Genomic DNA, 72089 nt, shown 5'->3' with positions numbered 1-72089 from the left:
ATTAGAAGTCAATATGTTTAGAACTCATAGTAATATCTCTTTCTCTCTCTCTCTCTCTCTCTCTCTCTCTCTCTCTCTCTCTCTCTCTCTCTCTTTCTCTCCCTCTCTCTCCCTTACCCTCTCTTTTTCTCTCTTTTTGTCACACACACACACACAAACACACACACACACACTAACTTTTACAATATGTAAGGCCAAAACTGTACATTTCCCCTAAACTGCAAGGTCCTAAAATTTTTCTAGAAATGACCTGGATGAACATTAGTAAACAGAATTTGAAATAATAATTATTAACTTTATCAAAAGATTAAAGTTTTTACATAAAACATGAACAATTAGCTTGTGAGCTTAATGTAAATAGCAATAAATACCCGAGTGATGTCAAAAAATAAAACCAAAAATATATGGCTGAGTAAAATAAAAAAAGAGAACATGGGTTTTAAAAATTGTTGTAATATAGAGATGGACCTATTGAAGGAAAATGAAGGGAAAATAGGATTCAAAACTTATTAGCCCAACTGGAAACCTCAGAAAAGACTTGGGCATATACTCTTGCCACTATCTATAAAGTTATTACCAATTAATAGCTGTTGAGAGAAAATGAAGCTTTTTTGGTTTTTGTTGTTGTTGTTATTGTTGTTTTCTAACAGTATAGCCACTTTAGATTGACCATACTTCCAGAGAAGGCCACACATCAAAGACCATTTAGTGATTATAAATTAGATCTTAATCAGAGAAAACTAATGTGTGTAAAATTAGATGGGTATAAATGGAGGGAATGTTAACTGAAAAGGGATGAATATTGGCAAACATTGTATGAAACATTCAAGAAACTAATACAACTTGTAAAAATGAATCTATAACTCTGGTATCTGTTGATCTGTTTATCTACCTAGTCATGGTTTGCTATAAAAGTAGCTGTTTTGTGACTGAGATGTAAAAACATTTCTAGTCAACATAGAGAGCATGCAAATGTCATACAGATTAGACAATTTCATGCAAGTCTATATTGCTGAAACAATGAGTTTAGTCATGGTTATATCTTATAGGAGTAGGGGTAAGAAGATACCTGCAGAAAAATGATTGTATCTAAGAGAGATGCATTGTTAGAAAGTCCAACCATAATGGATGACAATTCAGGGAAAATATGAATTGCTATAATCTAATAAGCAACTTTCAGAAAGTGTGGTTTGAGAATCTCCTCTCTCTAGCATTAGTGCACTGTTATGTTTCTATGAGCTAACCTTTGTGACTCTTACAAATTTCAGAATTCAGGAACCTACTAAGTTTCATTGGTATCCTGAATCTCAATTTTTGTGATACATCTGAGCATTGTAATTTTATTTATTTCTTGAGTCTTATAATTTCCCTAATCTCTCAAGCAGACAATGTCTCAATTCAGAGGAAATAATTACAAAACAGCAATTAACAGACGAAGTGTGGTACAATGTTGAGTATTCTAGTATCTAGGATTACAATCTAGATTTTTAAATTAAAGCATCTAATTTCTGTGATAACATATCCAAAATTAGTTGTGTATTGTCAGAATCCAAAAGGAATGAACAGAAATTACATATAGAATATACTCTGAACTACAAGTTACTTTACAGTTAATTGACTAATCCCAGGGAAGATAATGCTTTTCCAGTAACTTTCTTGAATGCATTCTTGACTTCTTTATTTCTCAGGCTATATACAAGAGGGTTCAGCATGGGTATGACCATGGTGTAGAACACAGATGCCATTTTGTCAGTGTCCATTGAGTGACTGGAGCTGGGCTGTAAGTACATGAAAATAATTGTTCCATAGAAGATGGAAACAGTGGTAAGATGGGATGCACATGTAGAAATAGCCTTCTTTCGGCTCTCGGCAGAGCGCATTCTCAGAATTGTAACAAAAATGAGTAAGTAAGAGGTCAAGATAACCAATAGGGTAAAAGCAACATTGAATGCTGCCAACATAAAGAGTACAATTTCATTTGTGTAAATACTAGAGCAAGAAAGAGCTAATAGTGGGGGAATATCACAGAAAAAGTGATTTATCATGTTGGAATTACAGAAGGAGAGATGGAACATGAAGGCAACATGGATGGAAGATTGTAAGAGTCCACTGACATAAGACCCAGCAAGAAGCAGGGCACATATCATAGTTGTCATGGTGGTGGAATAATGCAAGGGTTTGCACACTGCTGCATGACGGTCATAGGCCATTGAGGCTAGGATAAAACTCTCAATAGTAGCAAAGGCTGCAAAGAAGAACATCTGGGCAGCACATGCATTGTAGGATATGATAGTATCTTCTGTGAGAAACCCTTCTATTACTTTGGGAGTGACAGCTGAGGAGTAAACACAGTCCACCAGTGAGAGATTACTGAGAAAAAAGTACATGGGAGTGTGGAGCCGAGTGTCCAGGAGAATCAACAAAATCATCCCAAGATTCCCAACCAATGTGGTCAAATAAATGAGAGTGAAGATGATAAATAAAGGAACTTGCAGAAATGGGTCATCTGTTAACCCAACAAGAATAAATTCAGTCAGTTCTGAAGTGTTCTGCATCAGTTTTATCTAGGAATTATGACAGGCTTCTAGGATGAAATAAAAAATATTATATTTGGACATCACCAAGAGATTTTAAGTATGTTCACATTTTCGTATTCATATGTCTGCATCCTGTCCAGTGTGAAATAGGTAGGAGTGACCTAAATGGAGTTACTTACCTGGTAGTGGGTCAAATGGAAACTGTCACTTCACTGCTGCCAATAGGGGTCCCTATTATAAATCTAGGTCTTATTTCAGTTTTCTCATAAATGAAAATTAATTTTCATTAACACCCAAAGGACTGATTTGTTTTTTGAAAAATCTTACAAGCATATTTTCTGAGTTGTGCATCAGAATCTTACTTTGAAAGAAGAACAATACAGGAACATGCAAATATTTTTTTGTTAGTAACAAAACTTATCTGTTACATTTTCCATCTCAAATACTTTCATCAAGTTTAACACACTAGCTGTGGCTTTGCAGTAATTTTAGGTGCTGTTTTAGGAGTACTCAGCTTTATATCTAGTTGTTAAGGTCTTTCATTAAATTATTTCCTCTTAACATTGGACTAGACAATAACTTCCTGATGTATGAAACATGTTCATTGTGAAGTTTAGATATATCACAGTACTCATTTGTTTGACAATCTAACATCATAGTTTTGCAAAAAGGAGAATTATTTTTAAATGATTTCATTACATCTGATTGGCTTTATTTTATTGTACATATTCTGCTATTTTTATTAACACCATACAAGAGTGTTATATTTGTGTTTGAGGAAGAATAGTGTAAAATCTAATGTATAGCTATCTTTGATCTCTCTACATAATGTGTAACCTCAAATATAGTATATTACAAGGTGTATCTTGTACCATTACCGTGGTGGATCATGTGATACCTGAAAATGCAACTATGATTTCATAATGAGCCTCCTTAACTTGAGAGAAACTTCCAACTTGAAAATCTTAGGCATACTTATTTCTCTTCATCAATAACCTCTTATATTCAAGACATCAAATAATATAATCTTATTTGTTTAAATGACCAGTATGCAAATCATCCTTTCTCTTCATGGGATATACCTGTACTTACATTAAAAGAAATGTGTAATTTTTGTGAGTATAAAAGATACTAACTATTGTTAATCATGTAAGTCATAGCCATTACTTTTCCAACATTTGTTTATCATTTTCTGGTGTCTTCTGAGTGGCAGCTCATAATATTTGTGTCTAAAGTTGATACTCTCAGGAAAGGAACCTAGTAACTGATATATTTAAATGGATGTTGAAAGTTCTACTACCTTCTGAAATTAGAAGTGAGCTGTGGTTGTCTGATCCCGTAAAATATTTTGAATATTAGAAAATTAGAAGATGATTTTGCTCTGGAGTAAAACTGTCATTCCAGGATCTAAAAGTCCTTAGAGTAGAATTCTGGCTTTTGTAGTGGAACATGGTTTTAAGAAGACCATTTTTATAACCTTCTCACTCTTGTCAATGGGACAAGAGTGAGAAGGTTATAAATAATCATGGCTTTCTGGACCACTACTTCACCTTTTTAGGTGTTAACTTCATCTTTGTGTTTGCACCTATGAATCAAAACAAAAATAACTTGGTATTCTATATCCATGTACAGTTCTGCCTACCTATAGTTACATAGTTTTAATACTTACTGTTGTGCTAGGAATAGAAAAATGGGAGTAAAAAGAAAGTCTGTGCAATATTTCATATCCAGAGCATTGACCTAACATACATAACTAGGAAGGAATCTTGTTCTCCTTCTCCACAGGTAGAGCTCGGCTGTGAAATGAAATCTTATAATATTGGCAATATAATAACTTAGCCAGAAGCCATACATGTATCTCAGGGGGAGCAGTACATGTGAGTAGGTATCTCTAGAGACTAATAAACTCACATTGGTTTTTAACCTGACAATTGATGGAGATTGCAGAAGATAGTGTTTTCATTTTGTCTAACAGTATTTATAAAGACACTGGGGAATACACACTCAGATGAAAAAGCCTCTAGTTATCAAACACAGGCATCCACAATCAGGTTGAACAGAGAAACAGCAAACAAACAAACAAACAAACAAAAAAACAAATTAAAAGTCCATTAATTTTTTAAGGCAGCTTTAACAACTTATACAAGCATTGTGATATCAGATCTCCTCAAAAGTTGAGAGTTAAGACTTTTATTCTTTCATTTTAGCATTATAAAGAAGATACTCATGTTATTCTTGTCACATAGAACATTATTTGAGTATATGTGTTTTTTACTTTAATTTAAGTTTCTTTAATTATTCAGTTTATATATAGCTCACTGATCCACTGTTGGTCACTCCATCCCACAATCCTTCCCCCATTCCTTCTCCCCTTCTCTTTTGAGCAGACTGGGACCCCTGGGTATCTCCCCACCATGGCATTTCAAGTCTCTCCAAGGCTAGAGACTTCCTTTTCCACAGAGGCAAGACAATGAAGCCCAGCTAGAAGAACATATCCTATGTACAGGCAACAAATATTGAGAAAGCTCCTGTTCCAGATGTTCAAGACCCACATGAAGTCCAAGCTCAGGGAGGCCTAGATACAGCACTGTATGTTCTTTAGTTATTAGTTCAGATGCTGGGAGCCCCAAGGGTTAGGTTAATTGATTCTGTTAATCTTCCTGTGAATGAAATTCCTATCCTCTTATGGGTGCAAGCGTTCCTCCTATTCTTCCATAAGTGTCCTCAAGCACCTTGCAACTACCTCCATTCAACTTCAGGGCTAGCCAGGTGACTTTCCCTAACATACCTGTTCACATAGTCTCCAGAAATATCTAGACTTAGCTTGAGTCCCACCCACATAGTATCCTAGACTAATGTGGCTATCCATCAAACCAAAGGATTCTCCTACAACATATCCAAATTCCCCCAAGCCATATAAAGCTCCATATTCTGGAAGTGGACAAGAAAGGAAATTATGAACATCATCTCAATCCCTTCTATATATATGGCTTTATTTTACCCAATCCATTTCCAATATATAGGCTCAAGCTGTTAATTTCTTTGCCATTTCCTTCACTATATTCCCTGAAGCTCGGAGAGAGTATATGAGAGTAATATATAGGATGCATGCTTCTGAAGTCCTTACTCTTGTGCTTGAAGGTGACATAGTAGAGGAAAGGCTCCAAACCTTTGGTATGGACCTGTAAAACTTTCACATCAATAGTGCCTACATACAGGGAAACATTTTCTTATGGAGTGAATCTTCTTTCACATATGTGGAACTTTGCTATGGTACAGAATCTGTGATTTACATTCCGAATTTAGAGATGACAAAATTTGCAAATATCTCATTGTGAGCAATGACATAAAAGTTGTTATTTCTAGAGTCTCATGATCCTACACCATCCATCCAGACTAACACTTCAGAAACCTGTTAACATTTTGTCTACAAGAGTTTATGAGTATGTTGGGGAAGAGAATTTCAGGGAATACAGCCTGAAATTATCAAATCACCTCAGCTACAGACAGGTTAGGTAGAAAAATAACATCAAACTTCATGAAATCTCTTAACATATGATAGCATCCTTTTTGTAATTTTTATTATTATTATTATATGTTTGTTGTTTAAAGTTTTGAAATCTAAATATATTTAATAATATTCTTCCCCTCTGTCAATATATAGCTGACACAATAGAGCCTTTCTATGACCTTAGCATAAATTTTCTTTCATCTTTTTTTTGTTTAAAAAATTTCCACTTTTGTTTTTACCACCACAAACATAGTCTGCTTCAATATTTTTCTTATTAATTTTAATGTTTAAAATATCAAAATTTTATGGATAGAGGTACAGTGTAAAATTTAATGATATAATGTAGATACCAACAATGAAATGATCGTTTTAAGGTATAATTTGCATATTTATTACCTTATATATCTATCATTTTGGCTTTGAGAAAATTAAAAATATAACTTTCCATTTTTAAATAATATAATAATATATTATGTAGTTAAACTACATGGATCAGTTATTTCTTTGAAAAATTAAGAGAACTGATTGTTTACCTGATCTCAAGTTCCACAGAGAAACTTTCAGTAGCCTTAGAGACAAAGCTCCTTAACACACAGGAATCTACCTGGGAAGTTTATTTTCAGAGATTTGTACCTAAGCAAAACTTGTATTTGTAATTTTAATGGGAAAATTAATTTCAAGAAGAGAAAATGATGAAAAGTAGATTTCTTAAAGAAAGAAAGGAAAGTGCTCTAAGAACCCAGAGTTAAGAAGCCTGGTACAAGAAGCTTCTCAAAGAAGAGTTATAATAAAGTGTGTGTGTGTGTGTGTGTGTGTGTGTGTGTGTGTGTCTGTTTTCTTCCAAGGTCTCTCTCTCTCTCTCTCTCTCTCTCTCTCTCTCTCTCTCTCTCTCTCTCTCTCTCTCTCTCTATCTACTCTCTCTCTTTCAATGCTACCCTAAAATATGTCCTATTGCAAGGGCAAAAGTTAAAGAATTTTGTTTCAGTAAACACAGTTGCAAGGTGAATTTGAGGGGAATATTATTCAGAAGAGTAGGGTATGAAGAACATTAGGTTACATATGTATAGTTACTGTCTTTGACAGTCTTGTTTGAAGTGTCTCTGAGAATGTATCTTTTCTATATAAGTAAGTACAACTTAGTTACTGTCTTTGACAAGACCCTTGAAAAACACATTCTGTATCTGAGAGTCATTGGTCCTTATCGGTGGTATTTGAAGTTTCCTGCCTTTTCCCCACAGCAACAGCAAATTAGATCATGGGAGCAGAGCTCATTCAAGCCTATTCCCCTGCTCTCATAAGTCCTTATCTTTCTTTTACTAAATGAATGGTATTAGTCACTTTTCTGTTGCTTTGATAAAACATCATGACTAAAACAACTTATAGAGAAAAGAGTTTGTTTAAGTTTATAATTCCAAGGACTCCCTGGAGTATGTGCAGCTGTTTGACTTGATGATGTTAGTGATGTTAGGAGGATGTTAGTGTTCAATCCTGCTGAGCACATCACACTGGCAGAAGCTTTGCTGCACTCTTTTTTTTGCTGACCTATAACCCCAGCAGATGACAGGTGCAGTCCAGCAAGTGAAGAGTTGGAGAGCTGGACTGGGCTATTGGCCCCTTTTCTCCAGCCTCTACCACTGGTCTCAGAACCAGAGCCACAGATGAACAGTGCAATGTGAAGGAAGGCAGGAGCCTGCAAGGAATAGGAGGATGTGATATCCAGCTGCCAGAAAGCACAGACTTGACACAAACTGTTTATATGTTGTAAAGTTATAATAAAGTGTTTCTTACTGTTTGTAAAAAAAGTTACTTATACCCAAAAAAGGAGTTGTAGATATCATTCATAAAGGAGTAAAAACAATACAGAAAATAATTTAGGAAAAGATATTATGAGAGATCAAATATTTAATAGAAGTTTCTATTGTTTATAAATAATTTGTAATTAATTGACTTAGCTAAATTTAGACTTTGAGTTTCCCACAGCTTTATTGAATGCGTTCTTGATATCTTGTTCCTCAGGCTGTAGACAAGAGAATTCAGGATGACCATGGTATAGTTTTGTCTATGTCCACGGAATGACTTGAGTTGGGCTTTAAGTGCATAAAGGTGAATGTTCCACAAAAGATAGACACAATGGTAAGGCAGGATGCATAAGGGAAGTAAGCCTTCTTCTGTCCCCCAGCTGAGTGCATCCTCAGGATAGTTATGAACATAAGATATAGTTCAATGTAATGAACATACTGAAAACAACATCCAATAAAGTAAACATAAAAACTATAATCTTAATTATGTGGATATTAGAACAAAAAAATCAGAAGACATTTCACAGAAAAAGTGATTAATCACATTAGAATGACAGAAGGATAGGCAAAAAGTAAAGGCAACATGAACGAAGGATTGCAGCAGTCCACACATGTAGGAGATGGTTACCACTAGAACACACTCATATTTGTCATGTAGGTGAATAATGCAAGGGTTTGCACACTGTTACATCACAGTCAAAGGCAATTGAGTCCAGGAGAAAACTTTCAATAGTAGCAAAGGATACAAACAACCGCCAGGAAATACATACTTTGTAGAATATAATGTCATTTCTTGTTAGAAACCTGTCCATTTTCTTGGAAGTGACTACTGAAGTGTAAACACAGTCCATCAGAGTGAAGTTATTCAGTAAAAAAATATATGGGAGTGTGGAGTTGGGAGTCTAGTAGAACTGCCACAATAATTCCAAGGTTCTCTATCAGTATGATTACATAAATTATATTATAATGATAAAGAAAGGAACCTGAAGCTCGGGAGCATCTGTCAACCCCACAAGATTTAATCCAGTTGCCTCAGGAAAGTGTTTTATCAAAGTCATTTCCAAATTGCTATGAGATGTACCTTCAACAAGACAAATAAAAAATATACCTGTTAAACCTTACCATGTGATTTGAAGGATGAGGCATATCTGGTAGACAGGTTTCATCTTTCTGTCTAATATAGAGTTGTAGGCAGAAAGACATACTAGGTGCTGCATAGGGACAGACAGTCTGTTTATATTGAATGCTGAAAATAGAATTGGAGGTTTTTATTTTAAATCACAGTAGCTGTTACAAGTGGTTCATAGTTTTTGTGTAAAGTTGAGTTCCATTTTCTGGCATGTGATATTTTATATATTTCTAAGTCATAATGTTCATTATTATTACAATATTAATTACATTATTAATATTACAATAGTTAGAAACTCTATAGTTTCTTGAAATTGTCTATACATTTATAAAGTGGCACTTTTTCCCATAGGCTACAAAATATTAGGGAATTAGGTATAAGGAAGTTTTCATTTCCATAGCATTGGCTGAAACTATTTTCATTTTTACCTGTAGAGATTCTCCACCTGGATTTGTAGAGCTTTACTGTGAAACAACTGTGTTTATACTTTTACCAATTTTAAGGCAGTGGTAAAAACTTTGCACACATCTTAAGAAAGGCAGTGCATGTGAGTAAATATATCTGGAGTCCTCTGATTTCATATTGGCCTTTCAACCTAAAATTTATGGAGGACAAAGAAGGGTACTGTATCTGAATTTAAATTGAAAGAGCTCATGGAGGCAGAGGTGGCTAGAACTCAGAAAAATGAGACCCCATCATTTGACTGCCAACCAAATTAGGCAACAGAAATTAATTTTTCACTAAAATCTCAGGATACACAACTTAGATTTCTCCCATTGAGATTTTTGTATAAATGCTCTTATATGGTCAAGGACACAGTGTACATGTGAAAACATACTAAGGAATGAGCCTGAGATGTGGTTCAAAGAAAAGAATTTACCTAGCATTTGTCAAGCCCTGAAATCTGTTTTAGTGCACTCACATTATGACAATTAAGTGTTTTCTTTGTCATTAAAAATAAATTTTTTCTCTTCAAACTTATTTTAAAGACAGCATAGATATTTAAGAAAAACCTATATTGGGAGGGGCATAAATGTTGATGAAGGAGAGAAGAGGGTAAAACAACAGTAAGGGTACCCAAGAGTGTCATAATCAATCTCACTATTAACTGTGTAATAAAGATACCTTTCATAACATGTAAGTTAAGTGTACAAACATACACATATAGTTTAAATACTTTGTTTTTCAACCCGGATCAAGAATGTTCCCACCACATTCATTTTATTTTACAAAACCTCAGCAAAGGCAGGAGAGGCCCTCTTTTGAGGGTTTTTTTTTTTATTGGTTATCTTATTTATTTACACTTCAAATATTTTTTCCTTTCCATGTTTCTCTTCCACAAACCCTCTAACCTCTCACCTTTTTCCTGTCTCTATGAGGGTGCTCTCCAATCTGCCCTTTGATCAGGGTTGTCCAAGAGACTCCTAAGAATATATATGCACTGCTAATGTACTTGGTTTCCACTCCAGATGTGAAAGATTAACACTATTACTGACTGTATCATGTACTTTAGAAACAATGCTCAAAGTCCCCTAAACTGGATCTGGCCTGAAAACCACTTTTATGAGGACTATCATAGTTTCAGTTCATAGGTTTTTGCATCCAAAGAAGGCAATCATAGTAATGCCTATGAAACACAACAATGACCACCATGATACTATAACCTCAGGGTGCATTACTGACATGTATCCTTTGTCAATAACCAACAGCTTTCTAATTGGAATTAAGACCCTTCTCAAAAAGTGGGAAGAGATTTTTGGTACTGGAAACATGGCTACATTTTGAAGAATGTCTTTCATCTATATGGCAATTCCCAGGCTCACATAATTAACTATGATGTTCTTCAGCCTTTTGATCATTTTAACAAAATCATAGTTTAGTTCTGGAAGTAAAATAAAATGAACGATGTTTAAAATATGAATTTTATTTGTGATTAACTGGGCAGAGAAGTATGACAAATTATTTTTCTATAAAATGGGCACTCAGATGATTTTCTCAAAAATGTTGATGAGGACCTGTTCCATTACAAGTAAGGATCTTATACAATTAAATAAGAATGAAACTCAGGGATTTGTTAGTTTGGAAAATATTCTATAAATTTTACAAGCTCATTTAAGACTTTGAGGGATAATTAAACATTCTGATTTCCTAGGTACATTGCTGAAATTATTGAGGTTGAAGAATTTTTCTGTTTTAATATGGTGATAGTAAATAAATATTCATTTGTAATATTTTGAATTTTTAAAAAATATATCATGCCATTATTTAAAAGTTGTTATCAAATTTAATATTTAACTTTAATATATATAATTTTATAGTAAAATTTTAAAATTTATATATTGTCTAATTTTCTCTTTACATGGTGCATTTATTTTCTCTTAGTGGAATTTATGGTGTTTATTGCATTTCTTCATTATTTTTTCATAGAAAAGATTTTATTCTCTTTTATTTTAGTAGGGTTAATCATAAGTTGATGAATACTGAAAAGGGAGACATAACAACAGAAACAGAGGAAATTAAAAAAATCATCAGATCCTACTACAAAGGCCTATACTCAACAAATTGGAAAATCTGGATGAAATGGACAATTTTCTAGACAGATACCAGGTACCAAAGTTAAACAAGGAGCAGATAAACAATCTAAACAGTCGCATAACTCGTAAAGAAATAGAAACAGTCATTAAAAATCTTCCCACCAAAAAATGTCGGGGGCCAGATAGTTTTGGTGCAGAATTCTTTCAGACCTTCAAGGAAGACCTAATACCAATCCTCTTCAAGCTATTCCATCGAATAGAAACAGAAGGAACACTACCCAATTCGTTCTATGAAGCTACCATTACACTCATACCTAAACGACAGAAAGACCCAACAAAGAAAGAGAACTACAGACCAATCTCTCTTATGAATATTGATGCAAGAATACTCAATAAAATTCTCGGAAACCGAATCCAACAGCACATCAAAACTATTATCCATCAAGATCAAGTAGGCTTTATCCCAGGAATGCAGGGATGGTTCAATATTCAGAAATCCATCAATGTAATCCACTACATAAATAAACTCAAAGAAAAAAACCACATGTTCATCTCACTAGAGGCCGAGAAAGCATTTGACAAAATTCAATATCCTTCATGGTAAAAGTCTTGGAAAGATCAGGAATTCAAGGCCCATACCTAAACATAGTAAAAGCAATATACAGCAAGCCAGTAGCCAACATCAAACTAAATGGAGAGAAACTTGAAGCAATCCCACTAATATCAGGGACTAGGCAAGTCTGCCCACTCTCACCTTATCTATTCAATATAGTCCTGGAAGTCCTAGCCAGAGCAATTAGACAACAAAAGGAAGTCAAAGAGATACAGATAGGAAAGGAAGAAGTCAAAATTTCACTATTTGCAGATGATATGATAATATGCTTAAGTGAGCCTAAAACTTCCACCAGAGAAATCCTAAACCTGATAAACAACTTTAGCAACATGGCTGGATATAAAATCAACTCAAACAAATAAGTAGCCTTCCTCTATTCAAAGGATAAACAGGCTGAGAAAGAAATTAGGGAAATGACACCCTTCACAATAGCCACAAATAAAATAAAAGATCTTGGAGTGAATCTAACCAAGCAAGTGAAAGATCTGTATGACAAGAACTTCAAGTCTCTGAAGAAAGAAATTGAAGAAGATCTCAGAAGATAGAAAGATCTCCCATGCTCCTGGATTGGCAGGATTAACTTAGTAAAAATGGCTATCCTGCCAAAAGCAATCTACAGATTCAATGCAATACCCATCAAAATTCCAAATCAATTTTTCATAGAGATAGAAAGAGCAATTTACAAATTCATTAGGAATAACAAAAAACCTAGGATAGAGAGAACTATTCTCAACAATAAAAGAACTTCTGGGGGAATCACCATCCCTGACCTCAAACTGTACTACAGAGCAGTACTGATAAAAACTGCATGGTATTGGTACAGAAACAGACAGGAAGATCAATGGAATAGAATTGAAGACCCAGAAATGAACCCGCACACCTACAGCCACTTGATCTTTGACAAGGGAGCTAAAACCATCCAGTGGAAAAAGGACAGCATTTTCAACAAGTGGTGCTGGCTCAACTGGAGGTCAACATGTAGAAGAATGAAAATTAATCCATTCTTATCCCCTTGTACAAAGCTCAAATCCAAGTGTATAAAGGACCTTCACATAAAGCCAGATACACTGAAACTAATAGAAGAGAAGTTAGGGAAGACCCTCAAATACCTAGGCACATGGCAAAAGTTCCTGAACAGAACACCAATGGCTTATGCTCTAAGATCAAGAATCGACAAATGGGACCTCATCAAATTGCAAAGCTTCTGTAAAGCAAAGAACAATGTCATCAAGACACAACAGCAACCAACAGATTGGGAATAGATCATTACCAATCCTATATCCGATAGAGGGCTAATATCGAATATATACAAAGAACTCAAGAAATTAGACACCAAACAACAAAATAACCCCATTAAAAATGGGGTACTGTGCTAAACAAAGAATTCTCAACTGAGGAAACACGAATGGCCGAGAAGCACCTTAAGAAATGCTCAACATCCTTAGCCATCAGGGAAATGCAAATCAAAACAACACTTAGATACGACCTGACACCAGTCAGAATGGCTAAGATCAAAAATTCAGGTGATAGAAGATGCTGGCGAGGATGTGAAAAAAGAGGAACACTCCTTCATTATTGGTGGGTTTGCAAGCTGGTACAACCACTCTGGAAGTCAGTTGGCAGTTCCTCAGAAAATTGGACATAGCACTTCCTGAGGACCCAGCTATACCACTCCTGAGCATATACCAAGAAAATGCGGCAACATATAACAAAGACATAGTGAATGCTCCACTATGCTCATAGCAGCCTTATTTATAATAGCCAGAAGCTGGAAAGAACCCAGATGCCCTTCAACAGAGGAATGGATACAAAAAATGTGGTACATTTACACAATGGAATATTACTCAGCTATTAAAAATAATGAATTTGAGAAATTCTTAGGTAAATGGATGGAACTAGAAAATATCATCCTGAGTGAGGTAACCCAATCACAAAAGAACATACACAGTATTTACTCACTGATAAGGGGAGATTAGCCCAAAAGTTTGAAACAACAAAGATTCAACTATCAGAGGACATGAAGCTCATGAAGAAGGAAGAACAAGTGAGGATGCCTAGGTCTTTCTTAGAAGGAGTAACTAAATACCCAAGGGAGCAAATATGGAGACAAAGTGTGGGACAGAATCTAAAGGAGAGGTTGTATGGAGACCATTCCACCTGGGTATTCATTCCATGTGCAGTCACCAAAAATAGATCTAATATGGATGTCAGGATGGGAAAGCTGACAACAGCCTTATAAGGCTCTCTCCTTAGAGGTCCCCCAGAGTCTGACATACCCAGAGGCAGATACTCACAGCTAACCATTAATCTGATCAAAGGTTCCCATTGGAAATGTTAGAGAGTAAACTGAAGGAGCCTAAAGGGTTGGTGGCCTCATGAGGAGAGGAACAATAACAACCAGCCAGAGCTCCCCAGACACTAAAACAACCTGCCTAGGAGCACATATGGAGAGAGACACATGACTCCAGCTGTATATGTAGGGGAGCTGTATATGCTCGGCATAGGTGGGAGACGAGGTCAATGGTACCTTCAAGGCTGAACACTGAGTGAGGGGAGAAATCTGAGGGTGGGGACGGGTGTTGGGTGGTAGGTGGGTAAACACCCTCATAGAAGCAGAAGGAGGGGGGATGGGATAAGGGGTTCCTGAGAGGTGGGGGGAATGCGATAAGGGGATAGAATTTGAAATGTAAATATTTTATCCAATAAAAAATGGGAAAAAAAGAAAAGCTGTTAGAACCAACATCCTTAATAAAATGTCAGCCTTCTTAAAAAAACTATCTTGATACTAAAATTTGTTTTGAGAATTGTATATTGCAGAAGGATCAGCCTTGGTGTATCTACTCAACAAGCAAGCTGGGCAGACCTGCTCAAACCTCTGAGGTCCAGGAATTCCATCTGGAGGCAGTGAAGACACAGCATCAGACACAACTCTTCCCCCCACTCCTCTTCTAATATCTCAACACCCATAATTAGCTTGAAGAAGCTAATGAAGAGTCAGCGCCCCTATTCCCTGGGCTTGGGGACTAAGGTTGTAAATGCTGGGCTGTCTTTCTAGGGAAAAGTAGTGGTTTTGTGGGAATAGAGAGGATTATCTAAGGTTTACTGCATAGCCATAACCTATTAGTAGAAATCTGTATAATTAGTATCAAGATGAAGATATAAATTCTTAAATGGCACCAATTAAATTTGATTACAAATTTTATGGTTTTCATTGGTACAAGTTTCTTATTGACATAAGAGTGAGATGAATATTTTTACTCTCATAGGCATTGTACCAGTATAACACATTTAGGAATACAAGGCTTAGACCCAGTCCTTCTTTAACTTTTTTAACTGATTTGAGAAGGTCAGCCTGTGAGTTAAGGGACTATAGCAAATTCATGGCTTGGAGTTTATTGTTAGGGTGTTTTCTATGTTTTATTTAGAAATAGCTGAGTGGAGTTAACAGGCAACAGTCCAGATTACCTTACATGGATAGTTGGTTTTCAAAACATCAGAAATCCACAGAATTGACATGACAAACATTTCTGTATTAATGTTCATTTTGATTAGAGACCTGTCTGCTCCTGACAGCTTCCTATATTGAATTCTAAGAAGAAATTGAGCATCTTTGGAGTTACTTCAGTTGTGGTGAGACAGCCACTAGACAAGAATTTCCTCTTTCCCTCTACAGACAAATTACTATCCAGAAAAGGACACACTTGTAGAATAGTCGACTGATTATATCTGCCTAGACAGAGTAATCAGCCCTTAATAATTCTGCAGCACTAAGGTCTGTCAGATGATCCTGGGCCAGAAGGTGGAAGAACAGATGTTCCAACGTTTTGTAGTATAGGGAATATCCAGGTGTTCAGAGGTCTCTATAAATTGGCTAAGTTTTAGAAGCTATGCTTTGTGCTTCCCACAATTATAATTAACTCAGTCATTCTGGATTTCTGAAGGGGTTGAAAACTTAGAGCCTCATAGCCAATCCTGGCTATTTACCTTGAGAGAAAAGATTTGAGTGGATGGTCTTCAGCTGACATTCATCCTAAAGCTAGGTTCAGAACTAAATGTTTTAGTTAGTATAGATTACAGAGGTTCTGGTTAGTCAACAAAATGATGGACTGGGTATTAGAACTATCTTGTACCTCACGGGTACAAATTGGCATAATTATGCTCTAATTGTATTTTGAGAGAAAAGTTTCATTTTAACAGGAAGGGTGATATGTAGGAGGAGCTAATGTGGGAAGAGTACTGAGAGGATGAGAAGAAGTAAGAAGAGGAGAAGAAGAAGGAGAGGAGAAGCTAGGTGATGAAAGATAGAAAGAGGGGGAGACAGGGAGGCAGATGTTCATGTATCTCCACCAGTCAAAGACAGTATAAATATCTAGGTTGGGTAGTGGGTTACACCTCAGATTGAGTAATACCAAACTTATAATGCCTATGATTAACATTTTTAAAAAAATGTATAAATGCAAAAAGGAAAAGGGGGCATGGGAAAGGGGTTTTCTAAGGGGGGGATGGGGAAAGGGAATGGCATCTAAAGTGTAAATAAAATATCTAATAAAAATGGGAAAAAAGAAATAAAAAACTACTTGGTCTTTGGAATTCTCCACAAGAAAAAAATAAGTTGATGAATAGTGTTTAATACTTTTTATGTAAACCATCTATCTAATACCTAATTTGTGGTTTCAAAGAATAAAACTCCATATTCTAACAAATACTATATTGGATAGATAAAATTTTTTTCTAGAGCTGTTTTTGTCCTGCTCTATTGCCTAGTGAATGACTCAGTTTCTTTCTGTTACTACAGGACCACAGTCAAGTTATGAAGACATGCACTCAGATATTTCATATAGCCTTTATTTGTGGCCTGGAAAAAAGTCAATACTTGCTCTTCCTGAACATTCCTTTCCCTTGTTTCCATGAATATCAGGGCTCAACTTTTTTTCTACTTAAAAAATTAGTGCAAAATGGTATCAGCTTTCATGATTGTAAATTTTTGGACTCTCTGCACCACAGATAAACGTGAATTTATTTTTGCTAAAATATTGGGGCTTCAAAAAATACATGGCATAGATGTGTTCATGCTTAGCCCAGAGGAATAAGACTTTCCAGAACATTTTGTGTTTGTATTTAGTACTTCTCATGAGAAAAAATTTCAAGTTTTCAACTTTGCACATCTTGAATATTCCAAGTAGATAGAAGGGAGAGGATTCTATATATGAAGCCTTGGTGTCAAACAAACATTAAGTGATTTGTTTAACAAAGTTAGACAAAGAAAACTCCTTGGCCCACAAGAAGGTATCTTGATCAGGCATAGACCTATCTGTAAATTCTTCTGAAAAGCTGACCAACATGAAGATACATACAAAGCACTTTGGTAGACTTGCAGTTAACAAGTATGGACTAAATCTGTTTTATTTTTATTAGAGGCAAAACAAATTTTAAATATTATTTTCACAGAGGAGTACAAATATTCTGCTGAAGGCTTCACATAAACTTTCTTATTAAATATAAGCCCAATTTCACAATATAAATATTTCTATTGCTCCCTTCTTTTATTTATAAGAGGTTGTTGGTTTTAGGTAGTGTATTAATGTAGTTGGAAAAGATTTAATAGTGAAGAGTTAATAAAACAATAGTCTTATTACTGTGAGGCAGCAATTGATGTTTTTTTTTTTTAACATATTTGCCTTTCTAGTGTGACTTCCTCAAAAAAGCATTTGTTCTAATAATCTGGTTTTTCCAAAAGTGATAACCTCATATGTGAGGTGTTTTTAAAAAGCAAAAATTCTTTTTGTCAGTATATAGCACCATACCTGTATCCCTTAGATAGATGCCATTCCACATTACCTCTAATTACATTCTGGCCACCAGACAGTGGAAGTTGAAGAATAGGTTGTATTCTTCTCCTATGTTTTCACCAGTAGAGATTTTCACATTAACAGCAAGCATATTAAAATTTAGTACTGTTGGTTTGACTCAAACTCACAAATTTTCATTAGTTTTCTTCAGCTGTAAACAGTTTCAGCATTCAAGGTATAGAATTTACTGAATGATAAGTTCTATTTTATACAATAAAAGTATGTCCCTTATAGTTAAGTGCTGTACAGTAAGAAGAGATATTGTTCAGTAATCTTAGCCCCTTCTTTTAGCACATAGAATAACCAGCCCCGGAGGCCTATGATCACTCAGCAGGAACCCAAACAGATGTTTACACATTTATCCAGTCTTTATTGTGATTCTTCTCACTCATCCACTCATTTTCCCTTTTATAACCACATACAATTAAATAATCAATGTTTTACTTTTGTTGAACAAGCATTTTGGATAACAATAATACTTACCCCATTTCTCGCCCCCCAGGAATCCGCTACCCCATCTCCCCTCATCTTGTTTCTATGAGGATGTACTCGCACTTACCCCCCAACTCCCACTTCCCACCCTCAAATTCCCCCATACTCGGTGTCCAGCCTTCATGAGACCAAGGATCTCCTCTTCCACCTATGCCCAACAAGCCCATCCTCCCCTACATATACAGCTGGAGTCACGGGTCCCTCTCTATGTGCTCCCAGGCTGGTGGTTTAGACTCTGGGAGCTCTGGTTGGTTGGTATTGTTGCTCTCCTCATGGGGACACAAATCCTTTCAGCTCCTTCAGTCTTCTCTCTAACTCCTCCATTGGGAACCCCTTGATCAGTTCAATGGTTTGCTATGAGCATCCACCTCTGAATATGTCAGACTCTTGCAGAACTCTAAGGAGACAGATATATCAGACCACTGTCAACATGCACTTCCTGACATCCACATCAGTGTCTATCTTTGGTGACTGCACATGGGATGGATACCCAAGTGGAATGGTCTCCAGATGGCCCCTCCTTTAGTTTCTGTCCCAAACTTTGTCTCCATATTTGCTCCCTTGAGTATTTTGTTATGCCTTCTAAGAAGAACTGAAGCACCCACACTTGGTCTTCCTTCTTCATGAGCTTCATGTGGTCTGTGAGTTGCATCTTGGGTATTTCAAGCTTCTGGGCTAATATCCAATTATCAGTCTCAATATTCACAATTAATGAAGTTCCACATTAACTCTGATTTTGGTTGCCCATATCAGACATTCCCTCTGTATCCTGCAAAAAAGAACTTTCCATTGCTATTGTTCTTAAATTTGATAGCTGCATTTAACTCAACACATGCTTTAGTAATGAAGAAAATTCTTTGTCCTTCTGATTGTACCCATTACCATACATAATACTGTTATAAACATACCATTGTTGAAATTCAGTAATTTATTTACAAGAAACAACAGAAACAAAGTGATAGAAAATATTACTGTGCAAAGTAGGCATTAGATCTTGTTTAAAAAACTATCTAAAATATGAGAAAGGAATAGATGTTTTAAAATTAAATGTTACTTGTTCACTTAATAAGTTTATCAGAATTTTAAAAACATTTTTTTAAAAAATACTACTTAAATGATCAGAGAATGCTCATCTTGTTACTTAACATTGTAGAATTTATGAAGTAGACTACTTATATAGATTAATTTTTGTTGGCTGCAATTCTGTATTCATCTCTGGAATTCATTATTAGTTAGAGTTAGAAAATATGCTTCCACTCATTATGAAAACACCACCACTAAAATTTTGACCTCACGTTTCAAGACTTCTTTATCACCCAAACCATATGAAGTAATGTTATTTGCCTTAGATGTTGGAATTCTGTATAACAAAATCTCAACATAATTTTTTAATTATTAATATTTGAAAACAGTTGATTCATATCAGATACATTAAAACTTTAATATTTAATGAAAATGGCCTCATTGACTTACTTGACTTACAAAGCTGAATTCACAAAAATATTATTAAGCAATTTTGCATGTAAATTCAATAATGTTATAATCTTGATTTAAATATTAAATTGATATATTTCTAGCAAAATATAATAAAAATTCACACTAAATTTATTATATTCTCAATGCATGAGGACACAGTTCTTCATAGACAAGAAATATTTACAAATAAATTATTCATCAAAACTAGTGGTTCAGTGTTTCATATGCTGAAAAAATAATTTAGAATTAATTGACTAACTCAAGTGAAGACAATAATTTTCCAACAACTTTCTTAAATGCATTTTTTACTTCCTTGTTCTTTAAGCTGTATACTACAGGGTTCAGCATAGGAATGACCATGATGTAAAATACAGATGCAATTTTGTCTGTGTTCATGGAATGATTGGAACTGGGCTGTAAATACATGAACATGGTTGACCCAAAGAAGATGGATACAGTGATGAGATGAGATGCACAGGTAGAAAAGGCCTTCCTCTGTGCTTCAGCTGAACGCATCCTCAGGATAGCAATGAAAATAAGCAGGTAAGTGTTTAAGATAACCAAGAGAGTAAAAATACCATCTAAAGAACCAAAGATAAGGATTGTGATCTCATTTGTTTGGGTGTCAGAACAAGAAATAGTCAGCAGTGGGAGAATGTCACAGAAAAAGTGATTAATCACGTTGGAATGACAGAAGGAGAGACAGAATGCAAGAGCAACATGAATAGAGGATTGCAAGATCCCACACATGTAGCAGCAGGTGACAATTAGAATACAGGTGGTACTTGTCATAATGGTAGTGTAGTGCAGGGGTTTGCACACTGCTGCATGATGGTCATAGGCCATTGAGGCAAGGATCAAAGTTTCGATAGCAATAAAGGCTAAAAAGAAGAACATTTGGGCAGCACACCCATTGTAGGATATGATCTTATTTCCTGTGAGAAACCCTTCCATCACCTTGGGGGTGATTGCTGAGGCATAAACACAGTACACCAGGGAGAGGTTACAGAGGAAAAAGTACATGGGAGTGTGGAGTTGTGAGTCCAGCAGAATCAGCATGATCATCCCAAGATTCCCAAACAGTGTGATCAAATAAATGAGAGTGAAGATAATAAACAAGGGGATCTGAAGTTCTGGGACATCTGTTAACCCCACAAGAATAAATTCAGTAACTTCTGAAATATTCTCCATCAATGTTATTTGGGAATGATCATGACAAGTTCCTAGAACAAATAGAAAAATATGCAATTTGAATATCAATAGAATTCTAAACTTTAACCATGAACTTTTATCCAATTTATTTTTTTCTAGTGAAGGACACTGTACATAAGATGATGAAATGCATGCATGGGACCTGAAGGCAGTTTTTTCTCATATGGAAGTGATACAGATGAACACAGAAATTATTTGATAAGACAAGTATTAATATAATTATGAGGCATAATTCAATTACTATTAAATAAGCTCTTGTGTACTGCACTAAATTATATAATATTCATTTTTATTATTTTTAATAATTACATATTTTGTATAGAATACACATATTGTTTACAGTCTATTGGAACTTTAATAAGGAGCAAACATTGAGAAAATATGTGAATTTTGTTTATCGGGATAAGATTTCAAAAATGAAATTCACATGTGATATATTCCCTACCTTCTTAAATATATGGAATGACCTGGGAATCTGATCTATCCACATCATCTAGGTTATTACTCAAGTTCAATAGATTTCTTAATTGTCTCTTCCCTTTTAAATATTTGCACTTAGAAGAACATACATGATATATTCATTTTTTCAAGAATAACGAAATGTAAGGAAACAATTTTCAAAATTGATGAGCAAAACTGTACCTGCTTAATATTCATGTCACAATCATTTTCACATAGCCTAATGTTGACCCTTACACACCAACAACCATATATTCTTGATATGTGTTTTAGAAAAATAGAGCAGACACAGGAAAATATTTCTCATTCTTTCATAAAGACTTAGTGATTTTTAACAAGCAATATTAGATAGCATATTTGCTTTACTCACATCCACAGTGGTTCATATATCAGATAACTGCCACTGCTTGTAGAATGAAAGTCAATATACCCAAGAACATATTTGATTCTGGAATGCTGAGCCGTATTAATCTCCAGCAGTAAGCATAATTTTTATTCAAGTTAGAAGAAGAAGAACAAGGATAGCCAAGCTGATTTTTTCCCCATAAGATAGAGGTAACTCCTGTGGATTTGAGTACAATTGTCATTTTACCAGCTTTTAAAGGGAATCTCCTGATATTAAACATCAAAATATGAATGATATAAAACAGTGAAGTGTGGTGGAAAGAGGAATGGAAAAGATAGCTCAGTGTTTTGTAGTAGACACCATAGTAGACAGTGTGTAAATGTTGTAGACAACATTTATTGTTACTATTTTCTATTTTTTTTCACAAGGAAAAAAAGTGGCTTGATTTTGTTCTTACAACTCTAACTTTCTATTACTATATATTTTAGTACTTACCATTGTTCTAGAAACAGAAAAGTGTACAAAAGCTTTGGGGTGACACAAACTTCATTCCCTGAGTATTGGTCTGCCATCCACACCTAGGAAAGCATTGTGCAGAATATTCTCCTTCCCCTCTTTCACAAACTGTGGTGTACAGCAGAACCTTGGCCTGTGAGTGCTTTGTTAGTATCAAGGCAGATGATGCAAGTTCCTCAAATGTCTTAGGGGAATCAGAGTAAGATACAATAGATATCTCTGGAGACTTCTGATCCCATGTTGGCCATTCACTCTCACCTTAATGGAATCATCAAGAATTTTAGAATTTTGATGAAGAGTCCTTGTGAGGACATGAAGGAACAAATTTTTAGAGGAAAGTTGGTGTAATCATCATGACATCTGGCTCATATTAAACTTAACAAGAAAAATAAATGTCTTCTATAATCTCATGGTCAGGCACATGCCCTGAGCATCTGATATTTAGCTTTGTCACATGGTTCTAGGGCATTATTTTCCTTTATTTCTAGTTGGTTTTAAGTAAAACATCAAATAACAACTATCTTAGCACCATGTATGTCCTCTAAGATTTTATTTTGTCATTCTTTTTTATAAATATATATATCCACTATATCCACCAACCTATAAGGAAAACTGTGACATATCATCTCACTACATAGTATGTAGTAATTTTTGGTAAATGAAGGACATTAGCATTTTCCATATGTTTAATATTTACCAATTCTGAAAAATTCCAAAGTTCTTTTTTGTAGTTATTAAAAATATACACTAAGTTTCTCTCAGCTAAAATGACCTTCTCTTGTAGGATGAATATAGATAATTAATAGGAGTAAGGACTTTCTTGTCTTTACATTCAGGAGCTACACCTATAAAGTCTCACCATGAGTGCCTAAATATTATCTGAACAAAGACAAAACTAATAGACATACCAAAGTGAATAAGGCAAATATCATGAGGCCTCAATGTCACAGAAACTGCAGGTAACTAATGAATGCTGAGCATATGAAAAATAGTCCTGAACAGAAAAAGTCAAACCAATTAGTAATCCAATAACCATTCAGCAACCCTGAAAACAAATATAAAAGTAAAATTAAATAGACCAGACTCTATCTATTTATCTATCTATCTATCATCTATCTATCTATCATCTATTGATCTATCATCTATCTATCATCTATCTTTCATCTATCTATCATCTAGCTACCTATCATCTATCTATCTATCTATCTATCTATCTATCTATAACCATAAGTTTGGAAGAAAGCAAGTAAAAATATATAGGAGGGTTTAAAGGATGCTTCATTTGTGTTTGGAAGTAAAAAGATAATTAATCCTATCAACCTCAAAAACCCCATTTGCTTCCTTTGAGAAAATGTCTTCTATTGACCAGGAAGACTCCTTCTTCCCATGGTAAATTTAATAAAACAGGAAGCATACCTGACTATTAAAAAGACTAAGATTTTATCATATGAATTAAGTAATATCTATAGATGATAACTACAAGCCAGTGATTTGAGTTCATATTCCTATTTTGAAGTTGGTAACAGAACTAAAAAAGGAGTGAGAAAGGAATTGAGGAAAAAGAAGAGTGGAAATTCAGGCTATCACCAAGGAGTGGATTGTTTATTAGAACACCTAGGGCTTAGGAATCCCATAGCTAGTAGAAGAACATAAAAGATATGACTCTGGCATGAACTAATTGTGACTAATGTGATGTTTGTTCTGATTAATCTTTTTCTTGTGCTGTATTTGAAAAACAGAGCAAATAAATTGTGATTATTCATTATCCAAAATCATCAGGAGCTCATATTTAGTTCTTGGAATTCAAAAATTGAAATGGATAAAAGATATTTAAAAAGTAAGATAGAAAAACTTACATCTGAGAAACTTTCTTTTTCAATGGACAAGTGCATTCAATACAGATTTGCATGGTTGGTCCAATTAGTTAATATAACAGACCAATTGTTTATGCCAAAATGAAACATCTATATTAAGGTACTACCACTACCTAGACTCAGGGAATGTTGCTGAAAAGAAGATGTAAAAATATAGGAGCCAGAAGATGGGAAGCTGTGAAATGATAGTTCCTAATTATGACATGAATAATATAATTATTAATGAAGCAGCTATAGCTGTCTGCATAAAATCTATACATGAACAAGTGAGAAAAGTATCCCACAAAAGATTGTTACATGATTCCATATCTAACTTCTTAGTATTTTTTGGAAATGGGTATTTGCTGAAGAAGAGACAAACATTATTTTTTTTGATGATGTGACAGTTATATATTTCCCATTTCCAGTGCATAGCTACATGTTTGTGATGGTCTGAGGCCACTGGGACATATATAACTAAGGACTGCCTGGTCTGGTGTTAGTGTAAGAAAACACAATTAATCCTCCAGAGGCCCCAGGAACAGGAAGGACTAGCCAAGGTGGAAATGCAAGGGAGAGGAAAAATGAAATGAGTAACTGTGGGGAGAGGACTAAAGCGGGGCAACAATTGGAATATAAGTAAATAAAATAATTAAAAACGAATTTTATTCTCCTACATTTTTGGTTGTAAGCCTAGCCTTTAATGGCTGAGCCATCTCACCAAACCATCCAGTGGAAAAAGACAGCATCATTGGATATTTTCTTTATTTGCATTTCAAATGTTATCCCCTTTCCCAGTTTTCCCCTTAAACCCCCTATTCCATCTCCCTTTCCCTTGCTTCTATGAGGGTGTTGCCCACCTACCAACCCACATCCACCTCCCTCCTTTCTCATTCCCCTGCACTGGGGCATCAAACATTCACAGGACTGAAGGTGTCTCCTCCCATTGATGCCCAACAAGGACATCCTATGCTACATATGGGGATGGAGCCATAGGTCAATCCATATGTACTATTTGGTTGGTGGTTTAGTCCCTAGGAACTCTGGGGAGTCTGGTTGGTTAATATTGTTGTTCTTCCTATGGGGTTGCTGACCCCTTTAGCTCCTTCAGCATTTTCAACTAATGGTTCTGGTTCAGCATGTAAAAGAATGTAAATTGCTTCTCCACTTGCCCCTCTTCCGTTCTGAGGCCTGGGCTGGACCTCTGCCCGGCCAGCCTGTGAGTGCACCCCGGATACCGCCAGACACATTCTGGGGGACCCACAGATCCCACAACCAGATTTAGGTAGGAAAACCCACATACTACCCTGAGCTCATAGCTGGGTGCCCTGAGGGCTCAGAATCCAGCAGATACCCCTGCCGGCTAACACCCCCCTTCTGCCCATCTCCCGGTTCGGAGGCCTGGACCAGACCTCTGCCAGGTCTGCAGTTGTGTGGACCCCGGATTCCGCCTGAGACATACTGGAAGGTCCACTCACCCCAGAGCCACAGAGGAACAACTGAACTCAGAGTGTCAGACAACATATCCTGAGAGATCCAAGAGGAGACACTGCACCCAAAACAGCAGACAACTAGCTGGACTGCTACCTTGGAGGCACCATATCCTGAGGCGTCCTAGAGATACCACAGTAATCAGTGCAGCTGGAAAAAATCACAGAGACATCTGGACCCCTAGAAGACCAAACACAAGCGAGACAACTGGAAAGGCAGGCTTCAATCAGAGACAGAAGTACAGGTAGCACTAGATTTAACCAGATGGCAAAAGGCAAGCACAGAAACGCAAGCAACAGAAACCAAAGTTACATGGCATCATCAGAACCCAGTTCCCCCATCATAGTAAGCCCTGAACACCCTATCACACCAGAAAAACAGGATTCAGAATTAAAATCACTTCTCATGATGATGATAGAGGACTTTAAGAAAGACATAAATAACACTCTCAAAGAACAGATAGAAACCCATAAAGAGGAAACACAAAAATCCCTTAAGGAACTGCAAGAAAATGCAACCAAACGGGAGAAGGAATTAAACAAAACCATGCAGGATCTAAAAATGGAAGTAGAAACAATAAAGAAATCACAAAGGGTGAATACCCTGGAGATAGAAAACTTAAAAAAATGATCAGGAGTCATAGACACAAGTATTACCAACAGAATACAAGAGAAGGAAGAGAGAATCTCATGTGCAGAAGATACCATGAAAAACATTGACACAACTGTCAAAGAAAATGCAAAATACAAAAAGCTACTAACCCAAAATATACAAGAAATCCAAGACACAATGAGAAGGCCAAACCTAAGGATAATAGGAATAGATGAGGGGGAAGACTCCCAACTTAAAGGACCAGTAAATATCCTCAACAAAATTATAGAGGAAAACTTCCCTGACCTAAAGAAAGAGCTGTCCATAAATATACAAGAAGCTTACAGAACTCCAAATAGTTTAGACCAGAAAAGAAATACTTCCCGCCACATAATAGTCAAAACATAAAATGTAAAAAAAAAAAGAAAAAAATACTAAAAGCAGTAAGGGAAAAAAGCAAAGTAACATATAAAGGCAGACCTATAAGAATTACACCAGACTTCTCACCAGAGACCATAAAAGCCAGAAGATCCTGGACCGATATCATACAGACCCTAAAAGAACATAAATGTCAGCCCAGACTACTATACCCAGCAAAACTCTCAATCATTATTGATGGAGAAACCAAAATATTCCATGACAAATCCAAATTTACACAGTATCTCAACACAAACCCAGCCCTTCAAAGGATAATTGGTGGAAAACTCCATCACAAGGAGGGAAACTACAACCTAGAAAAAGCAGGAAAATAATCTTCCAAAAACCATAAAAGAAGGTAGCTACACAAACATATCTCTACTGCCAACAACAAAAAAAAAACAGGAAACAACACTCATTTTTCCTTAATATCAATGGACTCAATTCTCCAGTAAAAAGACATAGACTATCAGACTGGATACGTAAACAGGAGCCCACATTTTGCTGCATTCAGGAAACGCACCTCTGTGGAAAGGACAGACACTACCTCAGAGTAAAAGGTTGGAAAACAATCTTCCAAGCAAATGGTCCCAAGAAACAAGCTGGAGTAGCCATTCTAATATCAAATAAAATCAGTTTTCAACCAGAAATAATCAAAAAAGATAAAGAAGGACATTTCATATTCATCAAAGGAAAAATGTACCAAGAGGAGCTCGCAATTCTCAACATCTATGCCCCAAATGTAAGGGAATCCACATACATAAAAGACACTTTACTAAAACTTAAAGCATACATTGCACCCTACACAATAATAGTGGGAGATTTCACCACCTCACTCTCAGTTATGGACTGATCATGGAAACAGAAACTAAATCTAGAAACAATGAAACTAACAGAAGTTATGAATCAATTGGACTTAACTGACATCTATAGAACATTTCATCCTAAAACAAAAGAATATACCTTCTTCTCAGCACCTCATGGTACCTTCTCCAAAATAGACTACATAATTGGTCACAAAACAGGCCTCAACAGATACAAAAAGATTGAAATAATCCCTAGTACCTTATCAGACCACCATGGATTAAGACTTGTCTTTGACATGGATAAGAACAACAAAAGCCCACATACATTTGGCAACTGAACAATGCTCTGCTCAATGATAACTTGGTCAAGGAAGAAATTAAGAAAGAAATTAAAGACTTTTTAGATTTAAATGAAAATGAGGACACATCATATCAAAACATGTGGGACTCATTGAAAGCAGTACTAAGAGGAAAAATCATAGCTCTAAGTGCCCACAAAAAGAAAGTGGAAAGAACGAACATTAATAAATTGACAGCACACCTGAAAGAGTTAGAACAAAAAGAAGCTAATATACCCAAGAGGAGTAGACAGCAGGAAATAATCAAACTCAGGGCTGAAATCAACCAAGTCGAAACAAAAAGAACTATACAAAATATCAACAAAACCAGGAGCTAGTTCTTGAGAAAATCAACAAGATAGACAAACCCTTAGCCAGACTAACCAAAGGGCCCAGAGACAGCATTCAAATTAATAAAATCAGAACTGAAAAGGGAGACATAACAATAGAAACAGAGGAAATTAAAAAAAATCATCAGATCCTACTACAAAGGGCTATACTCAACAAAATTGGAAAATCTGGAGGAAATGGACAATTTTCTAGATAGATACCAGGTACCAAAGTTAAACGAGGAGCAGATAAACCATCTAAACAGTCCCATAACACCTAAAGAAATAGACACAGTCATTTAAAATCTTCCCACCAAAAAATGTCCGGGGCCAGATGGTTTCAGTGCAGAATTCTTCCAGACCTTCAAGGAAGACCTAATACCAATCCTCTTCAAGCTATTCCATCGAATAGAAACAGAAGGAACACTACCCAATTCGTTCTATGAAGCTACCATTACACTCATACCTAAACGACAGAAAGACCCAACAAAGAAAGAGAACTACAGACCAATCTCTCTTATGAATATTGATGCAAGAATACTCAATAAAATTCTCGGAAACCGAATCCAACAGCACATCAAGACTATTATCCATCAAGATCAAGTAGGCTTTATCCCAGGAATGCAGGGATGGTTCAATATTCAGAAATCCATCAATGTAATCCACTACATAAATAAACTCAAAGAAAAAAACCACATGTTCATCTCACTAGAGGCCGAGAAAGCATTTGACAAAATTCAATATCCTTCATGGTAAAAGTCTTGGAAAGATCAGGAATTCAAGGCCCATACCTAAACATAGTAAAAGCAATATACAGCAAGCCAGTAGCCAACATCAAACTCAATGGAGAGAAACAATCCCACTAAGATCAGGGAAGCAATCCCACTAAGATCAGGGACTAGGCAAGGCTGCCCACTCTCACCTTATCTATTCAATATAGTACTGGAAGTCTTAGCTAGAGCAATTAGACAACAAAAGGAAGTCAAAGGGATACAGATAGGAAAGGAAGAAGTCAAAATTTCACTATTTGCAGATGATATGATAGCATGCTTAAGTGAACCTAAAACTTCCACCAGAGAACTCCTAAACCTGATAAACAACTTTAGCAATGTGGCTGGATATAAAATCAACTCAAACAAATCAGTAGCCTTCCTCTATTCCAAGGATAAACAGGCAGAGAAAGAAATTAGGGAAATGACACCCTTCACAATAGCCCCAAATAAATTAAATTATCTTGGAGTGAATCTAACAAAGCAAGTGAAAGATCTGTATGACAAGAACTTCAAGTCTCTGAAGAAAGAAATTGAAGAAGATCTCAGAAGATGGAAAGATCTCCCATACTCCTGGATTGGCAGGATTAACTTAGTAAAAATGGCTATCCTGCCAAAAGCAATCTACAGATTCAATGCAATATCCATCAAAATTCCAAATCAATTCTTCATAGAGATAGAAAGAGCAATTTACAAATTCATTTGGAATAACAAAAAACATAGGATAGAGAGAACTATTCTCAACAATAAAAGAACCTCTGGGGGAATCACCATTCCGGACCTCAAACTGTACTACAGAGCAGTACTGATAAAAACTGCATGGTATTGGTACAGAGACAGACAGGATGATCAATGGAATAGATTTGAAGACCCAGAAATGAACCCGCACACCTATGGTCACTTGATCTTTGACAAGGGAGCTAAATCCATCCAGTGGAAAAAGGACAGCATTTTCATCAAGTGGTGCTGGCTCAACTGGAGGTCAACATGTAGAAGAATGCAAATTAATCCACTCTTATCCCCTTGCACAAAGCTCAACTCCGAGTGGATAAAGGACCTTCACATAAAGTCAGATACACTGAAACTATTAGAAGAAAAGTTGGGGAAGACCCTCGAATACCTAGGCACAAGGCAAAAGTTCCTGAACAGAACACCAATGGCTTATGCTCTAAGATCAAGAATCGACAAATGGGACCTCATCAAATTGCAAAGCTTCTGTAAGGCAAAGAACAATGTCAACAAGACAAAACAGCAACCAATAGATTGGGAAAAGATAATTACCAATCCTACATCCGATAGGGGGCTAATATTGAATATTTACAAAGAACTCAAGAACTTAGACGCCAAACAACAAAACAACCCCATTAAAAATGGGGTACAGAGCAAAGCAAAGAATTTTCAACTGAGGAAACTCGAATGGCCGAGAAGCACCTTAAGAAATGCTCAACATCCTTAGTCATCAGGGAAATGCAAATCAAAACAACACTGAGATACCACCTCACACCAGTCAGAATGGCTAAGATCAAAAACTCAGGTGATAGTAGATGCTGGCGAGGATGTGAAGAAAGAGGAACACTCCTTCATTGTTGGTGGGGTTGCAAGCTGGTATAACCACTTTGGAAGTCAGTCTGGCGGTTCCTCAGAAAATTGGACATAGCACTACCTGAGGACCCAGCTATACCACTCCTGGGCATATACCCAGAAAATGCCCCAACAAATAACAAAGACATATGCTCCACTATGTTCATAGCAGCCTTATTTATAATAGCCAGAAGCTGGAAAGAACCCAGATGCCCTTCAACAGAGGAATGGATACAAAAAATGTGGTACATATACACAATGGAATATTACTCAGCTATTAAAAATAATGAATTCAAGAAATTCTTAGGTAAATGGATGGAACTAGAAAATATCATCCTGAGTGAGGTAACCCAATCACAAAAGAACACACATGGTATTTACTCACTGATAAGCGGAGATTAGCCCAAAAATTTGAAACAACAGTGATTCAACCATCAGATGACATGAAGCTCATGAAGAAGAAAGAACAAGTGAGGATGCCTAGGTCTTTCTTAGAAGGAGTAACTAAATACCCAAGGGAGCAATTACGGAGACAAAGTGTGGGACAGAATCTGAAGGGAGGGGGGTTGTAGGGAGACCATTCCATCTGGGTATTCATTCCATGGGCAGTCACCAAAAATAGACGCTGATAGGGATGTCAGGATGGGAAAGCTGACAGCAGCCTGATAAGGCTGTCTCCTTAGAGGTCCCCCAGAGTCTGACATACCCAGAGACAGATACTCGCAGCTATCCATTAATCTGATCAAAGGTTCCCAATGGAGGAGTTAGAGAGTAAATTGAAGCAACCTTAAGGGCTGATGGCCCCGTGAGGAGAGCAACATTACCAACCAGCCAGAGCTCCCCAGGGTCTAAACCACCAGCCTAGGAGCACATATGGAGAGACACATGACTCCAGCTGTATATGTAGGGGAGGATGGCCTTGTTGGGCATAGGTGGGAGACAAGGTCATTGGTACCCTGAAGGCTGAGCACTTAGGGGGGGGATCTGAGGGTAGGGACGGAGGCTGCGGGTAGGTGGGTAAACACCTTCATAGAAGCAGGAGGAGGGGGGAAGGGATAAGGGGTTCCTGGGTGGTGGGGGAACTATGGTAAGAAGATAAAATTTGAAATGTAAATATTATATCCAATAAAAGAGGGGAAAAAATAGAAAAACGGTTAGAACCAACATTCTTAATAAAATGTCAGCCCTCTTTAATAAAAAAAACTGTCTTGATACTAAAATTTGTTTTGAGAATTGTATATTGCAGAATGATCAGCCTTGGGGTATCTACTCAACAAGCAAGCTGGGCAGACCTGCTCAAACCTCTGAGGTCCGGGAATTCCATCTAGAGGCAGCGAAGACACAGCATCAGAGGATTGTCAATTTGCTCTCCCCCCACTCCTCTTCTAATATCTCAATGCTCATAATCAGCTTGAAGAATCTAATGATGAGTCAGTGCCCCTATTCCCTGGGCTTGGGGACTAAGGTGGTAAATGTTGGGCTATCTCTCTAGGGAAAAGTAGTGGTTCTGTCAGAATAGAGAGAATTAGCTAGGGTTTATTGCATAGCCATAACCTATTAGTAGAAATCTGTATAATTAATATCAAGATGAAGATATAAATTCTTAAATGGCACCAATTTACTTAAAATTTGTTTACAAATTTTAAGGTTTTCATTGGCATGAGCTTCTTAGTGATATAAGAGTGAGATGAATATTGTTACTCTCATAGGCATTGTACCAGTATAACACATTTAGGAATACAAAGCTTAGACCCAGTCCTTCCTTAACTTTTTTTAACGGATTTGAGACGGTCAGCCTGTGAGTTAAGGGACTATAGCAAATTCATGACTTGGAGTTTATTGTTAGGGTGTTTTCTATGTTTTATTTAGAAATAGCTGAGTGGAGTTAACAGGCAACAGTCCAGATTACCTTACATGGATAGCTGGTTTTCAAAACGTCAGAAATCCTTAGAATTGACATGACACACATTTCAGTATTATTGTTCATTTTGATTAGAGACCTGTCTGCTCCTGACAGCTTCCTATATTGAATTCTAAGAAGAAATTGAGCATCTTTGGAGTTACTCCAGTTGTGGTGAGACAGCTACTAGGCAAGAATTGCCACTTTCCTTCTACAGACAAATTACTGTCCAGAAAAGGACACACTTGCAGAATAGTCGACTGATTATATCTGCCTATACAGAGTAATCAGCCCTTAATAATTCTGCAGCACTAAGGTCTGTCAGATGATCCTGGGCCAGAAGGCAGAAGAACAGATGCTCCAACATTTTGAAGTAGAGCGAGTGTCCAGGTGTTCAGAGGTCTCTATAAATTGGCTAAGTTTTAGAAGCTATGCTTTGTGTTTCCCACAATTATAGTCAACTCAGTCATTCTGGATTTCTGACGGGGTTGAAAACTTATAGCTATTTACCTTGAGAGAAAAGATTTGAGTGGATGGTCGTCAGCTGACATTCATCCTAAAGCCAGGTTCAGAACTAAATGTTTTAGTTAGAATAGATGACAGAGGAGCTGATCAGTCAACAAAAGGATGGACTAGGTATTAGGACTATCCTGTACCTCATGGGTACAAATTGGCATAATTATGCTCTAATTGTATTTTGAGAGAAAAGTTTCATTTTAACAGGAAGGGTGATGTGTAGGAGGAGCTAAGGTAGGAGGAGTACTGAGAGGAAGAAAAGGAGTAAGAAGAGGAGAAGAGGAAGGAGAGGAGAAGCTAGGTGATGAAAGAGAAAGAAGAGGGAGACAGGGAGGCAGATATTCATGTATCTCCAACGGTCAAAGATAGTTGTTATATCTAGGTTGGGTAGTGGGTTACACCTCTGATTGAACAATACCAAACTTATAAAGCCTATGATTAACATTATTTTAAAAAAATGTATAAATGCAAAAAGGGAAAGGGGGCATGGGATAGGAGTTTCCTAAAGGGAGTAGGGGAGAATGGGGATAGGGGATGCCATCTGAAGTGTAAATAAAATATCTAATAAAAAAAGAATATAAATTGATCAATTCTTATCTCCTTGTATAACACTCAAGTCCAAGTGGATCAGGGAACTCCACATAAAACCAGATACACTAAAACTAATAGAAGAGAAAGTGGGAAAGAGCCTCAAACACATAAGCACAGTGGAAAATTTCCTGAAAAGAATACCAATGGCTTATGCCCTAAGATCAACAATTGACAAATGGGACCTCATGAAATTGCAAAGCTTCTGTAAGGCAAAGGACACTATCAAAAAGACACAATGGCAACCAACAGATTGGGAAAAGATCTTTACCAATCCTACATCAGGTAAAAGCTAATATTCCATATTTATAAAGAATTCAAAAAGTTAGACTCCAGAGAACCAAATATATCTATTAAATTGAGGCACAGAGCTAAGCAAAGAATTCTCAACTGAGTAAGATAGAAAGACAGAGAAGCACCTAAAGAATTGTTCAACATGTTTAGTCATCAAAAAAAAAAAAAAATCAAAACCACACTGAGATTCCACCTCACACCAGACAAAATGGCTAAGATCAAAAACTCAGATGGCAGCAGATGCTGGTGTGGATATGAAGGAAGAGGAGCACTCCTCCATTGTTGGTGGGATTGCAAGCTGGTATAACAACTCTGGAAATCAATCTTGTGGTTCCTCAGAAAATTGGATATAGTATTATCTGAGGACCTAGCTATACCACTCTTGTGCATATACCCAGAAGATGCACCAAATTGTAACAAGGACTCATGTTCCACTATGTTCATAGCAGCCTTATTTATAATAGCCTGGATCTGGAAAGAGCCTAGATGTCCTTCTACAATGGAGTACTACTCAGCTATAAAAAACAACAACAATGACCTCATGAAATTCTTAGGCAAATGGATGGAACTAGAAAATATCATCCTGAGTGAAGTAACCCAATAACAAAAGAACACAGATGATATGCACTCACTTATAAGTGAATATTAGCCCAAAAGCTTGGCATACTCAATAACAATTGACAGACGACATGAAGTTCAAGAAGAAGGAAGAACAAAGTGTAGATGCCTCCATCCTTCTTAGGAGGGGTAACAAAATACTCATAGAAGGAAATATGGAAACAAAGTGTGGAGCACAGACTGAAGAAAAGGCCATCCATTGACTGCCCCACCTGGGAATCTACCCCATATATAGTTTTCAAACCCAGACATTATTGTGGATGCCAAAAGTGCATGCTGACAGGAGCCTGATATAGCTGTCTCCTGAGAGACTCTGTCAGAGCCTGACAAATACAGAGGCGGATGCTCTCAGCCAATCATTAGACTGAGCACAGGTCCCCAATGGAACAGTTAGAGAAAGGACAGAAGGAAGGAAAGGAGTTTGCAACCCAAAACTAAGAGCAACAGAATCAACCAACCAGATCCTCAAAAGCTCCCAGGGACTAAACCACCAACCAAAAAGTATACATGGAGGGACCCATGACTCCAGCCACATATGTAGCAGAGAATAGCTTTGTAGGGAATCAATGAGAGAAGGTGGTACTTGTCATAGTGGTAGTGTAGTGCAGGGGTTTTCACACTGCTGCATGACAGTCATAGCCTACTGAGGCAAGGATCAAACTTTGAATAGCAGCAAAGGCTACAAAGAAGAACATCTGGGCAGCACACCCATTGAAGGATATGATCTTCTGTGAAAAACCCTTCCATCACCACGGATGTCTTGTAAGTGTTTACAATGTCATTTTCTTTTCCAAATTTACCAGCATATAAAAATGAAATATATTCATCAACTTGTGAGGGGGAATGTCATAGTCACATTGATACACACTGTAGTGATTTGGGGTAAATAATAGAAGTTAATACTTTCTATTTTTAACTTTTACTAAGTGTGAAAACTTCTAAACTTTTCTTGGTAGCTATGTAAAATAGACACTGTATTCCTCTCAGCTAAATTTATCTTCTTTTGTAGTATGGATATAGCTAAGTAGTAGTCTTCTCTTTAAAATTATGAGCTATACCTAAAAGTATCTTACAACTGTCTAAATATTAGCTAAACACGGACAAAAGCCAAATAAATACCAAATACCAGAAGGGCTTAATGCCACACCAACTACAGGCACCTAAGAAATGCTAAGTTTTGGGTGTAAATAGCACACCAATTAGTCATACAATATTAAATAAGTAGCCCTGAAATCATATATACAAGTAAAATTATTAGACCTGGAGATAGATAGATAGATAGATAGATAGATAGATAGATAGATAGATAGACAGATAGATAGAGATATAGGTATACATACGCAACATATACATATATTTACATCAAGTCTGGTAGCAAACAAGTATGAGTATATGAGAGGGTGTAAAGGAAAGAAAGGGAAGAGAGATATGTAATGATACATAGTTATCTTTGGCTTCAAGTCACATAGTACACTTCTCATTCCTTTGTCAATGTTTTCAAGAATAGTTACAAATCTATGCTGCTGTGGTCCTGTCATTCAACTCTGAATCTTATTTCTGTTTTCTGATGAACTATTATCTGGACTGGCCAATTCAGTGTCTAAAAGCTTCAGTGTAACATTTGTGAAAAGAAAGTGATAAGTAGATGCCCCTCATTAATGACTCTCAATGAGAGAGAGAGAGAGAGAGAGAGAGAGAGAGAGAGAGAGAGAGAGAGAGAGAGAGAGAGAGAGAGAGAATAAGAAATTGCAAGGAAAATAAATGTGCTAGGGAGGATAAGATTGGGGATAACATTAGAAATTTCAAAAATATATACAATAAATTGTTATATCTATCCCATTCTTCTATTCTTTAAGTCTCCCCAGATCTTGCCAGCATGACCAAACTTTATGATATCTTCCTTTTATTGTAATAAGTTAAGTTTGTTTAGTTTCTATCACATGTACATGGTTGTGGAGCCATGGACTAGAATATGTGCAATGTACACAGTACTAATCTCTCAAAGACAAAAGATTCTTCCTTCCTCTAAACCTATCAGATGCCAATATTTCCTTACTCATCAATCAGATCACAACTATTTGTATGTACCTGTGCAACAACTATTTTTATGTACCTGTGCAAATACATGTGGGGATGAGTGTTGTTTCATTTGTGACTGTTCTTGAATGTCTAAAGACAATTTATTCTATCAATTTCAAAACTCCATACACTTTCTTTGAGAAAATGTCTCTTACTGACCTGGAAGAAATATTTTTTCTTTGGTAAATTTGATTAGATGTGAAATTCACCTGACTATTAAAGAGAATAAGATTTTGTCATATGAATTAGGTAACATCCCTCAATACTAAGGTTATCTGTGATTTGAGTTTATATACTTATTTGGAAGTTGGTAACAGAACTGATAAATGAGTGAGAAAGAAATTAAGGAAGGAGAAGAATGGAAATTCAGACTATCACTGAGGAGTGGCTTGTTTATGGGAACACATAGGGTTTAATCTTATTAGCAATTTCAAAGCTAGTAAGCCACAAAAGATGGAACTCAGTGACATGAACTGATAGTGACTAATGTGATGTTTGTTCTCATTGATCTTCTTGCATTGTATTTGAAAAAGATCAAATAAGTAGTAATTACTCATTACTAAAATATTATCTAAAATTTTTGGTTCACATTTAGTTACTGGAATGCAAAAGTGGAAATAGAGAAAATAAATGAAAGACAGTATATAGAGAAAAACTTCTGTCAGAAAATCTTCTCTTTTCAATGGACAAGAGCGTTCAACACTAATATGCATGCCTGCTCAAATTGCTGAGACTAAGTGACTGAGTGTTCATGTCAGAATGAAACATGCATATTAACCCAATCACCACTACCCAGGTTTTGGAAACACTGGGAAAGTGGAAATGCAAATATATAAGAGCCAGAGGATGAGAAGAAAATCTATAAAATGATAGCTTCTGGACGTGACATGGTTAATATAATCCTGAATTCAGCAGCTATAATTACCCGCATAAGAACTATACAAGATTAAGTGAGTAAAATATCTCCTGTAGATTTGCTAGATATTCTCCAGGCCTCACTTCTTATTTGGGAGCTATTGGAAATTAATATTTTTGCAGAAGAGAAAAATATTTTTTGAGGATGTGACAACAATATATTTCCCATTTTCCAGTGCATAGCTCCACAATCATAATTAAAACTCACTGCATTAATGAGTTATTGGAAAAACAAGAAGAAGAACAACAGCAATAACAAGAGCATGTAGTTTGGTGGGAGTGGGTAACAGTAGTCATGGGAAGAGTTGGAGGGGGAACATGAATGATAGGTCATTAGATATTACATTTCATTTTTACATGTATGAAAATTTTTCAAATTAAAAATTAAAAAACTTTCACTAAGTGTAACTATATTGAACTTATTTCACAAGTATGTAAGTCATAGAATTTTAATTGCTTTTGTTCTGGGTAATTGCAATGAGAATAAATCATTACCTTAAGAGGGAGTCTGTTCCCTGAGAGAATTTCATGTTTGTACAATTCTCATCTAGCTACCCCAACTGGCCACCGATATATTTTCATAAATTCATGTGGTATTGTTTTAAAGAGACAAGACTCTGACCAGACCTCCATTGCTTTCCACTTCTCCAGGTGAATTCTAATAATACACATTTAGAACACACAATGGCCATTCCAATATTTTTTTTGTGTCTGTGTGATGTTTCTGAAACTTAATCAGGCAAAACATGTCCAATTCTTAGAAATATTAATAGAGATAGTTTTATTATTTTAACACAGATGAAGAAACTGAGCTCAGAGGTAAATAATTTCAAAATGCACAAAATAATTATAATATGTATAAGACCTCAACCCAGGCTTCCTAGTTCTCTAATAATGATCTTGCCTCCATGTCATGATAACTCACCAAACTTAGAATCTTCTCAATAAGCACAGGAGAAATCATTTATCTACCTTTTTAAATGTATATTTTTTATTAATTTATTCTCTGATATACTACACAGCTAACACTATTTTTCTCCCTTCTCTCCTCTAAGTCTCTCCCCTCAGCTTCACTCTCCCTATCCATCTCCTTCTTTTTCTTTCAGAAAAGGGCAGGCTTCCCACTGATATCAATCAAAAGTGTCAAGTTGCTGTAAGACTAGGCAACTCCCCTTCTATTAAGGCTGTATATGACAACCCAGTAGAAGAACAATGATCCCAAAATTCTAGGTAAAAGCGTTAGAAACAAGCCCAGTTTACTCTGTAAGGAGTCACACAAAGAGTTAAAGCTACAAACTATAATCTATACGTAGAGGAACTAGATTAGATCAGTGCAGGCTTCCTGATTGTGGTTTCTGTTACAGTGAATCCATATGACTCCACATTTCTTGATTCTGTAGAATTTCTTGTACTGCCCTTGACAATTCTGGCTCTGACAATTTTCCTCATTTTTTTTTCAAGATTCACTGAGTATCACCTATTTTGTGTTTGTGGGTCCCTGCATCTATTTCCGTCAGTTGCTAAGTAGAGCCACTCTGACTGTAATTTTGCCAGGCTACAAGAATATTATCAGGAATTATTTATTTTCTTATTTTTGTAGGGGCAAGGGACAACAGCTATGTTTGGCTCAATCCTAAGCCCAGTAATATTGTTCTTATTCTTATTTCAAGCTTCAATGTTATTTTGTACTTTTTCTTATTTTGATCTCCTACCAGTTTATAATTTATCACCATTTTAAAAATCTGTTCTGGTAAGAGGTTCCAGTGGGTACTACCCACCTCTACTTCTCATCTCAGTGCTGTTTTCCTCTTTGATGGAACTGTCTTTATCATGTACTTGTACCCTATCTCTAGTCACTCTATGGATGCAGATAATATTGAATTTTTTGGACTACAATGTAGTTATCCTCTTAATGAACTCTGTGGTTTCTAGTCTGAGCATGGAGACCAACAGCACATTCATAAAGGTTGTTGATGAGGCAAACTTTCTTCAGAATTATTCATCTGATGACATAAAATCCACAAAAATACAGTTAATTATTTTTATAATTATTCAATGGAATAATACAATGTTGAATATTATTTGTTGTACATAAAATAAACTCAGTATTAACATTATCAATTTCTTTAGTTGAGAAGTTATTCTACATATTCCCAGTTCAGAAAATATTACAATGCTTAAAAAATATCTACTTAGTTAAATTTTATCCAACTATAAATAGCACTTACATTTTATAAATAAAAAGTTCAGTGTAATAATAGAGGTGTATTAATAACTGTTTCTGATTTATTATGATAACCAAAAATATTCAAATTATATTTTTCAATGTATTTAACACAAAACAGTTTCTTCAAAACAAAGATAGCATTAACATATTCAATGTAACAAATTATCTAAACACTGAAATAATGTGTACAATATGTCATGTAGCAGTATAATTATTTATACATCAAAGAATCCCAAATATTTTATTAACTTTATTTCAACTGTATACGTGAACTTAGTATTGCATGGTAATTTGCTATTTATATATTCAACATGTATAAGTCAAATTAGAGTACTGTAGTTAATTGACTAGATATGACCCATAGGCTCAAATATTTGAATGCCTGGTCATTAAGGAATGATGCTACTTGACAAAGATTAGGAGGTGTGGTCTTGTTGGATGAAGTATGCCTCTTCAAGAGAAGACCTTTGAGTTTTCTGATGCTTAATTCAGGTCCAGTAGCTGTTTCTTCCTGCTGCTTTTAGATCCAGAGTTGGAACTCTAAGTTACTATCTCTAATTGAGTGTCATCATGCTCCCTTACATGAGGATAATAGACTGACCAAGGAAACTATATAATTAAGCCTCAATTAAATATCTTCACTTCTAAAACTTGCTCTAGTCATGGTGCCATTTCACAGCAATAGAACACTGACTAAAGCTTGTAGCTATTATTTTCATTTCTTTAAAATTTAAAAACTTCATGTTTTAAAAATATATTATACTTATTTTTCATTATATTTATTTTCATACAATATATTTTATTTATATATTTTTTTCACAAATATGCCTAGATTCTCCCACACCTTTATCAACCCAACTTTGTGAACTTTCGCTTTCTTACACAGAAAAAGAAACCACAACCAAGAAAATAAACAAAGGCTAAAGGAAAAAAATTCAACAAACTACAAAACATTGACTACAAAGAAATTGAGTTTGTTTTTTGTTGCTCTAAAAGAAAGAACAAATGGCTAGGCTCTCCTTTAATTTTCCCTTTGAGAAATAATATATATACTGAGAAATAGTAACTTGATTCTGAGTTAGAAGGGTGCAGATGGTTGCCAGTATCATCTAAGTGAATTTGCTCCTTTGCTCATTTAAATCTGTGTATTTCTGTATTTATGCTGGTCTACAATATGACTAAATTAAAATTGACATTTAAACTTAGATTGATCCATATATCACTGTTCAATGCATATAGTTATCAATATTCAAGTAATTCTCCTGTATCCTGTCATCTTACTGACACTCTGTTTAGTTTCTGTCCAATTATTCTTGTGTATGAGATTTCAAACTATTTTCTTCCCAAATTTTGTTTTGAATATTATTTTTTCAGAAAGATCATGAATAATGATCCAGTTGACTTTATTTCAATGATGAAGAAATTGTTCAAGTTATTTTAAAATAATAAATAGATCTTTCTTAGAAAATATCTCACTAAAGACATGCATTTTTGTCTCAACAGAAAGACTCAGAAGAGAAATTTGGGGGGTCTGAGTTGGTTGTCAAACTCTTCGAACATGACTAAACACATTTCCTACATAAACAGGAAATAGATATTAAATTATAAAACATGCATATGCCCAGCGTGCTCCTTCTGCCAGGGCAGATCATCAGCTTTTCAGCTCCTCTGAGGACCCCACAGTCTGAAGACCTCCCAGGAAGTCTGCTGCAGGCAGGACAACAGATCAGCAGCTTGTCTGTCCCTCTGAGGACACCACATTCTGAAGGCCTCCCAGGAAACCTGCTATAGCCAGGGCAATAAATCACCATAATTCATGTCCCTCTGAAGACCTCATAGTCTGAAGACCTCCCAGGAGGTCTGCTAAATCGAGCGACACAGGCCTCCCAGGAGACCTGTAGCAACACAGGGACACAGGAGGCAGGCTGCAGACAGAGACACCCAAGCCAGCTAACACCAGAGATAACCAGATGGTGAAAGGCAAGTTCAAGACTATAAGAAGTAACAGAAGCCAATATACTTTGGCATCACCAGAAACTAGTTCTCCAACCACAGCAAGCCCAGTATAAACCAACACAACTGAAAAATCATGATACTGACCTGAAATACTATCTCATGAAGATAATAGATTTTTTAAAGAAGAATATAAATAACTCACTGAAAGATATACAGGAAAACAAGGTAAACAGCTAGAGGCATTTAAAGAGGAAACAAATGAGTCCTTTAAATAAAAACAGGAAAGCACATTCAAACAGGTGAAGGAATTGAACAAAGAGGTCCAAGACCTAAAAATGGGAGTAGAAGCCTTAAAGAAAACAGAAATGGAGGCAACCCTGGAAACAGAAAACCTAGGAAAGCGGTCAGGAACTAAAGATGAAAGCATTACCAACAGAATACAGGAGATAGACTTTCAGGTGTAGAAGATAGCTTACACTATATTGACACAACGGTCAAAGAAAATTCAAAACATAAAAAATTCCCAAAGCATCTAGGAAATCCAGGAGACAATGAAAAGACTAATTAATCTAAGAATAATAGAAATAAATAAGTGCAAATATTCCCAGCTGAAAAAAAAAAAAACTCTGAAAGTATCTTTAACAAAATCATAGAAGAAAACTTTCACAACCTAAAGAAAGAGCTGTTCATAAATGTATAAGAAATCTACAGAACATGAAAGAGAATGGAGAGGAAAAAAAAAATCCTCTGTCACATAATAATCCAACCACTAAATTCACATAACAAAGAAGGTATATTAAAAGCTGAAAGGGAAAAAGGCCAAGTAACATATAAAAACAGACCTATCAGAATTATACCACACTTTTTAAAAGAGACACTAACCGCTAGAGCAGCCTGAACAGAGGTCATGCAGAACCTAAGAGAACACAAATGCCAGCCCAGATTACTATACCTGTCAAAATTTTCAATCATCATAGATAGAGAAACCAAATTACTTCAGGAAAAATCCGAATTTAAACAATATGTATCTACCAATGCAACCCAACAGAGAATTCAAAAAGAAAAACTCCAAAACAAGGAGTATATCTACACCAAAGGAAAAACAAGATATTAATCATTTCAGAACAAAACATAAAGGAGAAAATCACATACATGTAATGCTGCCTACAACAACAAACATAAGAGGAACTAAAAATGATCTGTCTTTAATATGTCCCAACATAAACAGACTCAATTCACCAATAAAAAGACATAAGCTAACATCCTGAATATGCAAACAGGATGTAGCATTTTGCTGCAAACAAGAAACACACCTCAATAACAAAAACAGAAACTAAATCAGAGTAAACAACTGGAAAAAAAAGTTCTCCAAACAAATGGTCCAAAGAAACAAGATGGAATTGCCAGCTTAATATCTAATAAAATAGACTTTCAATCAAAATTTATAAGTGAGATAGAGAAGAACACTTCATATTCATCAAAGGAAAAATCCACCAAGAGAAATGATCAGTTCTGAACATCTATGCCTGAATCAAGGGCACCCACATTTGTCTTTTGGATGGAAACAGCATGAAGACAAGATGTAGTTACTAGTGTCTCCCAGTTTCTATGGCAGATTCCCAGATTCATTTATGAAAATTAATGCAAAAATATTAAAATTCTCACAAACTAAATCCAAGCCATCATCCACCATAATTAAGTAGGCTTCATTCCACATATCCAATGTTGGTTCAATATATAAAAACTTATTAGCATAATCTACTATATAAACAAACTAAAAGAGATAAAACACATCATATAATTTTATGCTAAAAAAGCATTTGACAAAATATAACACCCCTTCATGTTAAAAGAATTGAAGAGATCAGAAATTCAAGGCCAATACCTAAACATAGTAAAAGCAACATACAACATACCAACAGCTAATATCAAATTAAATGGAGAGATACTTGAAAAAAACTGAAAATTTGGTACACAACAAGGCTGCACACTCTCTTCTTATCTATTCAATATAGTACTTGAAGTTCTAGGTAGAGCAATAAGACAACAAAAGGAGATTGAGGGAATACAGATTGGCAAAAATGAAGTCAAGGAATTACTATTTGTAGATGACATGATAGTACACATAATCAACACCAAAAATTTTACCAGACAACTTCTACTGTTGATACAAAGTGGTCAGATATAAAATTAACTCAAATAAATCATTAGCCTTATTTTATACAAATGACAAACAGGCCAAGAAAAAAATTAGGGAAACAACATCCTTCACAATTACCCCAAATAATATGAAAGACCTGGAGTTAATGCTAACCAAACAAGTGAAACATCTATATGACAGGAACTTTAATTCTCTCAAGAAAGATATTAAAGAATATTTCAGAAAATTGAGAGATCTTCCATGATCATGGATTGGTAGGATTAACATAGTAAAAATGGTCATCCTACCAAAAGCAATCTGGAGATTCAGTACAATTCCTGTCAAAATTCCAATGCAGTTCTTCAAAAATGTGGAAAGAACAATTTTCAATTTCATATGGAAAAACAAAAAACCCAGGATAGTGAAAATAATTCTTAACAATAAAAGAACTTCTGGGTGAATCCCCATCCCTGCCCTCAAGCTGTACTTCAATTTCTTTATGAAGTCACTTAGTATAAAGTTGTTCAGTTACCTTGAATATGTTCACTTTCTGTTATATTTGTTGTTATTGGAAACAAATCTTATTACATCATGATGTGATAGAATGCATGGTATTATTTCCAACTTTGTATATATGTTGAGGCTTGTTTTGTGTCCAATTTTATGGTCAGTTTTGGAGAACATACTATGAGGTGCTGAATAGAATGTATATTCTTTTATTTTATTTGGAAATGTTCTGTAGATATCTGTTAAATTCATTTGGTTCATAACTTCTGTTAGTTTCACTGTGTCTCTGTATAGTTTTTGTTTCAATGACCTGTTCATAGGTGAGACTTGTGTGTTGAAGTCTTCATTATTGTATAAGTTTCAATGTATTTTTTGAGCTTTAGTTAAGTTTCTTTTGTGAATGTAGTTGCTCTTGAATTTCAGGCATAGAAGTTCAGAACTGAGATTTTATCTTGGTGGATTTTACCTTTGATGAGTACAAAGTGTTCTTCCATATCTCTGGATTATGTTTGGTTTTCTTCTATAATTTTGTTGAAGATGTTTTCTGGCTCTTTGAATTTAGAATCCTCACCCTATTCAATTCCTATTATTCTTAGGTTAGGTGTTTTTTTATTGTGTCCCAACTATCCTGAATTTGAGGTTAAGACCTTTTTATACTTTTTACACTTTGCATATTCCTTGACTGATGGACCAATATCTTATATGGTATCCTTTAAGCCTGAGATATTCTCTTGTATTTCTTATATTTTGTTGATGATATTTGTATCTGTAGTTCCTGTTCTCTTGAATAGGTTTTCAGTTTCCCAAGTTGCCTCCACTTATCATTTCTTTATTTTTTCTGTCTCTACTCTTAGGTCTTGGATGATATTGTTCAACTTTTTTTCCTTGTTTGATTTTATTTTCTGCATTAATTTAAAAGATTTACTTCTTTCCTCTTCAAGGGCTTCCATTAAGTTTTCATGTATTTCTTTTTTAATTAATTTATTTTTTACACTCCAGATATTATTCTCCCCTGACCTACTCCATCCCTTGACTGTTCCACATTTCATATATCCTCCCCACCTCCCAGCCCCAATATCACCTGACCTTCAAACTCCCTAAGGGCTTCAGTCTCTTGAGGGTTAGGTGCATCATGTCTGATTGATCACAGACCTGGCAGTACTCTGCTGTATATTTGTTGGAGGCCTCATATCACCTGATATATGGGGCCTTTTTGGTTATCCAGTGTTTGAGAGATCTTAGGGGTCCAGATTAATTGAGACTGCTGGTCTTCTTATAGAGTAACCCTCTACCTCAGCTTCTTTCAGCTTTTACATAATTCAACCACAGGGGTCAGCAGCTTCTATTCATTGGTTGAGTACAAATATCTGCATCTGACTATTTAAGCTGCTTGTAGGGTCTTCCAGAAGGCAGTCATGATAGGTCCCTTTTTGTGAATGCTCCATAGCCTCAGTAATAGCATCAGACATGGGTACCTCCCCTTGAGCTGGAACCCACTTTGGGGCTGTTGCTGGACCTTCTTTACCTTAGGCACCTCTTCATTTCTACTCTTGTAGTTCTTTCAGACAGAAACAATTATGGATCAGAGTTTGACTGCAGGATGGTAACATCCTCCCTCATTTGATGTTCTGTCTTTCTGCTGGAGGTGGGCTCTATAAATTCCCTCTTCCTTCTGTTGAGTATTTCATCTAAGGTCCCTTCCTTTGAGTCCGGAGAGTCTCTTACCTCCCAGGTCTCTGATGCATTCAGGAAGGTCCCCACAACCTCCTACTTCCCTAGGTTGGCTGTTTCTATTCTTTCTGCTGGTCTTCAGGGCTTCAGTCCTTTTTCTCACCCAATACTAGATCAGGTTCTCCTCGCTCCCACCACTCCTGTACACTTTTCATCCCAGGTCCCTCCCTACTTGTGATTTCTTTCTTCTCCCTCCCAAGTGGGACTGATGCATCCTCACTTGGCCCCTTCAGTTTGTTAAACTTTTTGAGTTCTGTGGACTATATCTTGGATATTCTTTATTTTTTTGGCTAATATCAACTTATTAGTGAGTACATACCATGCATGTCCTTTGGGGTATAATTTACCTCATCCAGTCAGGATAATATTTTCTAATTCCATCCACTTGTCTGCAAAATTCAGGATGTCCTTGTTCTTAATAGCTGAGTAGAATTCCATTGTGTAAATGAACCACATTTTCTGTATCCATTCTTCTATTGTGGGTCATCTGGGTTGTTTCCAGATTCTGGCTATCTCAAATAAGGCCTCTATAAACAAAGTGGAGCACATACCCCTGTGGCATGGTGGAGCAGCTTTTGGATATATGCTCAAGAGTGGTATTGCTGAGTCTTCAGGTAGATGTATTTCCAATTTTCTGAGACCATCCTACCAAAGACAATCTACATATTCAATGCAATCCCCATCAAAATCCCAACACAATTCTTCAAAGACATGGAAAGAGCAGTTCTCAAATTCATTTCGAAAGGCAAAAAAACCCAGAATAACAAAAACAATTCTTAACAATAAAAGAACAGCTGAGGGAATCATCATCTCTGACCTCAAGCTTTACTTAAGAGCAATAGTGATTAAAAACTGCAAGGTATGTGTATGGAGACAGACATAAAGATTAATAGAATAGAAGTGATAACCCAGAAATAAAACCGCACACTTATAGAAACTTGATCTTTGACAAACACACTAAAATATACAATGGAAAAAAGAAAGCATCTAAATAAATAGTGCTGGACTAACTGGCTGTCTGTATATAGAAAAATGAAAATAGACCCATATTTGCTACCTTGCACAATGCTCAAGTCGAAGTGGATCAAAGATGTCAACATAAAACCAGATAGACTAAATCTAATAGAAGAGAAAATGGGAAAGAGCCTTGAACTCATTGGCACTGGGGGAACACAAGTTGCAATTCAAAATATTTACATAATTTAAATTAATATAATTGTTCATGTTCAATATTTCATAGTTTTAGTGAGTAAATTTAAAAAATGTCTTCTTTTTAAAATGTTTGTGGAAATCAAAACATTAGAACTATAGACAAAAGCAAATCTCATTGTCCCTGTTTTTACTTTCTAGTCCTGAGGTTTGAAAAAGGTTTTATGAAAATTTTAAACAAAATAAATTTTAAATCCCACATATTAATTATTTCTATGACTCATCAAGTACTTATACCACATTACCTATGACATGTTTTTAAATATTAATTTTATCTATAATATAAAAACAGAATTATAAATGTAGTAAAGGCAAAAATAAGAATGGGACTCTTATTGAGGAGAGGAAATTTGGTAACAAAATGGAGTAATTAGAAAATGTAATAAATATGTTTAAGGATATTTGAAAGAGACAAAGGAAAATATTTTTAAATGCTTACTTAAAATATATACATACAGAAACTTTGACAGTAGTTTGGTAACACTGTCTTTCCACTTGGGGCATTATCTATGTACAAGAGGTGTTCCTCTCAAGTTCCCTCTTCCCACTGTTGGACATTTTGGCTAATGAATCCTGAGAATTATTCCTATCTAAAAGAACTGCAGGGACAAAAATGGAGAAGAGACTGAAGATAGGAGCCTAACATGGCTATCCTCTGAGTAGCCCTACCAGTAGCTGACTGAGACAGATACATCCAACCATTGGTTTGAAGTCAGAGACGTGTATGGCAGAATAAAGGGTTGGAGGAGCTGAAGGAGTTGGTGACTCCATAGGAAGACTAAGAGATCTAAGTTACCTAGATGCCTAGGAGCTCCCAGTGACTAAGCTACCAACCACAGAGTATACATGGGTTCTTTTGAGGTCTATGCACATATATAGCAAACAACTGCCTGGTCCAGCCTCAGTGGAAAAAGATGTGCTTCATTCTGGAGCGACATTAGGCCCCAGATAAAGGGATACCTGGAGGGAGCACCCTCTAGGAGATGAGGAAGAAAGGGAGTGGGATGAGAAACTGTGGGAGGGGGGACCAGGAGTGGGGCAATGTCTAGAATGTAAATAAATAAAATAATCAATTAAAACACACACACACAGGCACACACAGTTTAAGTAGAATAATGCCACATAAGTGGATAATGTTCTTCCAGGAGCCATACACTACCTAACAAACATCAGTGACAAGTCTTGTATTCTCTTAGTTATTGATAGTATATGTGTGTGTCCATAAAACTCTCTCAAATGCTACAGATTATTTGCATTTTCTTCATTGATCACTAGAACTAAATATGAATACTAGAACTAAAGGTGAGATCATGTTGTTAAAGATAGTACATGCCTTGGGAACAGGGCTTAGCGAAATCAAGCTGGAATTCACCTAGAAGCCTCCTCCCTCAGAACTAACTCTTATAGTAGCAGAAGGTGCTGTGCAAGCTGCTAACAGTAAAATGTAATGAATGGCCCACAGAGCCATAACACATGACAACTATAACAATGATCAGCATAGCAAAATATCTCTAAGTCTACAGTCATCACACATATCCCTTGAGTAGAACCAACAGTTGTCTAATTGAATTTAAGGATGTTTTACTAGGAGTAAGTTATGCCTGATACTAAAAATTTACCCACCTTCCTGTGGTCATAGGCTGAAAATGTCATAGGCCTGAGATGGGAGCCTGGAATAAAAGACTCTTTTAGATTGTCTATACCTATAGCACTGAGGCGACCCTTGTTTCCACTTTCCAAGCACTAGAATTACAAGTACAGACTACCATGCTTGGCTTTTTAGAAGCAGGCTGGATTTCTACTCAGATCTTAATATGTCTGTTGCAGCCATTTTTACTAGCTGAACCATCTCCCCAGCCCCCATGTCATAAACATATTTTTGTGAATTGATAGTCAATAGGCTTCAGTTCTTGGTTTATAACTATTGTACATTTGGACTTTGTATATTTTTGTGTGTATTCAGGAATTATTAATTTATACTTTGTACTTATTATCTATCTTAACTCTAAAAGGTGTAACATATTAAATATAATAACAACAATATACTACTGTAAAATAATAACAAATACTATGAACCTGGTAACATTAAAACTGATATTAGAATCCACTCACCTTTACCACAAGCAATAGCTTTACCACTCAATAGCTCCTATTATGCTCAAGTACAACTTACAAGAATAAATAAAATAAAATTTTAAAAATATCAGAACACAAACTGTATACCTTGAAATGAACTACATGTTAGATTATAAAGTTATATTATAGATGCTTAGCTATAATCAGTCTTATAAGAATAAAAGAATAAATGACAGTTGTACTGAAAACAATTACTTTATTCATTGAATAGATATTGAAAAAGTACAGAAGCAAAGACATCTGTTTAGTTGCTGAGTAATCTCACAAAAATCAAAATGTAAGTTCATTTCTCTTGTATTTCAAATTCACATTGAGGAATAGAGATAAACAAGTGTATAAATACTCAAGAGTTTATGGCAAATAGTACAGGGTAAGGGACTGTGTATATAACTGTACAGCAGCTATTTTGTATTGTAAACAATTAACAGTTGTTTAAATAGAGCTCTGATAGAATTTTCCACACAGAAGAAATAGCAGAGTTAATGAGTCATTGATCATCCTGAAGAAACACCAAGGGAAGTGAGTCAAGTGAATTAGTGAAAAGTAAGTTAGAGATCCCTGATGGCAATGGTACATGATATAACTAATTTAAAAATTACTATGCAATTCTGGTAATGTATGATTTGTGGTTCTTGGGTGTGCTGCCCTTTATGTCTGGAAGACAGTTTCTTTGGAGTCATTTTCTGCTTCTAGATCTTACAATCTTTCTATTTCTTCTTCTGTATAGAATCATGGGCCTTGATGAAAAAAACTGAGTGCTCAAAAGTCTTTTAGCCTCTGCACACTATTCAGTAGGGTCCTCCCATTTGCTTACAGAGAGCAAATAATAGCCTGACATTACCCTGTGATTCCTGGAATGTGGTTCATGTATTCAAATGAATACTACTCTGCTATTAAATGAAGACATCATGAGTTTTTCAGGCAAATAGATGGAACTAGAAAATATTATCATGAGTGAGGTAACTCAGATCCAAAAGGACATGCATATTATGTACTCACTAATATGTGGATATTAGAGAAAATAAGTATAAAATTCCCAGGATACAATACACATAACTCAAGAAGGCTAACAAATCAAAGGGTCCAAGTAAGGATGCCACTCTGGAGGGACAAGAAAGCAATCTCAGGGGAGGAGGAAAAGAGGGAACTGGATGGGAAAGGTGACAGGGAGGGAAAAGGGGAACATGATCTAGTATTGGGGAGCCAGGAACAGGACTGAAGCCCTGTGGGCCAGCAGAAATAATGAAAACATGCCACCTTGGAAGGTAGGAAGTTGGGGGACCATCTAGAATATACCAGAGACCTGAAAGGAGAGACACTCTCAAGTCTCACTGGGAGGGATTGTAGATGGAAATGCCCTTACAGTTGTCAGAGGGAACTTGTAGAGTCTACCTCGAGTACAAAGACAAGTCAAGTGGAGCAATGGGTTTGCCATTCCACAGTCAAAATTCTGACCCAGAATTGTTTCTGCATGAAATAACTGCAGGGTTTAAAATGGAGAAGAGCCTTAGAAAAAGGAGGTCCAGTGACAGGCCCAAATTGGGATCCAGCTCAAAGGGAGACACCAAGGCCTGCCACTATTACTGAGGCTATGGTGTGCTTACAAACAGGTGCCTAAAGACTGCTCTCTGAATGTTCCAACAAGCAACTTAAAGAGTCAGATAAAAATATTTACACCCAACCAATGGACAGAAGCTGGTGACCTCTGTGGTTAAATTATGGAAAATCTGGAAGAAGCTGAGGAGGTCAAATTTCTAGGAAGACCAGCAGACTCAACTAATCTAACCTCCATCCCTGGATTTCTGAGTCACTGAGCCACCAACCAGCTAGCATACAGCAGCTGACATAAGGCCCCCAATATATATACAGCAGAGGACTTCCAGTCTGGACTCAACCAGAGCAGATGTACCTAACCCTCGAGAGACTTGGAGCCCCAGGGAGTAGGGGGGAGCATTCTCTTGGAGATGGGGAGGAGATATAGGATGTGGAACACTCCAGGGGTGGACTGGGAGGCAGACAAAATCTGGACTGCAAAAAAAAAATTAAAAAAAAATATTATCCTGAGTGAGGTAATCCAGTCACAAAAGCACACACATAGTATGCACTCACTGATAAGTGGATATTAACCCAAAAGTTTGAAATACAAGAAATAATTCACAGACCATATAAAGCTCAAGAAGAAGGAAGAGCAAAGTGTAGATGATTCAGTCCTTCTTAGAAGGGGGAACAAAACACTCATAGAAGAAAATAAGGAGATGAAGTGTGGAGCAGATCCAGAAGGAAAGACTATACAAAGACTGCCTGACCTGGGGATCCATCCCATATACAGTTGCTAAACAGGATGCTATAATGAATGCCAGGAAGTGCTTGCTGAAGGGAGCCTGATATGGCTGTGTCCTGTGACAGAGCCTGACAAATACAGGCAGGGATGCTCTCAGGCAACCATTGGACTGAGTGCAGGGTCCCTGGTAGAGAATTTGGAGAAGTGACTGAAGGAGCTAAGGGGGTTTGCAGCCCCATGAGGGGAGCAGCAGTGTCAACTGGCCAGACCACCTGGAGCTCCTGGGGACTGGATCACCAAACAATGAGTACAAATGGTGGTAGTCCATAGCTCAGGCTGCATATGTGTCAGAGAATGACCTTGTTGGACATAAGTGGGAGGAACGGCCCTTGGGCCCAAGAGGTTTTGGTGTCCCAATGAAGGGAAATGCCAGTGCAGGAGGGCAGGAGTGGATGAATTGGTGATGAAGAGGCAGGGGGAAGAGATAGGATAGAGGGTTCCAGAGGGAAGACCTGGAAAGGGGATAACATTTGAAATGTAAATAAAGAAAAATCCAATAAAAGAAAAAATATTTAGGAAACATTTTTAAAAAGGGGAAGACAAAGCTGTTTCTTATAGACTTAGATTTAATTCACTTAGCAATAAAACTGTAAAAAATTTTTCTTTAATTATGCAATAAAGTTTGAAGCTTATTTTTTTTAAAGATTACAGAATTATCTTTAAAAAATGCCATACATTGAGATAATGACTAAATAACATGTAACTTATTTCTGGCAGTGGAAGTTTTACATGATGTGAAGTGAGAATTTCTGGTTTCATTGGAGACCCAATTGTGTGATGTGTTTTTTTTTTTTTTTTTTTTCTGGAACCTATTTTATGGTAGAATGTTTTGCTGGGGCAGATACATGAGACGATGTTTTGCTGAAGCATACATGTAAGAGGGTGCGTTACTGAGAAAGACACAAATGTGGTGTTTTTCTGGAAACTGCCTGTTAAAAGGACATCTGATGTTTTGCTGGAGTGGTGCTTAAGAGGACACATGAAGTTGGAAAGAGTATAAGACTAACCCAACAGTCAGTGGATGATGCTCTTCATGGGCTCACAGCACAGTATCACTGATCTTTGCTTGTCTTCGAAGAGAGTAAATCACTAAAGTTTCAAGCTGTCTCTTGCTACTTCCACAGACTCATGCAGACTTGGTGGAACCTTATAGTTTCTTCTGAATTAAGCTGCTGCTACTGGTTAGTGTTTGGTGTTTACCTATTGAACTGAGCTGCCAGTACTGATTTGTGTTTGATATTGTAGACTGTATTTCTGATATCCTAACAACAAATACTGGGATCTCTCCAAAAATTACCACAACCCTTGTATCCTATTAGCCCTTCCTTCCCCCATCCTCTGGTATGTGGGCTAGAGGGAGGTTGAAGTGTTTAGGAATCCTTATTAAAGTAGATTTTGAAAAATTGAGGCCTATAATGATGGCATAAAATTTCTAGTTAAGACAATCAACCATTTTGTCCTTGCCCATGTTAAGTGTCCCAGTGAGGGCTGTCCTTTCAACAATGTGCCAGTCAGTACTGAAGACACCAACAGTATCTAATCAAAAAATACCAGTGCTGCCCCTGCAAACCTGGTGTCATCATCTGTGTATCCGCTCCTGATTGGTGTACCTGTTGAGATCTGACATGGGCCAGGGTTGAGCAGTCAGAGATAGCCAGGTTTCATGCATGTGTTGCAACATTTCCAAACTGTCATATATCAGTGGGATTTCTAGGTCTGGGTTCGCCAGCAGAGTGACAGGGCTCAGAGAAGTGCTCAGAGCAAAGGAACTTGAGGTAGTTCAATAGAAGAAACTGGTAATGTGTCAATCTAGCATTTGAAATCCACAATTAAAGGGAAATTTTTGAGGACTTCCTTTATGAGATGAAGGATATTTATGATGAGAAACTGTCCTGGGGTTAATTTATTTGCATCATTAGTCAGTAGGGAGGTGGCCACTATGATTCTCCAGCAGTTAGTCCACCTGAAGTGGGTTTGTCCTAACAATGCCTGTTTTGTGTTAATTCTGGTCCCCAATACTTCTTACATTAGTGTTTTCATATAAGACACTGAGAAACCCTGCCCCAAATTAGCTCCAATTGGTAAATAAAGATACCAGCAGCCAGTGGCTGGGCAGGACAGACATAGGCAGGACTTTTAGGATTCCCAGCATGGGAGAGAGAAGGAAGGAAGAAGCCGAATCAAAATGGGAGGAGCATAGGGTGAACCAGCCATGTAAGAATTCTAGTAAGTGGTCCTAGTGGCCACTTCCCTGATTGGGTCTGGGGCAGAAGAGATGAAATATAGATTTTAAAGATGTTAATTCTGGAGAGGAGTGTTTGCTAGCCTTGGGAAGGATTAGAATTAAGCTAATCAAGACATATTAAAATAAACTGGTGTGTGTGTGTCTGTGTGTGTGTGTGTGTCTGTGTGTGTGTCTATGTATCTCTTGGGTGGGTGCACAAATACAGCTCATCAGAAGCATTGAGTGGACTGACTACTCCTATATTCACCCAGCCAGAACTGAATGCAACTTTTTAGACAGGTAAAACAATGTCATCCCCAGGATCTCAGGTTTTGGTGCAGTACTTCCTTGACAATACCATGACTCTTGTCCAAAAATATGTGGAAAGGCTTTGTCAGAGAAGGTAGGGTCAGAAGAGGGGCAGATAATAGTCCTAATTTTAAGTCTCCTTTTGTTGTCTAATTTTTCTATCTAGAAATTCAAATTCTGTATTGAATCGATAGAGAAGGGGGTCAGCCTTATATTGTCACTGATTTTAGTGGAGTTGCATCTAGTTTCTCTTCATATAATTTGATGTTGGATGCTGCTTTGCTAGATATAGCTTTTATTATGGTTATGTATGTGCCATGAATCCCTGATCCAAGTCTTTTAACATGAAGGGGTGTTGTATTTTTCAAAGTCTTTTCACCATCTAATGAGTTGATTATATAACCATTTTTTTTTACTCTGTTTATGTAGTGGATTATGTTGATAGATTTCCATATATTGAACAATCCCTAAACCCCTGGAATGAAGCCTAATTGATAGTGGTGAATAATGGTTTTGATGTGTTCCTGGATTCAGTTTGGTTGAATTTTGAGCGGTTTTTCATTGACGTTCATAACTGAAAGTGGTCTGAAGTTCTCCTTCTTTGTTTAGTCTTTGTGTGATTTAGGTATCAGAATAACTGTGGTTTTATAGAATGAGTGAGGTAGTGATCCTTCTGTTTCTATTTTATGGAATATTTTGAAGAGTGTTTATATTAGCTCTTCTTTAATGGTCTGGTAGAACTATGCACTAAAACGATCTGGTCCTAGGCTTATTGTGGTTTGGAGGTTTTTAATGACTGGTTATATTTCCTTAAGGGATGTGAGCCTGTTTAAATAGTTTACCTGGTCTTGATTTAAATTTGGTACATTGTATCTGTCGTTCATTTAATCTAGATTTTCCAGTTTTGTTGCATATAGGATCTTATAATAAGATTTGATGATATTTTTTAAAAATTTCCTCAGTTTCTGTTGTTATCTCTCCCTTTTTATTTTTGATTTTGTTAATTTGGTTACTGCCTCTGTGCCTTTTAGTTTGTTTGGCTAAAGGTTTATCTATCTTGTTGATTTTCTCGAAGAACCAGCTCTTGTTTTCTTTTGGTTTTTTTTTTGTTTGTTTGTTTGTTTTTGATTCATTGTATTATTCTCTTTGTTTCTATTTGGTTGATTTCAGCACTGAATTTGACTATTTTCTTGATTCTACTGTCTTGGATCTGTTTGCTTCTTTTTGTTCTAGATCTCTCAAGTGTGCTGTTAAGTTGCTAGTATGGGATCTCCCCAATTTCTTTATGAAGGGATTCAGTGCTCTAGACACTTATTTCATGATGTCTCATAAATTTGGTTGTACAAAGTCTATAATTTCTTTTTTTACTTTTTCCCTGATGAAGTTATAATTGAGTACATAGTTTTTCAGTTTTCATAAAAATGCAAACTTCCTGTTTTGTTTGTTATTTTGTTTGTCAAAGTCCATCCTTAGTTGGTGATGGCCTAATAGCATCCATGGGATTATATTAATCTTGTTTCTGTTAAGGCTGATTTTGTGTCTGGTTATATGGTCAATTTTAAAGAAGGTTTTATGAAGTGCTAAGCAGAGAGTATATTCTTTTGTTTTGGGGTCATATGTTCTGTAGATATCAACTTGCCAGGGTCTAGCCTCAGCCTCAACAAGAGTTGGGAATCATCAAGGACTAGGGATACCTGGTAGGCAAATAAGAAAACAAACAATTGAGATACAATAGTGATAGGCTGGCTTTTCTGGTGTGTGAGCCCTTAAACTCTAAAGTCAGAGTGCTCACCTAGACTTGATTGAGCCCCAGTTTTTTATTGAAATCATACAAGAAAATTGGGTTACAAAATTCATAGGGGGCTGGGTAAATGCCCACATTTTCTTGTGAAAAAGAGTAATACAGATTTAGAACAGAAAAAATGGGAACTATACAATCTCAGACATAAAATTTTACAGCAATGACAAATTTTTATATCTCCAGTCTCCAGTGAGGTCAGGGGCACCAGCATTGTGGTTACAAAGTCAGTATCTTTCAGACACATGTGAGAGAATACAGTTCCATAAAAGGGCAAACATGAGGTCATACTGCTGACCCTGCAGTCTTTATAATTTTTGGACCCATCTGTCTGTCTACAAAAACATCCTCACCTGACCTGTATGGAGAATTCCTAGGAGGCTGCCACCATAGTCTCTAAACCCAAGGAATCCATTGCAGACTTTCCAGGAAATATTTGTATATATTTTCATCCTCAATTTTATGATAAAAATATTCTATTTTTATTATACAGAATTGAAACTAAGACTAGGGGAACAGCTGCAGATTTACTCATTTCTGCCTGCGGCTCTAGGTTACTTTCATTTCCACCTAGATTGAGTGACTGTAACATACATTTCTCTTGAATTCACGAACAGCCTTCACTTAAATATTATTGGTAACATCTAATTTCTGGATATCAAGCAGGCTCCTACTAGATCTTGCCAGGCACCAAATACTGGTTTACTCAAAGAAGGAAGAAATAAAAGAAACAGTAAATAGATAAAGAGAATAATAAAAACTAAGAATAATTGCAGAGATGACATAACAAGGTACTTGCGCCAAAGAAGCAGGCCTTGGGGCTTCTTGGTACTAATACTGGGACCCACAAGAAGCTATTGCCTCACACTCTGAAAGATGGTACCTCTGACAATATTTTCTTCCTTTTCATCATGGGTCCCTGGCATCTCGAGTTTAATCTGGGGTGTTTCCAACTTTGGCTAAATCCATTTGGTTCATATCTTCTTTAAGTTTCATTGTGCCTCTATTTAGTTTCAATGGCCTGTCCATTGGTGAGAGTGAGGTGTTGTTAAAGTGGATTATTCTTATAACATAAAATCTTTCTTATGAGGGATCTAACTAGTATTTTTAAAATGTTGACATTGATTTTTATTCAGTTTTCTGGGAATATTTTTTATAAAATTATATCACAGATTTAATATATGCTTATTTTATATAAACTTATCTTTCATGATCTCTGTCATTATTCTTAAGTAATATTTTATATTTTTAAAACATTTAAACACCATGCCAATGTTCCTGAATTTTTCAATTTTAGTATTTAATGTCAGCATATCTAATTTTTATAATAATGTTTAAAATTTGTTTATTTTCTTTTTCTCAATATCAAATACAAGTGAAGTGTTTTGGTTAATACAGTTAGAGAGACATGTATCATTGCAACACAGGAAGATATCTTTAGGTGGACAAGCAGGGACCTAGTTGTAAATCCCTACAAAAATCTCATCAACATGAAAATACAGATAAAAAACTGTGGTAGTCTTGCTAGTCACTGTCAAATATAAAGCATGGGCTAATTTTCTATTATTTTTACTCAAAGTAAAACACAGGTTTATATTTACTTCCATGTGGTAAAACAAGTTATATATATATATATATATATATATATATATATATATATATATATATATATATCATCATATTAAATGTCAGGCAAAGTGCACAAAATAATTCTATTGTTCCCTTCTTTTATACAAGGTCTTTGGTTTTAACTATTGTGTAAAGATAGTTTGGAAGAGGTAGCATGAGATGAGCTAATAAATTTTATTTTATTATGATTATAAGGCATCCCTTAATATTATCTAGATATTTGTCTTTCTGGTGTGAATTCATCAGAGAGTGCATTTGTGTACTAAGAATCTAATTTTGCAATGACTGCCAACTTTATATGTGAGGTATCTTTTAAAAACTTTCTCTTTGTAAACCAAATACTATAGATAGATACCAGTTCACATCACCTCCAGTTACAGTCTGTCCAGCAGGAAATGGAGTTTGCAAAATAAGTTGTATTCCTCTGCTACATTTTTACCAAAAGAAACTTTTTTATGATTATCAAGTAGCTGGATATTTAGTGTCATTGTAGGTTTGACTCAATCTCACCATTTTTCACTAATTTTCTTAAGTACGTAAAGAGTGTTAGGGTTCAAGGTATAGGATATTCTGAGGGATTAAGCCCTGGGCTTAATTTTAAAAAGTACATAACTTAATTTCAGTGTTGTACAGGAAGACAGGATATTGTTCAGTAATCTCACAGTTGTTCCTTTATGAACATAAAATAACCAGTCTCATACTCCTCTGATCACTCAGAAGAAATTCAATTTTATCTTTGCTCATTCAGTCGGTCTCTGTTACACTTCCTTTCTCATACCCACTAATTCATTTTTTGCAATTATTCCTTAACTAAGTAATTAATTTATTTGTTATTTAAGCTCTGTTATGGAATATTTGTTTCATAATTCCTATAAACAACAAGCTCATTATGTGACAATGGGGCTGATAGAGAGTAGTTACTATTCTAAGAAAGGCACAGTTTCATCTGGGTATCAGTTTCAGTGATCATAATTAATGTAGCTCTATACTAACTTTGTTCTTAAGTCCCCTTCTCAAACGTTGCTCTGAATTCAATAAAGAAAATCAAATTGCTATTGTTCTTAAATTTGACATCTTTGTATAACTCGAAGTATTATTTAGTAATTAAGGGAGATATTGTCATTTTAACCCTTCTAACAGGTTCTATCTATCTTCACAAGTATTCTAGATATAATCTAGATTTTCCATAGTCTATATTCAGCAGTATATTCACTAAAACTACAAAGCACAGAGATAGAAATGATTGATTTGTATAAAAAAAGGCACTAGAGGTGGTTAAATTCTATCTAGAATGCAGGACAGGAATAAATATTTAACAATTAATATTTTGTTACTTGATCATTTATTATTATATCAGCAGTTCACAAGTATTTTCTTCAAGAAAAATACTACTTAGAAGGTCAAAAGATTCCATATGCTGTTACTTAGAACCAAGTAAGTTATAAACTACACTTTTTATCTTATAAATTAATATTTGTTGACTGCAACCTCTATTTCATCTCTGGAATTCAGTATTAGATTTGGATAATATACTTTCCATCATTATAGAATGTATTTGATTACTGAAATTATTCTAACCTTAAGGTTCAAGATTTCTGTATTACTGAAACCATACAAACTAATGCTATTTAAACTGAAATTGTTGGACTCTATTAACAAGATCTCAGGATAAATCTATATATTATTTATATATGAGAACATTTTGTTTTGTTAGATAATATCATATAGTATTTTGAACTTTAACCACTAATGAAATACAAGGCCCTGAATTATAAAAAGAGCAAGCCAAAAAAAAGTATATACTATTAGTTGGAGGGAAGAACAGAAAGATAAAATTAATTATACTTCAAAAAAGAAATATAGTAATATTTATTATAATAATAATATAAGTGAAAATATAACTGTAATAATACACACATAAAGTAGGCCTAAAATAATTTATAAAAACTTATGAAGCAACATTCTATGAATATTTTAGCAATATAATCTTTATTTAAATATTAAATTGACATTTCATTTCTAGAAAGATATACTACAATTTTACTATATATTAGTGAAATGGCAAATGCATAAAGACAAAGTCTGACATATTCAGAGGTGGATGCTCACAGTTAATCATGGAAGTGATCAAGGGGTTCCCAATGGAGGAGTTAGAGAGAAGGAGCTGAAGGAGCTGAAGAAGCTGAAAGGGTTTGCAGCCCCATGAGGAGAGCAAAAATACCAACCAACCAGAGCTCCCAGGGTCTAAACCACCAGCTGGGAGCAAATAGGAAGGGACCCATGGCTCCAGCTGTATATGTAGGGAAAGAGGGCTTTGTTGGGCATAGGTGGGAGAGGAGATCCTTGGTCCCATGTAGGCTGGACACTGAGTGTGGGGGAATTAGAGGGTGGGGAGATAAGAGTGGGGAGTGTTTGGGGGCACATCCTCAGAAATGGGATAAAGGGTGGGGGGAATAGGTTAAGGGGATAACATCAGAAGTGTAAATAAAATGTCCAATAAAAATGTATATAAAAAATAAATTTTGAAAAAAAGACAAATTTCTCATTCAGAAAATACCAGTTGAAAGAAATCATAGAAAAATACAAATAAACTATACTTCAAATTTTGAGATACAAAAATTTCACATACTTGAGAAATATTTTAGAATTAATTGAATAAATAAAGTGAAGACATTAATTTTCCAACAATCTTCTTAAATGCATTTTTGACCTCTTTGTTCCGTAAGCTGTATACTACAGGGTTCAGCATAGGAATGACCATTGTATAAAACACAGATGCAACTTTGTCTGTGTCCATGGAATGATTGGTGCTGGGCTGTAAATACATGAATATAAGTGAACCAAAGAAGATGGATACAGTGATGAGATGAGATGCACAGGTAGAGAAGGCCTTTCTCTGTGCTTCAGCTGAACGCATCCTCAGGATAGCAATGAAAATAAGCAGGTAAGTGTTTAAGATAACCAAGAGAGTAAAAACAACATCCAATGTAGCCAAGATAAGGAGTGTAATCTCATTTAAGTGGGTATCAGAACAAGAAATAGTCAGCAGTGGGGGAATGTCACAGAAAAAGTGATTAATCACGTTGGAATGACAGAAGGAGAGACAGAATGCAAGAGCAACATGAATAGAGGATTGCAAGATCCCACACATGTAGCAGCAGGTGACAATTAGAATGCAGGTTGTACTTGTCATAATGGTAGTGTAGTGCAGAGGTTTGCACACTGCAGCATGACGGTCATAGGCCATTGAGGCAAGGATCAAACTTTCAATAGCAATAAAAGCTACAAAGAAGAACATTTGGGCAGCACACCCATTGTAGGATATGATCTTATTTCCTGTGAGAAACCCTTCCATCACCTTGGGCGTGATTGCTGAGGCATAAACACAGTCCACCAGGGAGAGGTTACAGAGGAAAAAGTACATGGGAGTGTGGAGTCGGGAGTCCAGCAGAATCAGCATGATCATCCCAAGATTCCCAAACAGTGTGATCAAATAAATGAGAGTGAAGATAACAAACAAGGGGATCTGAAGCTCTGGGACATCTGTTAACCCCACAAGAATAAATTCAGTAACTTCTGAAATATTCTCCATCAGAGTCATTTGGGCATGATTATGACAAGTTCCTAGGATAAATAAAGAAATATACTATTTAAATATCAATGTAATTTTAAACTAGGACCAAACACTTTTATTCATTTCATTTTTTCTTGTGAATGACAGTTTATATCAGATGATGAAATACATGCTAGAGAACTGCAAGCATTTTGCTCATATGGAAGTGATACCTATGTACACCAAGTTTATTTGATACCAGAGGCAGCTAATAAAACTGTGGTGCTCAATTTTGTTTTCATTAAATAGAGTGATGTGTATTCCACTAAATCATATTATATTCATTATTATTGCTTGTAATACATGCATTTTTAGTATTTTATAGACATTGAAAGTTTCGTCAACACTAATAGATATGAGGAGTGTGTGGCTTTTGTTTATTTGAATAAAATCTGGAAAATGCATTTTACATATCTAATATATTCCCTTACCACCTTCAAGATATGCAATTATTTGGAAATCTTATCCTGGCACACACATTTTTTTTTTCTAAATCACGAGACTTCTTAGTTGGCTTGTCAATTTTAAATATTACCACTTAGAGGAAACTGGATGATATCTTCATATATTTCCACAGGAAAAATGAGTAAACAACTTTCCAAATTGATGAGGAAAACTACACCTCCTTAATCTCTATGTCATTCACTTTTACATAGACTGATGTCATCCCTTACCAGCCACCAATATATCGTTATGAATTATGTTTGATATATTGGAAATAAAACAAGAAAATTTGGTCTGGATCTTCCATAGAGTCTTGGTACATTTTTAGGAAGCCATATTGCATACCATTATCTGATTGACTCACAAGCACAATGATTCATATGACAGATGACTACTACAGGTTATAGTATGAAAGCCACTGCACCCACAAAAACCTCCTTTGTTCCTGGAATGTTGAGACATATTTTCAACTGTAAACATTATTACTATTCAAGGCAGAAGAATATATATAAGGATAGTCAAGCTGAATGGATTTTTCCCCTAACTTACAAGTTACTCCTGTGGTTTTCTTTGTGTATAGATATCAACTTCAGCTCTTCTAAAGAGAATCCACTGATACTGAACATCAAAATATAAATAATGTAAAACAGTGTGGTATGACAAAAAATAAAGCAAAATAAAAAAAAATACTCAGCATGTTTGTAGAATATCTATTCAACATATACTACCACTTTTCCTATTGATGTCACTTGGTTTAAAAGGCTTGATTTTGTTTCCCTTATGGTTCTAACTTTCTATCACTGTATAGTTTAACACTTACCATTGTTCTAGAAACAGACAACTGCACAAAAGTTTTGTGGTATGAAAACTTCATGCCTAGATTATTGGTCTGGCAACCACACTCAGGAAAACATTGTGAGGGATACTCATTCCTGCTTCCTTCAATAGATCTTCCTTACAGAACTCTGGCCTGTGTGTGCTTTTGTCAGTATCAAGGCAGTTGTTGCAAGCTCCTCATATGCCTCAGGGGTATCAGGGTAAATAGCAAATATCTCTGGAGTCTTGTGATTCCATGTTGGCCACTCATCCTCACCTTAACAAAGTCATCAGTATGTTTGGAATTTTAGTGGAAAGTTTAGTCCTTATGAGGACATGAAAGAACAGATATTTAGAGGGAAGTCCTTCTGATTATAAGAAAAACGGTGCCACAATAAGTTAGACAATAAAAATAAAAGCCCTCAGAATCCCAGGTTCAGGCATCCACTCCATGCTTCTAGCATTCGTCACATGGTTCTAGGGCATTTTTTCCCTTCATCATTTTTTCATTTTGTTGATATTTAATCAAACATCACTATCTTACCAACACTAATGTCTTGTAAGTTTTGTCTTTGTCGTTTTTTATAAATGTATCAACACTCACACACAAACACACACATACACATTCCTCATCTTGTGAGAAGGAATGTAATATGTTATCAGACACACACACACACACACACACACACACACACACATATATATATATATATATATATATATATATATATATATATATATATATGTGTAGTGGTATGGGACAAATCAGGGAAATATGTATTTTCTATATTATTTATCATTTACCAGTTGTGAAGTCATCTAAAGTTTTCTTTTGTATTTATTTAAAATAGTCACTATGCTTTTAAAACCAAAATGATCTTACTTCATTTCAGTTATACCTAATGCATTTTTCTCTTTAAGATGAGAAGCTATACCAATAAAGTCTCAATATGACTGCCTCAATATGAACTGAACAAGAACAACAACAGCAGCCATATCGAAGTGAAGAGTCAAAGACTATCAGGACCCCACCTCATAGGTTTTTTCTGTAAAAAAAAATTACAGGCAACTAAGGAATGCTGAGAGTGGGAGAATTTTTTTCTGGAAAAAACATACCAATTAGTTATGTATTACCAAATCATCAGCTAAACAAAGATACGTACAAATAAAATTATATAGATCAGGTTATATTTTAAATACACATATGCACATATATATTTGCATATATATTTTCAGGTAGCAATAATCAGTGAAAAATAGGCCATGAATTTGAAAGATAACAAGAAGGGCATATGAGAGGGTTTGAAAGAAAGAAGTTAAATAGAGAAATTATGTAATGATATTACAATCTCAAAAATAAAAGAAAAATTATATAAATCTATTTTTTTACATATTTACCTTTCATTTGAAGTCCCCTAGCAGAAATTTATTTGTTTTGTCAACATAGTCATGAACAGTAATGAATCTAGGTTTATGGTCCTGGATTTTACCTTCAAATATTATTTCTGTTTCCTGTTTCAGTGTTGTCTTTACTCCCTAATCTTCAATGTAACATTTGTAAAAAATTCTTAAGTAGTTACCCTCAAATAGTGATTTACTACAAAAAAAGAAAAAGAACATAAAATTTTGAGAGGAGAATGTGATAATGAGGGTAATGTTATGGTTAGTGTTAAGTATTTCATATATATATGCAATAAATTATTATATTCACCCTATACTTTCTCTCTCTAACTTCCCCAGATCTTACACAGCATGGCTAAGTTACATGCCTTCTTTTGTTTATTTTAGGAACTCATTAAGTTCAATTAGTTCTGCTCAAATATAGATGTACGTGGAGTCATGAACCAGAGCATGGGCAATGTACTCTAAAGGAAACTCCCAAAGAAAAATGATTCTTCCCTCCCACAAGACTGCTATCAACTACCAGTATTTCTACAGTCATTGATCAGATTAAAGCTATTTGTGTGCACCTGTGCATGTACATGTTCTGTGTGGTGTATGGTTGCTTCACATGGGACTCAATTTTTGATGTATTTGGAAATCAAAAGCCAGCTTCTGCAATCAATGTTGAAAATGCCATTCACCTCCTTTGAAAGGAGGTATCTTATTGACCCAGAGGTATCCTTCTTTCCATGATAGACTTAATCAGATGAGAAACTCACCTGCTTATCAAAGAGACCTAAGATTTTGTTAGATGAATTAGGTAAGGTCTCCAAATGTAAACCCCAAGTCAGTGATTCAAGGTCATATCCTTATTTCAGATTTGATAGTAGAACTGATGAAGGAGTGAGAACAGCATTAAGGGAAGAGAAGAATGGAAATTCAGATCTTCACTAAGGAGTGGCTTATCTATGTAAACACCTGAGGCTTGGTCTTATTAGGAACCTCATAGCTGGTAGAAGTCCACAGAATATGTAACACAATGACATTAACCAATAGTGAGCAATATGATTTTTCTTGTTTCCCTTCCTGCATTTTATTTGGTAAAAGAAAAAAAATAATAATTGTTCATCACCTACAATTTTCAGTTGTTCATATTTGGTTTCCAGAATTCAAGAATGAAAATGGAGACAATGAAAGAAAAATTATAGAAAAACCTCTCTCATAGAAACATTTTTTATCAAATGAATGCTCACATTCAATATATGTATGCATGCCTAGACCAAGTGTTGTGATATGACACTGAGTGCTCCAAACTAAATGCAACAAATATATTAACTTTCCTACAACTTCTTAGACTCAGGAAACAGTGTTGAAGAGCAACTGTAAAAATTATAAGAGCCAGAGGATGGGAAGATCTGTGAAATAAAATCCTCTGGGTTCTCTGGACATGACATGGTTCCTGTTGAACACCAAGTGAGAAAAAAAATCCCACATAGATTTGTTAGATACTACAAGACCTCACCTCTTAGTTGAAAGCTTTTAGAAATTGGCAGTTGCTGAAGGAGAAGGAAAAAAATATTTTTTGAGGATGAGACACTTAACATTTCCAACTTATCAGTGCATACTTCCATATATATATATATATATGTATATATATATATATATGTATATATATATATATATCCATATCCCATGGAATGTATTGAATTATCAAAAAAGGATAATATTTTAAAAAGACATGCAGTTGGGATGAAGTTGTACGAAGAGTTATGGGAAGAGTTGGGAGGGGAAACTGGAGGAGAGGATAGGTATGTAAATGTGCTATTTCATTGCATACATGTATGAATTTCTCCAAAGTAAAACCAAACAGTTCCAATAATTATAAATAGATTAAACTTATTGCACATGTTTTAAGTAGTGGTTTGATAAAAATAAAGAAGGGTGGCTATAACAAAATTAAGTACCATAGAGTTTCTATGTACTTTGAAACATGTAAAACAAGATTCATATTCAGTTGAAATACATCTTCATGATTGCACTCAAAGGAATTCTTTTCCCTAGAGAACTCCAAGCCTATGCAATTTTCTCCAGATTCCTATATAGTAAGGTCTATAGTCTCATTTTGACTTCATATGAGAATACTTCAAATGGGCAAGAGACCAAGTAGTCTTTCTGATCATTATGTTTTTAAACTGTTGCTAATAATTTGTCTGTAAAATAATGTTCTTCAACACTATTTGTTTTGAGTCTTCACACACAGCCAGAGGTAAATTCCAATGTAATTATTATACTGACTTATTATTATAAGATAGTTAAATACTAATATTTTAAAATATATTTCTCTCAGCTAGTTTTACAATTACTATTCCATGAAATGTATGGGAATTTTTTTTTCTAAAAGTAAAGAAACTGTGCCTGATCTAACAAAATAAATTCTAATAATACTAAAAATATTTTTGATAAATGTTAGACTTAAGGCAAGGTATCCTTAGTTCCTTGATACTAATCACATCATCATATCTTGATGCTTTAAGAGCATTAGAATTTTGACTATATTTTTTGAAAAATAATTTCTCCAAATATATTTGTGCATTATTGCAATGGTCAATTATTGGTTCTAGATATATAATCCTGTCTTCCGTTACCCTTTATCCTAATAGGTAAAATTATGTATTTAATAAAAACTATTAAAACTTTAATTGGCATAGAAACATTAAATCAACTATATCATCTCTTAACACTTCAAGTCAGATGTTCATATTTGACCAGTTTTTTTACAATTATGATAAGAGTAGAATTAAAAACTGAAAATTGTGTCATCACATAAATACAAAGATATTTATGAAATGGCAATGCTTCTTTTCTACTCTAGTCAAAATTTTAATGCTCCTAAAGAATCAAGATATAATGTTTGGATTAGATTAAGGAGCTAAAGTATATTGCTTTAAACTAATCAGGGCAGATGATGCTGTGATTGAGTTGTTGGTAGATTCCTAACATTTACTATAGTGTGCGTTTGCCCAAGGAAGGTAAGTGCGTATCTTCATATTCCATGGTGTCATTTTTAACATACTAAAGTCTTTATTCCAATTTTCAGAGTTTTCCACGATCTCATTTCTTTTTAGGTTAGAAATTATCATAGTGAAATGATTTTAAAAATCAGATATACTGTGAATGGTTAGAGATATATTGGAATTTGGAATAACTTAATACTAGATGTAGACTGTTAAGAAGGCTCATTTCCTAATCCTCTAAATAGCAACACACACACACACACACACACACACACACACATATATATATATATATATATATATATATATATATATATATATATATATGGAGAGATACATGTATATGTATATATATACATGTAAATGTATATGTGTATATATGTATATGAATATGCATATATATATACTTACATATATGTGTACAATACATAAATGTGTATAAATATTGATATTTGTATATATATATATGTTCATATACAGCATTAATTGGAATGATGTGTGATTTGTTTCAATTATCTAAATATACAAACAATTTTGTAATAATTCTTTCATATTTATCTTAAAATTTTGATAAATGGCACTGAAAATGTCCATATTTTTAAGCCCAGACACTTGTGTCATTCTGTTTTCACATGACTTTGTCATTGAAAATATTATGGATTATATTGTTGGCCCAATGCAAACAATAGACATCATGAAGCACAATAAATATTTCTTCTGCCAATATCCATACTTTCAGCTATAATGTGGCTATAATTTATTTAAGTTCATATATATGGAATACAGTGTAGCCAGGCTAGGCAAGGAGAGCTAAAGGACCATGGTTGTTAAAAGGAAATCTTTTTGTTTCTTTGTTTTTGTTTTTATTTGTTATTTCACTTATTTACATTTCAAATGTTATCTTCCTTCTCTGTTTCCCCTTATTTTCTTCTTCCTCCCTCTGCCTCTATGATGGTGCTCCCCCATCTGCCTTTTCACAGAATACACATTATCTACACATTATTATATCTTCTTTTAAAAACCATCTTTGTTGGCTGAACTAGTCTTTAACAACACATTTGTTTTAATGTATACAATATTCAGTTATTTGTGAATAACACTACAGTTTAATTTGAGGCATTAAAGTGTGTACACTAAATGTAAATATTGAACAAAGACTGAATGAACTTAAAATCAGTATATAAAGGGAACAGACTGAAAATGGCAGCTTAACTTCTATGATTTCCTGTGCTTGGTGAATGTTTCAAAAATTTTTGCTGCTGTATCCTCACAGATGTAGAGAAATTTTAACTAATCAGTTTCACAGCATTAAAGATTAAATGTATCTCTGCAGATAATGTTCCAGGCATATGAGCCTTTGTTCTTTTAGTTTTGTCCATTTCAAAGAACATCTGTGGTTCCAGAAAAACAACTATGAAGAACATCACAGAAGTGAATGAATTCATTCTACTAGGACTAACCAAAGCACCAGAGCTTCAGGTTCTTCTCTTTATGCTGTTCACATTCATCTATACCTTCACTTTGGCTGGGAATCTTGGAATGATTCTTCTGATATTGCTGGATGCTCATCTACACACCCCCATGTACTTCTTCCTTAGTAATCTGTCCTTGGTGGACTTTGGTTCTTCGTCAACAGTTACTCCAAAGGTGATGGCTGGGCTCCTTACAGGAAACAATATTATTTCTTACAATGCATGTGCTGTTCAGATGTTCTTTTTTGTATTCTTTGCCACTGTGGATAGCTACCTCTTAGCCTCAATGGCATATGATCGGTATGCAGCAGTGTGTAAACCGTTACATTATACTAGCACTATGACAAAAGGTGTCTGTACTAGTCTGGCCATTGGTTCCTATATTTTTGGCATTTTGAATGCTTCTATACAAACAGGAGATACCTTTGGCCTCCCTTTCTGTGTGTACAATGTGATTAATCACTTCTTCTGTGATATTCCAGCAGTGAGGATTCTGGCTTGCTCTGATAAACACATGAACGAGATGATTCTTATTCTCATATCTAGTTTCCATATTATATTTGCTTTTCTTGTTATCTTGATTTCCTACTTACTCATATTTTTAAACATTTTGAAGATGCATTCAAATGAGGGATACCAGAAGGCTTTTTCCACCTGTGCTTCACACCTCACTGCAGTTTTTACTTTTTATGGAACTGTCACCATAATGTACTTAAAGCCAAGTGCCAGTCATTCCATGGACACAGATAAATTTGTCTCTGTGTTTTATACTATGGTCATCCCAATGCTGAATCCTTTGGTCTACAGCCTGAGGAACAAAGAAGTTAAGAATGCATTAAAGAAGGTTGTTCAAAGGGCAAAGCTATGTGTATGTGTAGTACCTTAATGGTGAACACTGATAAAATATTTCATTTCTTATAAATTGGATTTGACTACTTAAATATTAATAATCACATGAAATACATACAATATAGAATTATATCAAGTATCATTCTTTATATGATGAATATATTCACATATACACTTTGAGACTCATTAAACTAGGTATATAATATTTATGTGTTTTTGCAAGAGATTTTATAATAAAGTTTATAAAAATAATAAAAGAATTAAAATTTAAATATATGGTTTATATGAAATTATAAATGATAAAATGCATGATATTCTTAATATGTTGATAGTTATAAAATGTAAAATTAATGAGAAATTTGATTTAACTTGTAATGAAAATATGATTATATGACAAATTTTAAGGGAAAGTATTTTTAAAAGGTGAAAAATAAGTCATTTTTATCACAAAGCCTATCATAATCATCCTTTCACATTTTCTAAATAAAAACTAACAACACCCCATTCAAAATAACAATACTTTCTTTGTCTAAATGTTTTAAATAGCTAATACCATTCCATTAATAACATTTTAGTTGATATATATAGTCTCCTAACATTCATATACTCATTTAATTTTATTGACCCTAAATACTTTCTATTCAAACAAAATAATCAAAAAAACATTTTTAAAAGGCATGTTTCAAAATGAAGAACCTAAAATATAAAAATATAATAGATGAGAAATTACAAAATTAAAATAGTAATGTTATATTTTTTGATGGGTGACAAAATATTAACTAAATGAAAAGTTGCTTAGATGGATATTGTAATTGGGATCATACTATCTCATCCTCCCAAAGAACTGAGGTTAAAAGTACATGACTTACATTTGATAATAGCAAGTTTTTATTGTAGTAAGCATAATATTTATGGCTTCTTGAAGAAACAAGATGGTGTTATGTTTTTAAATTACTAAATTAAAATAAATATCGTTTGATATATTCACAAAGATATATGTCAATCAAATTAAATGAAAAATCAAAGGTTTATAAGATACAGATGTAAATATTATACCTATAGACACCTGATTTTTGAGAAGCCAGAAGAAATATACAACGGAAAAAAAGAAAACATCTTCAACAAACAGTTCTGGTTAACTGGATGTCTTTATACTGAAGAATACAGATAGAATCCTACTTATTACTCACCACAAAACTGAACTCCAAAGTCATCAATATAAAACTGAATATACTATCCTGATACCCATGAACTCATTGGCACACATTAAGACTCTGAATATAACCCTAAAGGCACTAAGATCATCAATTAATAAATGTTACCCAATAAATTGGAAAATCTTCTGTAATATGAAAGACAGCTTCATTCAGAAAAAAATTTTCAGACTACAGAAAAGCAAAAGATATTTGTCAATACTACATCCAATAGAGAACTAATATCTAAAAATAACTAAAGAAACTAGATATCAAAAAACCACACATAGTACAATTTAAAAATTAGGGAACAGATCAAAACAGAATTCTCTTTTTAAAATTTTTTTTTATTTTATATTTTATTTACATTTCAGATGCCATCCCCTTTCCCCATTTCCCCTCCCTAGAAAACCCCAATCCCATGTCCCCTTTTCCTTTTTGCTTTTATACAATTTTTTAAGTGTTAGTTAAAGGCTTTATATGTTTGGTAACGCTCAATCAGAAGTGTAATCCAATACCCAACCTAGATATATAAACTGTCTTTGACTGGTGGAGACACATGGACATCTGCCTCCATGCCCCCACCTCTTTCTCTCTCTCATTACCTTGCTTCTCCACTCCTTCATCTTCTTTTCTCCTTACTCCATCTCTTCCTCTCAGAATTCTCAATAGAGGAAACCCAAATGTCTGAAAAACACTTAAAGAAATGTTCAACATCCTTAGCCGTCAGTAAATTTCAAATCAAACTCTTTTGAGATGCCACCTTACACATGTTAGAAAAGCTAAGATCAAAAAAATATAATGTGAAAGCTCATGCTGGCAAGAATTTGGAATAAGGGGAATGCTCATCCATTGCTGTTGAGAGTGGAAACTTGTATAACCATCATGGGAAATCAGGGTAGCTATTCCTCAGAAATTTGCTCTTCCTATGGGGTATCTCTCCCCTTCAGCTTCTTAGATCCTTTCCCTAATTCAAACATAAGGATCCCTAACCTCAGGTCAATGTTTGGTTGTAAGTATCTGCTTCTGTATCAGTCATCTGCTGGTAGAGCCTCTCCCAAGACAGCCATGCTAGGCTCTCATCAGTAAGCACATCATAGCATTAGCTATGTATCAGGCCTTGGGATCCTCCCATGAGATGGATCCAAAGTTGGGCTGGTCATTGGACCCCCTTTCTTTCTCCATTTTTGTCCCTGTAGTGCTTTTAGACAGCAACAATTCTGGGTCCAAATTTTTGACTGTGGTTAGTAACCCTGTTCCTATGCTTGAGTCCCTACCTATCTACTGAAGGTAGATTCTTTGAGTTACAGCTCCCCAGTGTTGGGCATTTTGGCTAAGGTCATCCCCACTGATTCATTAGAGTCTTTTACCTCCTAGGTCTCTGGTACTCTAGAGTGTCAACCCACCTTCCATCCCAAGATGCTGCTTATTACCATTCATTCTTTTGGCCCTGTGGACTTCTATTCTGTCTCCATCCCCACATACTTGATCCTGTTTCCTAGTCCTCCTCTCCTTCCCCTCTCTCACCCATAACACTCC

The 72089-nt window shown here is 35.4% G+C and overlaps 4 protein-coding genes across 7 annotated transcripts; 1 reads left to right on the top strand and 3 right to left on the bottom strand.

The window, feature by feature from the left end:
• Window positions 1-32: 32 nt before the first annotated feature.
• Window positions 33-4343, bottom strand: LOC117718556 (olfactory receptor 5B12-like). Its single transcript, XM_034516274.2, has 2 exons — window positions 4207-4343; window positions 33-2584 (listed from the first exon to the last, which is right to left on the bottom strand). The coding sequence occupies exon 2, from the start codon at window positions 2553-2555 to the stop codon at window positions 1611-1613; it is 945 nt and encodes a 314-aa protein (XP_034372165.1). The 5' UTR covers window positions 2556-2584; window positions 4207-4343; the 3' UTR covers window positions 33-1610.
• Window positions 4344-20146: 15803 nt separating this feature from the next.
• LOC117719947 (olfactory receptor 5B12-like) lies at window positions 20147-62770 on the bottom strand. 3 transcript variants are annotated; one of them, XM_076918165.1, is made up of 3 exons: window positions 22453-22576; window positions 21982-22173; window positions 20147-21163 (listed from the first exon to the last, which is right to left on the bottom strand). In XM_076918165.1, the coding sequence occupies exon 3, from the start codon at window positions 21129-21131 to the stop codon at window positions 20187-20189; it is 945 nt and encodes a 314-aa protein (XP_076774280.1). In that variant the 5' UTR covers window positions 21132-21163; window positions 21982-22173; window positions 22453-22576; the 3' UTR covers window positions 20147-20186. The 3 variants fall into 3 exon arrangements, with proteins under 3 accessions (XP_076774280.1, XP_076774281.1, XP_034374297.1); XM_076918166.1 differs by lacking the exons at window positions 21982-22173; window positions 22453-22576 and adding an exon at window positions 62644-62770; XM_034518406.2 differs by lacking the exon at window positions 21982-22173 and having other exon boundaries at window positions 22453-22582.
• On the bottom strand, window positions 59678-62783 carry LOC117717996 (olfactory receptor 5B12-like). Its single transcript, XM_034515499.2, has 2 exons — window positions 62644-62783; window positions 59678-61390 (listed from the first exon to the last, which is right to left on the bottom strand). Exon 2 carries the CDS (start codon window positions 61365-61367, stop codon window positions 60414-60416), a length of 954 nt encoding a protein of 317 aa, XP_034371390.1. The 5' UTR covers window positions 61368-61390; window positions 62644-62783; the 3' UTR covers window positions 59678-60413.
• Window positions 62784-66155: 3372 nt separating this feature from the next.
• On the top strand, window positions 66156-69576 carry LOC117724455 (olfactory receptor 5B2-like). 2 transcript variants are annotated; one of them, XM_034524317.2, is made up of 2 exons: window positions 66156-66288; window positions 68440-69576. In XM_034524317.2, exon 2 carries the CDS (start codon window positions 68450-68452, stop codon window positions 69392-69394), a length of 945 nt encoding a protein of 314 aa, XP_034380208.1. In that variant the 5' UTR covers window positions 66156-66288; window positions 68440-68449; the 3' UTR covers window positions 69395-69576. The 2 variants fall into 2 exon arrangements, with proteins under 2 accessions (XP_034380208.1, XP_076782614.1); XM_076926499.1 differs by having other exon boundaries at window positions 66164-66288; window positions 68370-69576.
• Window positions 69577-72089: the final 2513 nt, after the last annotated feature.

Source organism: Arvicanthis niloticus, chromosome 1 (assembly GCF_011762505.2).
Source record: "Arvicanthis niloticus isolate mArvNil1 chromosome 1, mArvNil1.pat.X, whole genome shotgun sequence".
NCBI classification, from domain to species: Eukaryota; Metazoa; Chordata; class Mammalia; order Rodentia; family Muridae; genus Arvicanthis; species Arvicanthis niloticus.
This window is presented reverse-complemented; position numbering and strand designations above follow the sequence as displayed.

Bases quoted from the DNA above. Each gene is read 5' to 3' on its own strand.
- LOC117719947 (XM_076918166.1), bottom strand. From the start codon at position 21,131: ATGGAGAATATTTCAGAAGTTACTGAATTTATTCTTGTGGGGTTAACA.
- LOC117717996 (XM_034515499.2), bottom strand. From the start codon at position 61,367: ATGACTCTGATGGAGAATATTTCAGAAGTTACTGAATTTATTCTTGTG.
- LOC117718556 (XM_034516274.2), bottom strand. From the start codon at position 2,555: ATGCAGAACACTTCAGAACTGACTGAATTTATTCTTGTTGGGTTAACA.
- LOC117724455 (XM_034524317.2), top strand. From the start codon at position 68,450: ATGAAGAACATCACAGAAGTGAATGAATTCATTCTACTAGGACTAACC.